This window comes from Aphis gossypii, unplaced genomic scaffold (assembly GCF_020184175.1).
Source record: "Aphis gossypii isolate Hap1 unplaced genomic scaffold, ASM2018417v2 Contig00106, whole genome shotgun sequence".
Taxonomy (NCBI): Eukaryota; Metazoa; Arthropoda; class Insecta; order Hemiptera; family Aphididae; genus Aphis; species Aphis gossypii.
In genome coordinates, this window is record NW_026083017.1 from 1 (window position 1) to 66,596 (window position 66,596).

Here is a 66,596-nt window from a genome sequence, read left to right on the forward strand (position 1 = left end):
TTCACACACGTAGCCACATATCATAACGATTAGCGATAGATATATCTTAGAATTTAGATCATATACGATCTAAGAGATATTTAATATAATATAAAATATAGGTAATTAACTATAGTAGATTTCCGTTTTATTTTTTTTTTGTTATACGAAATAATAAGAATAAGAAAATAGAAAAAAAAATATTAGTTATAAAGAATATTTTGTATTTTCAGAGTTTTTGTTAGAAACTAAATAATGTGCTAAGAATTTTTGTCCGACTATAAAAACTGAATCCGGACTTTTTGTCAAACTTTTTTTAAAACGGACTTTTCTTCAGCGATTAATTTTAGTTAATTGCTGTATTCATAAAATGTACAATGTAAATACACACTACACAACTTGATAAACGAAAAAAAGTATTCTCATACATGAGGAAATTTTTGACATAGGTACTAATATAATATGTATATAATATATATATACGAATCCGATGATTGCAAAAACGTCATGAGTCAATTATTTAAAACTTTTGGATAATTGATAAAAACTGTATAATATAAATATTTTTGAAAAATAAATTAATTTAAGAAAAAGTACTTATTAAAATATATCATACACCTACTAATAATACTACACCTATAAAGTCGGTTTTTTCACTCAAAAACACATGATATGACTATTATAGTAGGTATATACGTTTTTACTAATATCTCAATTTCAAAAAAAAAATAAATAAATATGATTCGTGACGTTTCTAAAAACATCGATTCACAATTTTTTTTACTGAGCATAATATTCAGTTTAGCATTTGAAAATTATTGAAGCATAAACTTATAATAATTTGTATAAATCTATAGTTATAAATAATTTATAAAAAAACATAATATGGAGACCAAATTATAATTATAATTTGATTTTTGTGTAGTATTATCAAGCAACGCAAACTGATATTTACAATTAAGCAAGCTCCACTACTATAGGCTACAATATTATTAAAACAGAAGAAGAGGCCCAAACAATATACAAATAATAATATTAAATAAATTTCATTCAAAATCAAAGTATGGATCTAAAACATGATATATCTTTCGGATCACCTCCCGTAAACATATCACTGCTCCTATGTAGTATGTACCAACCTACTAGGTAGATATTAAGATTATAAACTTAAGTAGTTAGTAGTTACTCACCAGAAAAACAATGTATTTATTAGATATATAAATGTGTATGAAAACAAGTCCCTTTCACATCGATTGCTAAAAACACACTAAATCAGAATTTACAGAATTTAAAATAAAATATATAATCGAATAGTTGTTGCCAATAACTATAGGTAGAAAGGAAGGTATAGAAAAATGTATTTTGATATTTTGTTGCGCGTGTCAGCAATTACTAAGATAACGATTACAATTTCAAAAATCCAAAGAAATGTATTTTGATATTTCGTCGCGCGTGTCACCAATTAGTAATACGACGGCTGGAATATCAAAAGGCCAAAACATTAGATATAACAATGAATAGTATCTATGACTTAGACCCACACCGAACAGTATCGGTAGAAAACTGGTAAAATTATACAGCGAGTACAGGCAATAAATTACGATAGGTAATGATAACTAATTAAAAAAAAAAAATAAATTGTCAAGGATAGGTACCTGAGACATATATCAATAGGGATAAACTTCCGATTTTGGCACACACGTTAAATTACGAAAATAATTGGACCATTCGAGTTTGACTCAACGTTCAAGCACCTACCAAGCACCTACCAAGTACCTAACCTACTATATTCAAATAGCAAATGTAAGTACAATATTGACGTAATTTTATATTTTATTTTTTTACTGGATAAGTAATATTAGTACACAAACAATTACAATTTTTTTAAATGCATAATATAGTTTGCGATGTTCAAAAAATGTTTCATAAGATTTGCAGTCGTAAGTAATTCTTGAACAAATTTACATCGGAGTGACGTTTTATGAACCAGTTCAGGATTAAAATTATATTTTTAATTTTTAGTATTTATTATATTGAAGTTATAAAAGAAAAAAAAATAATAGAATAGGATTTATTAAAAATAATATTTATAAATCATTATAATTTAAATTCCTAAATAAAATTGGAAAATACAAATGCTTTTAATAATTTCTGTAACTAAATGTGTTTGAAACCCATCATATACATATACCATAGTATACTTAAATCAGAGGTTCCCACCAACCTATGGTCCGCAAACCATACCTACCTACAAAATTTAAACAAATTTTAATTTTATATTAATTATATTAATTTAATATCTTATTAGTAAAGGAAATACAAGCCCAAAAATCACATTAACGTATTTTTATAATTTTAATTTACTTTTGATAAAAATAATAATACATATACATTTTTTTAATAATAGTAATTTGTTTAAATTGTTGATAAATGTAAAACTTTTACTTAAACTTGAACAATAACAAACATTATTATTATTATATAGGTATTATATTATATTATATTTATTATTATTTATTATTATAATATGTAAGCTATAAGGAATTTCACTATATTTTATTTATTCATAACCTAAATTCTAAAATGTGTAAAAAATTGATTCTTGGCTATGAGAATAAATAAAGTCTAAAATGTATAGTGGTCTGTGACGTATCGAAAGTCCTCAAAGTAGTTCACAGTGTCAAAAAAATTAAACCACTGATTTAAATATCTTTCAAAATAGTATAGACATAGTAATTTGTATTTTATACTCAGTTCATTCATTTTACTAATTTTAATCTCAAAATATTATCCAATAAGATATATTTGTGTCACATTGTCACTGATGTCATGAATACCTGTACGGGATCCCTTGCCCAACATTAAATTAACTCACGATAAGTACACACTGTTAAGCATTACACGTACTTTTTTTTGTATAATATGTAAATAAAAAACAACGGTCATCTTTTAAAATTATATAGATTACTTTTTCCTGTATTGTCTACATACTTCTTTTGGTATTATAAATATTAATCACATATCATACAATCATGTGTTTATTTTAAAAATACACATCAATGTTTCTTTTTATACAACCATTTATTTATGTACTGAAATACTATTGTACAGTAATGAAATAATGAAACTACAAAATATAAAATATCAATGCCCCAATGCACATTTAATTTATTATTATTTTTATTATGAATAATTTAAAAAATATTGATGTAATTTTCATGAAATTAAATTAATTTTATAATAAAAATAAATTAAATAAGCATTATTTAGGGAGTTTTATTTAAATGTATGTATTATCTCATCAAGATGATTAGATTAAAAATATTTATTATCTTATGTAGATACCTAATTATTTTATTTTTATGATCTTAACTCTATTCATATGCTAAACAAAATACCATCATTCAAAATTTGTGGACCTTAAATGATTTATAATTTATTAACAATATCAACTTTGAAATTATATATTTAATATAGTTATTTATGTATTATATAGATGTCTACAATTGTTCATAATTATTACTATGGGGGTGCTTCCCCCATAAACGAAGAAAAAAAATAGTAAGCATGAAAAAGTAAATTATTTAACTTCAAACTGATTAATTTCTATTTTTTTTTTTTTTTTAGATGACAATCAACAAAATGTTGAAAAAAAAAATAATAAAAAACCAAGTATGTATATTGTATACCTATTGAGTATGCTATGTGATTAATTTCACATACCTAATTTATTTAATTTTTTTTTTTTTTAAGAATGTAAGACGTGTAAAAAATTACATTTCGGCAAATGCCGATTACAACAGGCCAACACTTATAAAAATAAAAGTTAGTATACCTATATTGGATATTAAATTTTAATTGATTAAGCAATAATAAACATGTATTTTGTTGATTAAATCAGAATACAAAATATGTAGTAACAGCCACAAAGGCTTGTGCTGGTGGAGACCAGAGAGCCAGGTAATTATTGAATTCAATAAAACAGTTTCCTGACTAGGTGCAATTTAAATATGATTATTTTAATAATACCATTTTTTAAATTTTAGAAAACAAAAACCAAGGATATGAGACTCGTCCTAGACTCGAAAAAGAAAAAAATGAGTAAGTTTTTTTTTTTTAATACCTACTTAAATATCACTATGCACATATCGAATATTTAAATACAATAATATTTATACTAAGTTCCTGTTAATTATAATCAAACCATGTCTTCATTTAATTTATTTATCAGTGGAATATCCAAGAGAAAAGTTCAAACTTCAGGAAATATTAAATTACTCTATAGTTAATTAAATAATAGGTATATGATAGTGCAATTATTGATATTGCAATTCAATTGAAATCATGGGCGCCCATTGAGGGGGGGGGCAAGATAGGGCACTTGCCCCCCTGGACAAAAAATATTATGGACTTGTAGCTCAATAAATATTACCATAATATTATTATTATCTTTATTAACTTACATTTGAGAATTTTTTTATTTTGACACCCTCCCCCCCCCCTAAAATGTTACCTATGAACGCCCATGATTGAAATAACTAAAATGGCTCACTTTTGGTTTTCATAATCACACAATATCAAAATACATTCCACTACATTCAGACTCTCAAATATTTGCAACCAAACATTAAATGTGTATTTATTAAGGATTTTTTTTGTAATGTAACTAAACAACCACCCTCTCTCCCAAAAAAAATTCTGAATATCACTGATGTTCATAAAAAAAAAAAAAAATAGGATAACTATCAACTTCAAACACCACAATAGTGTACCACTAAAGAATATGTGTATACACTGAAGAATAAGTTTATTAAAAATATTATGTCATAGTCAAACTAAGCATTTTACTAAATGACAATTAGTCAAATAAGTTCATTTTTTATTCAATTTCACTACCATTCTAGACATTTAGTTAAATGATTTTAAGAAATGAAAAAATATAACGATATTTTCTATAATTATTAGGTACTAATTAATTTATATATTATATAAAAAAAAAACCGTTAGTGATGATAGTGAAATTATACAAAAATGTAATTTAATAAAATGTCTGATTTGACTATATGCCTATCACATATACACTATTCATAAAACTATAGTTAATACAAAATATTATTTAATTCTGTTGTAGAACAAAGAGAGTCAAATGGAGGTGGAGGAGGACCAGGACCGGTTAATTTTTTTTACATCCTACCTATCTACCTACATTCATCATGGATCATTAAAAAAAAAAAATTCTACCTATAAAAATTACAAAATGTTATAGTACCTGTTCTTATTATACGTTGACTAGTTGGTTGTGAATGAGTTGCTGGTTGAAGCAGGCAGATATGCTAGCCAGCATAACGTATGCAGACATGCACTAATAAATAAATACACTTTTTTAAATTTGCTTCCTCAGGGTTATAGGACCTGAAAATTTAGGTGAATTATGTTAATTAGTAAGTCAAAGACCAATGTGTCAAAAATTGTAACTCTCAGTGTATACCAATAAAGTTCTCACCGAAAAGAGTATAACATTGTTAATAATACTTACCTATACATTGTGCTATTTCAATTATTGCATTGAAATGTCTAGTCCATAGTAAAGTTGCCCATAATCACATCGGTTGGAGTAGGAAATTTATAATTTATTGGCCAAAATATATTTTATTTCGACAAAACAATTTCAATGAAAAAAAAAATAATAATAATAAAATAATAAAATCACACGTGCAGGCTACAATTAATATTCGATTCACAACCAGATTACCAGAAACCACTATTAAATAAATTAAAATTTAAAAAGTAAACATACCTTGACGAAATGAGAGGTATTATAGGTTATTATATTAAATATAATATAATATTATAAGTCTATGAATATACCATTACAATTAACTAAATATTTTGATTTTTGATAATCACAATGTAGGTACACTATAAAAATAATTTGAGCATAGCGACTGTCAGTGAAATATTCAAATATCACGTACCTATAATGTATAAACTTACTATAAATGTATAATAATATAACATTATTTTCGAAAATTTTAAATTACATATTGGTACCACTGTATAGATTATAATGTTCAAACCACGAATTAAAATATACTGGATACCCAACGAGAGGTGATAAGGAGCTCCCAAAGTGACTTTTCATGTACAAAGGACTACTAGCGCTTCAATAGAATTCAAAATATACTAATGTCGTTGTAATCAGGAATTGAATAATATAATATATATATTTCCTAGAAGTTTTATTAATTAATTTAATTCGTGGAATTTAAACGTTGACGGTAAATTATCTTGAAAAAAGTCGCCACTAATATGATTACAAGACGTGCTAGGTGTAGTTTGCAACAGCTGTTTTAGCGAGTCAATTTGGGTCCCAGAAAAATGGTTGTTTGTATAGGTCGTTGGGTATCCACTATATTTTAATTCGTGGTTCAAACCACGGACTGAGCTGATATTATCCATGAACTCAACGTTTATAAATTATTCAAAATTTGAACTTCAAATGCTAATAAACAAAAAATTGTGCCTATGTATTCTTATAATTGTTTAATCACTATAAGAATAACATATGAGGAACTTTGTATAAAATTTACAAGTATTTTGATAGGGCCAAAAAAATTTTATCGACACTTCAAAAAAAATTTTTCAGAAAAATTGAAAATTTCAGTTGTCTATGAATAGCTCAAAAAAACTCAAAATATTTTGAAAATTAAACCATATAAAGAAAATGCCAATCTAAATAACTGGTAAAATTTTCAAGTATATACGACTTATACTTTTTGAATAATAACAAATATCAAGAATCGTTTGAGGCTAAATCGTTATTTAACGCGGTTTTGTAAAAATTTAAATTTCAAACACTCATAAAAATTTTTTGTCTGAATCCGGTAGAGTTTTTTTTACAGATATCTGAAGAAAAATTTATGGAGAACCTTGTACCAAATTTTCAAAACTTAGTTATAAAAGAAAAAAATTTTATGATTTTTCAACTTCAAAATTACTTGCAAATTTTCGCGTTTTCGACAGATTTCGTAAAAATTTGAACTATAAACGCTTATAAAAATAAATTGTGACTAACGATTTTTAATTTTTTTTAGCTCCAATAAAAACAACTCATAAGGAACCTTGTATTAAATTTTCAAAACTTTTTGGTTCCAACAATTTTTTATCGACACTTAAAAAAATTTCTTAAAAAAATCGGAAATTTAAGTGGTCTATAAATAACTCAAAAAAAGTCAAAATTTTTTGAAAATTTCAAGTATTTTCAGCGATTAGTTTTTGAATTACAACCATAAAAAAAATCGATTTTTTTGAGAACTGTTGGAAAATGTTAACTTTTTACCTGTATAATGCACCAAGGATATTCACTTTTACATCGGAAACCACCCCCATAGTTTGAAATTGGAGCATTATTTCGACTAGTTATGCTGTACACAGACACAAAAACAAAAACAAAAAAAAAAAACACACATCATTGTAAAATCAATACATTCATCACTTCGTTCAGAATCTAATATAATTAATTATAAATATATGTTTTAATAATTTACAAAATTTCAGTGAAATAAAAAATCAGATGAATAATGAAATATTTAATATCAAATAAATTCATATTACGCAAAAACAAAAAAAATAAATCAATAAAATATTAAGTACATTCAATAATCTATATTTTATATAAAATAAAAAATTATGAAATCAGTATTTTATTTTTATTAAAATATATTTTAGTAACATAGATAAAAATAATACTATGATACTATTAATTGATCAACTCACGTAAAATCTGAAATTATTCGTCTACGAGGTCGACCTTTAATAATATCACCTGATGGAAGAATAAGATTAATGAATAATTATTCATATGTAAAAACTAGAGATTTGTTACTAAAAATTTTTGAAAAGAAACCAGATCAGCTTCAAGTTATATTAAACGAATTACATTTAGCTATGAAATCAAAAATGTCGAACCTAACTACAAGCTTTTTAAAAAACTATCTTGATTTTAATAATCAAAATGCAATTATTTTACTATGGAATGGTAATTCAGATAAAAATATTTTACAAAGATTAGGTTTTAATACAAATATAATGTTGAATATGACTGCATACGATACTGGAGTATTTTATTTAAAATTAATTATTTTTAAAAGTAATGAAATTATATTAAATCATAAATTAAGTTATATAATTAAAAATGGTAGATTTTTATCGTTGAAGGAAACTCATGATTCAATTTGTAATCAAAACCATGATATACCTAACTTATATACACGACGCAGTTAGTGATGTAAAATTAACGAAATGTATTTTCAACTATTTATGTATAAAAAACAATAGGTAACAGTTTATATTAAGTAAAATAATAGAATAATATAAGTTCTTACAAAATACTAATAGTTCGCAATTAGTAACACGGTAATATTGAAAAATTAACCTCATTCGTTAAAAATAATTACAATCGATTTTGATTTTAACAAATATTAACATGTCGATTTAATACTTAATTTCTACAGCTATATCGCAGACTTACTATATAATATATATATATAAACCAGAGATTTGATACTAAAAAAATTTTGAAAAGAAATCAGATCAGTTTTAAGTTATAGGTACTAAGTTAATTATTTATGTATAAAAAAGCAATATTATCAGTTCATATTAAGTAAAATAATAAAATTATATTGACTTATCTTTAATAACAATAGATCGTAATTAGCATGACAAAATAGATAGGTATGATAGCAACTTTGTGATACGCAACACATAGCTTCCCCCTCCACATAAATGACGTCAGCCGTTCTCCGATGACCCGTGGGCCGTGACCGCCGCACGCCGACGGCCGACCGGTATATTTTAAATTTTAAAATTTTAAATATAATATATTAATATGTTATTTAATATTTACTAGTTTACTACCTATTTACTGAAAAAATAAATCAATAAATTTCAGTTTAAAATTTAAATAATTATTCGCATGACATATTTGTCATGGTTATTAGCAACAGACAAAACAGGAAGTACACAACAGATATAACATAAATTATTATGGAAAATAAAAAAGTACTCGTTTTAATCGTGATAATTTAATTTGTAAATTTGGACTTTTTAATACGGTTAGTATGTAACTGTTTTTCCAATACAATTTTATTTAGATTATTCATCCTTATAAATGTCCTGGTTCGTACAAGGCATTTAACCACTTCAACAGGTATATTAAGGTAATTGATTTTTGGTAATACTATATTAGTTAATGTTTTCATAACCCATGGTGTTTTAACCAAATTATCACCATGGAATTATATGAAAGCTATTTCTATAATTTTCATAGCATTCATTATTTTTTCTGAAGGTATCTTCAGGTTCCCTTTAGATAACTATTTTATCCAACCAGCTTTGTGTTCACCTGTTTCATCAACTAAATCTGGATATTTATGGCTGAATCTGCTTGCAACATATCCGGCGACATACTGAGTGAGCACATTCTTCTTCTAGCTGTCCAAATAGATTTGAATTAATTTCTTCATTTTCAATCTTCAAGACACATCAAAATAGAAGAAAAAAATTTGTGAGTAGGTACTTAGTCTTAAACATGTAAATAATTTTTAATAACATATACTTCAAATTGCTTTAAAAGGTTCAAACTTTGTTGTGGAACTGTTATTGTGGACGCCATGCCAAATTGTGATTCAAGATTAGCTAATTCGACATCATGATACTCAGAGTAATCATGAGGTGCTAATAACTTTGATTCTTGAATCATTGTACTTGTTAAGCAAACTGTATCGTCAACAATATTTGTTTCAAGGCCATCTTCTGTGTTTGTATTCTCGGTAAAAATAAAATTAGAATTTTTACCTAAAATACTCCATCTGAGATTGAAATTAAGTAAGTTTTACTAAATGAATAGAATATTCAATAGTGTCATGGCTTAATATTTAATTGTATACCAATTGTATCCTCATAATCAACTATTCCAACATGTATTCATAAATGTATTTAGTATTAATAATGATATCATAATTTTAAGTATTTACCAATATTTGAAATCTAGCACAGTAATATTATTGCTTTCTGACCCTGCCATTCCCTTTAATGCACTGAAAAGGTTTTCCAAAACGTCTTGGATGAGAGTTTTCTTGTTAAAATAAATGAACATCCTTCACGTTTGAGGTCATCAAGTAAACATTTGATTGATTTATTGCTTATCAATATACCTAAAATAATAAAATAATGACATAGAAATATAAATTATGAAGAGGCCTCCTAAATGAGAAGTCTCCAATACACATATTATTTTAATTTTACCCTTTTTTAAACAGGTAATGGTACTGAAATATCATCAACTTACCTCTTTGAAATGGGAGTAAAGATTTCTTCTCATGAACCCTCATATTAATTATAAATTCATTCATTTTATCAATAAGTTTGTTTTGATTTTTTTCGTCTTGACCATAACTTGGTATACCATTGTCAAATTTATGTTGTGTATTAAAAAGGTCAAACCAATTGTTAAATAACAAAATAATATCAGAAGCCTGTTTTTAAAAATAAATATTTCATTTTTGTATAGATATATTATAATGATTTAGATCAACATTACTTACATCCTTTAAGTTGCTTATTTTTATATAATTATTTTCTTCTCAATGAATAAGTGCTTTAGCAACGGTATTAGAAAAAAGTTGTACTGCCAGTCGAACATTCATTCTACCTGTCCCCTCGACTGAAATATGGCATTGTGTTAATTTGTGTGCCATTCTAAAGTCTACACTATTTAAATTCACCAATTCCTGAAATATGTTTTTACCTACATATTTTCCATTGGGAAGAATATAACCACTAGAAGTAAATTACATAGAAATTATGAATTTATTTATCATTTATTAGATACAAATCTACTTACTGATCAAGTATATGATTTCTCGCTAATTTAATTAAGTGTGGAACATCTGCAAATACATATATATTTTGGTTTGTTATCGGATGTGTAAATGCAGTATTAGTAATTGATATGTTTAGAGTTCGCCATAAACCCATATTTGCAGAACCCATGTCATTTACTATTGCCATTACATAGAAACCAATTATATATAGCTCTTCAATTATTGAGATCAATATATCTTTTGTCATATGTGTGTCAAAGTTATAGTAGATCACCTGTTTCCAATTACTTAACAAACCTATTCATAAAATAAATTATTCATATTGTAATTTGTTAAGATATTTTATAACTGCTTCACCTCTAGCCATGACTGTTTGTACACATTTATTGGGGCCTATAATCTGCTCATATGCTTTATCATAACATATTCTCTTTGACACATATGTTTCATCAAAAGAAAGTACTGTGAATTTGTCAGTCTTCGACATTAAGGATCCTTAATATGCATTTATTATATAATATTAATATTAATTTTTGTATTGAGATATTTTAATTGTTTTTGTTTAATGTACCTTTTGCTTTCATTAAAGTAATTACACTTGATAGGGTTCCAGGTTGGATAGAAAATGTTGAGGCCCATTTTCTTAACGTTGATAGACCTAAAATTAATTTAATGATTTAACTATGATAAATATCTATTAGATATACTATTTTACCAGGTAATGGAAACTGTTTTTCATTTCTCAAATAACGATAGGCTTTAGGAGAAATACTTCTCAAAGTGATTGCAGATGATATATCCTCTGGTTCCCATGAATAAACTTTTTTTTTTGGATGAAGAAGCAATTGGATTTGTGTAGGACTTAACAATTTATTTAATGTATTATTAAATCTATTTTCAAATCTATAATTTTCTAAATTAATAAAATCATTATATGATTTAATTTTATTACTCTGTGATGAAATAATAGTTTTAAGTTTATTATTTTGCAAAACCAACTGTTCATTATCATTTTTCAATCTAAAATAACAAAATAATAAAATATTAGGAATTAATTGAATATTAAAATAACCAGAAAGAAAAAAAATTTAGTTGATTATTTGTATAATTACTTTTGGAGTAAATCATTATTATCTATTGCATAATCCAATGGTTTTATTCCTATTAGGTCAGTCTCTTCACTCAAAAATAATTTTACTCTACAGTCATTTTTCAATAATTTGTCATCACTAAGAATTAATAAATTGAAATAAGAATGTTGCATTAGGCGTTAAATATGTAATAAGAATGTTCATACTTTCCAGTATCAGTTTTGATATGACTATTTCCCAAATTATTAATTTTTTCAACTGAAAATACTCCACTAGGTGTTGTAATAAAAGACAAATCAGTACAATCATCAAAATCAGTGCTATAAAGTTAAATATATAAGTACATTTAAGTTAAGGTTATTACTATTTTTGGGTACATATTATATACTACTATGGTTTCTACAATACATACCAAATGGAATTATCTGAGTGTATGATTGTCTTAACCTCAGTTGGAGTTTTAATATCCTGAATTTCTTTTCTTAAATATGGCACATCATCATACTCTAAACCCAATGTGCTAAACAATATTTATAAAATATTTAAATGTTATGTATTTCATTTATTATATATTTTTTTTTTTAGATTCTGAACGGAGTGATGAATGTATTTTATGTATAAACTTAATTTGTAAAATTAATTTTCTTTGGTGTATTATATTATAAAACAATTTAATTATACCTATGTTATTATACTTTTGTATAATTTTAGACTTTAATTTTTTGTATAAATCCAGTTATTATAGTTTTTATATAATATTTTTTACTATACTTCTTTCAATACAATTGTACAATTATACCATTTTTAAGGTAAACAATTATAAAATGTATTACTTACATTATAATTACTTTAATGATTTTAATACTTTTGTTTTGTAATATAAAATAAATATATATAATATTATTTGTCATCTACCTACTTTTGTATTTAATTAAAATAGTTTACCTTAAAGGTATAGCATTCTGCTTAAGCTTTCTACCTGCACGTGGTGAATAGTTAAGCATTTTTTGAATCATTGGCTTATCAAAATGATGGGGTGCAAAATGAAGTGAGCATACTACAGCTGAAAATATTTTTATTATACATTTGTAAGTCTAAATATTTTATAATTCATACCACTATTCAAATTGGTGTTTTTTAAATCAATACTAGAACCAATTTGTAACAACCATTTATTCCTAATATCCTCATTTTTGGAAAATCGGTGTAAATGTATATAAGGGTTACTCTGTATTCCCTTTTTTCGAGAGCCGCTGTCACAATTCGGGAATACACATACAGGCATTTTCTGTGGTTTGATTTAATAATTATTTGCAATAAAAATCAAATTAACAATACCAAATAATTAGGAAACTAGGAAACTAGGAACGTAATTGAATAAATACACTAAATTAGTTTCATAAATACAAAGTTTTTATTACAAAACATTGACAATTTGACATAATATAAATACAAATTTTAATATTTTATAAGATAACCAATTAATAATATAAATACAATTATTATTCTATAGCAATACATTATATATACATTACATAATACATTATAATATAAATTTAAAAATTATTATTAGAATATTGATAAAATTAAATACAAGTATACCTAATAATATAATATTATAATATTATATATTCATAAAAATAACATTACACAAATGAGCGGCAAAATATAGACCAATCAAATCAGGAGAACGGCTGACGTCACAGTTCTGGACGAGGTGCGGGAGGGGTGCGCGTTCTCCGACAAAATTAGTTACAATTTTATCATGTGCTTATCTAACAATACGTTTTTTGTTATTTTATTAATTATGAAGATATTTAAAAAAAAATGATTTTTATTCTAAACATATTATGTCACGTATTTTACATGCAATAAACCAATAAGTCATAGAACATTTTTTAAGATCCTATACGCTTATATATACATTAAAAAAAAAATTTAGTCGGCAAATTGATAAATCTAGCCCCCCCCATGATTTTTCTTTCTGGACGCCCCTGGGCGTCCGTTTCGGTTACCTCCGTGCTACGTATACATTCCGATGGTGCACGTAAAAATTTCGTAGTAGGGGTCGTTGTGTGTGGTGATGATGACCTATACTACCTACAGAAATTTTTTGTGCGTGGGCGGCTGATATATTCGATGATGCCGAGCGTGTCGATGTGTCTAAAGGCTATATCCCCGTCAGTGTGGCCGAACATTGTTTGTGTGGGTGTGTGTGTGTGTGAGGCGGTGGTAGTATTAAATTTATTTATTTTTAACAGTTTGCAAACTTCCGTAAATGTTTTGCTAAGGAAATCCGTTCCCTGATCTGTCAATATCGTTCCCGATATTCCATGTACACACACGAAAGCTTCCGCGACCGTGTTTGCCTGATGATTAGGTATTGGTACTCCTAGCGTGTATTTAGATAAGTCATCTTGCATTGTTAAAATATAATTATTACTAGACAAGGTCGTTGGTAATGGACCTACAATATCTAAAAATATTTTTTCAAATGGTTTTGAACTTGTTGATGTAATAGCCATTGGTTGCTTTACATGCCGATTTGAAATTTTATTTACTTGACACGATGTACAATTTTTTACGTACTTTTTAATATCATCTTTCATACCCTTCCATCTAAATTGCTTCTGTATGCGTTTAATAGTTTTATTAACACCTAAATGACCTCCTAGTTTAGAATCGTGAAACTGCTTTAATATAGTTACTTTCTCTTCTTCCGTATATTCTACGTTCGCACATACCATAATTTCGATCTTAGTGTTACGAAATATGTATCTTAACATTGACCTTACTTTTTCCCACTGTAGATCATCATTCATACCTAGTTTATTCATTGCTATTTTGTCTAAATTATTTTCCTCACAAAACTGTTTCAAGTTCACTAACGCTATATACATATTCTTGTACGTTGACCTTTGACGATCTTTATTTTTCGTTACTAGAAATATTATATACCGGTCATTCTGTACTACATACGGCGTATCGCCTATCACTTTACTAACTGGTAAAAATGAAGTAATTCCAAACTTACGTTTTATTTCGTAATTTATTCCTGATGTTAAATTATATTGTTTCGCTATTTCTGTCACTATATGATACTCTACTGGCGACTCCAAAAGTGTACCTATAGCTTCTTTTACATTGCTATTAGTAATTAACTGTGTTTCCATTTTCCCAAGAAATTCCTCGTACGACTCGTTTTTAATTTCTTGTATCGAATACATACGACTTAACGCATCTACGTTAGAATTTTGCACCCCAGGTTTATATCGTATCTCATAATCATATTCTTCAAGTTGTATTCGCCAACGTGCTAACTTCGATAATGAATTTTTTAAGTTGAAAAGCCACGTCAAAGGGCGATGATCACTAAGTATTATAAATTTCCTTCCATATAAATATGGTCTAAACTGTTTTACCCCAAAAATTATAGCTAGACATTCTAACTCGGTTGTGGAATAATTATTTTCACTTTTATTCAACGTCCGTGACGCATACGAGATTGGTAAGTCTTGACCTATTTCTCCCTGAGATAATATTGCCCCTAGTGCTTTATTACTCGCGTCCGTAGTTAATATGAAAGTCTTAGTGAAGTCTGGATATTTAAGTATTGATTCAGAACATAAAGCTGATTTCAATTTATCGAATGATTTTTGACATTCATCACTCCATAAAAATTTAATGTCTTTCTTTAAAAGATTAGTTAAAGGTTTCGCAATTGCACTTTATGAATTTATAAATTTCCTATAATACCCACTTAAACCTAAAAATGATTTTATATCTTTTACATTAGTTGGTTTTGGAAATTCTAACACAGATTTCACTTTCTTTTCATCAGGTTTAATTCCATTTTCTGATATTACGTGTCCCAAATATACACATTCACGTTTTAAAAATTCACATTTATCTGGTTGTAACTTCAAATTGTTAATTTGTAATCGCTCAAATACTTCTACTAACTTCTCATTATGATCATACAAATTTTTCCCGTAAACAATTATGTCGTCTAAATAAACTAAACATTTTATTCCTATTAAACCAGCTAAAGCTGAGTTCATAACTCTTTGAAAAGTTCCAGGACTAGTTTTCATGCCTTGTATCATGCGTTTAAAATGCCAATGACCTTGATTGGTTGAAAATGCTGTTAATTCTTGTGATTCTTTTTCTAATTTAATTTGATAAAACCCACTAGAAAGATCGAGAACAGAAAATAATTGACATTGTCCTAACTGGTCCAATATTTCTGTAATATTAGGCAGAGGATGGAATTCATTTATGGCGACTTCATTTAATGCTCTAAAGTCTACCACTATTCTAAACTTTTGTTTACCTGAATTGTCAATTTTCTTTCGCACTAGTAAAAGAGGAGAGTTCCAAGGACTCCTTGAACTTTCAATAATATCGTTATCCTCAAGTTTCTTAATTTGCGTATTTATCTCATCTTGTTGTGATGAGGAAGTCTATAAGGTCTTCGGTATATAGGCGGTTGGTCGTTTTTAATCTTATTATATGAGTTCCCGCGTTGGTGAAGGTTAGCATGTCCCCTTTCATATGAAATATGTTATTATACTTCTCGCATATTTTAGAAATAGATTTTTTCTCATTCTCATCCATATGATCGGTTCTTATTATTTGTCTCAAACGCGTTATACGTTCATTATAATTATTTTTTGTTTCTACCGTATATATCTCATATTCACTAACATAATCTATCTTATTTATATCGGTTACATCTATGTCTTTTATCTCCTCAGATATATTCAAAATACTAACTATTGCTTTCCCTTTATTCACAGTAGACACCGTACTACTGCAATATACGACCTTTGTAATTTGTTGTTTGTGTATGTATATACTTTTACTTTCCACGACTGGATCAGCTATTGCTATTTCTACGACGGTTTCCGTACGTGGTTGCGCGTGCGTTATAATTTGTTGGTGGTTGAGTAAAACTATTCCGATTAGATGGACGATTATTATTACTTGCAGGTTTATTTCTACATTGAGCTGCATAGTGATTACCATTACAGTTATAGCATTTAATAGGTGGTCTATTAAAATTATTTTGCTGAGTGTAATTATTTGTCCGTCCTTGATAACTCGGTTTACTAAAGTTATTTGGTTGGGAATTCCTATTACGACTATTCGTATTATTATTTCTTGTATTATTCACACGTTGGAAATTATTATTATTTTGTCGTGAAGCATTATAATTGCCTTATTAAAATCGTTCCTGTATCCGTTATTTTCTCTTTCTGAATTATATTCTACTTCTTCTGCCTTTGCCAATTGCTTAGCTACCTCTAATGTTTTAGGATTTCGTGCCTTTACAATTGTTCTTATAGGACTTATTAATCCTTTTATAAAAATATTCAGTGTTTGTTCTTTTAAAGTTTCGTGAATTACTTTTGCTTCTGATTCCTCTTTATTAAGTGTACACGCATTACATAATTTATAATACAATTTCTCTACTCTATGACAATAATCATTGACGTCTTCACCATGACGCATCTTAATGGAATTTAATTGTATCTGCAAACTTGAAGCAGTTGTCGTATCTTCAAAAGCATCCGATAAATAACTCTTAATGTATACCCATTTAGTAACATTTTTATATTTTATCATTTCTAATGCTCTACCGGATAACCTAGTTGTTATATATTTAACTAAAGTCGGTGCGCATTTTTCTTCAACCAAATTTACTGCCATATCACATGCATTTATGAACGGATAGAATATATCGTCTTCTCCCGTACACATAGGTATAAGCTTAAATGATTCCTCTAATTTTATGGTAACCATTTTCTTTACACGCGGTTTTCTCCCGAACGTTAACTCAGTATGTTCAAAATCGTCCGTAACCTTGCTACGTGTAACCTTTTTATTGTCTAAACTTAAACTTCTCTCCAAGCTGTGTTTTATTTTCGCGCTCTGGCGTTCACTTGGGTTCATAAATAAACTAGGGCGTTCTTTCGGGCTTTCAATAGGGCTAGGGCTTTTACTAGGGCTAGGGCTTCTACAAGGGCTTCCCAAATTAATCAACTGTTGGTTTTATTTAATACTTCTAAACTCAAATCTGGAGTTTCTAAAGACGTCTTATTCGATGGATTAGCTACTTCCAAAGGAGATGTACCTGTGTTCTCCATAAATTGCTTTCACACTCATTTGATACGTTTTACAATCAACTATAATAATATAACTCAATAATAAATCTCAATAATAATCTCAATAATTCAACAATATGCCCTCAAAAATAATTCTCAATAATAATCTCAATAATTCACAATATGCCCTCAAAATAATATAATAATTCAATAATGTTGAGTTTAAATTTCGTAGATAATCGTAAAATGTAACGTAAGTTAATATATTATGAAATAATAAACAAATTATAAACTCAAATTTAAATGCAAATAAATTAAATAATCAATTATACCTATTTACTATTAATATAAACATTCTTATCAGAGATAAGTAACAAATAATGATATTTAAATTTCGAGTGATAACAATTTAATATTATTGATAACGATCAGCCGACCAATAAGAAATTCGCATTTTATGACCGCTCTGCAGCGTCTAGGGTTTCTTATATCGCGTACCATACAATCACTTCTGTGGAACATAACTCAAAGCTGACATGTACAATTATACATTGTTGTGGTACGTGTTAACCTTGAATTTTTTACGAATATACTTTGTTACATTAAATTAAATTATATTATTTAATGTATATTATTATATAATAAATATAGCAAAGTTTTAGAATAGTTTTAGTCTAGATTCAAAGATTCTAATTGTTTGTGCAGCGAATTTAAAGAACTGCGTATACTTAATTCAGATTTAAATAATGCATATTGTGATTTTTCATATTTAAGTTTAAGTTGTTTTTTTTCATCTTTTAATTTTTTAATTATTTGGTTTATTATTCTTATTTATTCTTTGTGTATCTTTTCTTCTTCGTCTGCATCGGAAAAATTTGTTTCACGTCGTTCATACATTTCTTCAATTTGTAGTTTGATGAACATAGATGATTCCATTTTATTATTTTTATTTTTGAAACTGTAAATGGTAATATTTTATTCAATAATTAATATACAGTAGAAGCCTATTATTAAAAACACGGATTATTGATACTATCACGTTATTGAAACAAAATATACCGGGACGGATCACCCGTATATTAGAACATTTAAAATAAATCGGATTATTGAAACAGTACATCGGTTATTTGAATCAATTAGACGAAGGTTAGTTGACATATACACCGGTTAGTTATCGGTTATCAGCACCGTGCAGATGAATAGGTTTTGAGCAGCATTATTCATATGAAAATATGGTTATGGAGTAACCACATTTTACATGAATACAATCATACATAAATACATTCATTTTTTTCATAGTATAAATCTAACAAATCGCTTATTAGAAACAATCGGTTAATTGTCACAATTCACTTTGGTCCCAAAGTGTTTCTTTCTAATATTTATTTTTATTTATTTCTAATAAGCGGCTTCTACTGTATTTATGTAATTCAACGATAAATCACAGTCATCGAACGTGATCGGATTTGGTTTATACGAACGCTTTGTCGAACGATAATAATGGTAAACGATACGAGATGAGTTACGCTGGCATCCGCAGGTTAGAAAATATACTCAAAACCGGTACCAAAATTTGGTATATAATTTGTACAAATTTGTAATCATGATTCCAAAATTTGTACACCCCCCTAAAGGGTGGAAAAACGCTTTTTCATTTCGGATGCCAGCGTAACGTTTTCCAGCATCCGCATTTACGGTTTTTATCTTAGACACTCAAAACCTGTACCAAAATCTGTTATATAATTTGTACAAATTTGTAATCATGATTCCAAAATTTGTACACCCTCCTAAAGGATGGAAAAACGCTTTTTCATTTCGGATGCCAGCGTAACATTTTCCAGCATCCGCATTCATAATTTTTATCTTAGAGACTCAAACCAATTACAATACAATATTCAATGATCTAGACTCTAGATCTATCTAGATTCTAGAGAAACGCTGATGGTAATAGTACCTTATAATTCTTCTTTTTCACCTTCACTTACCTCCCAACTATTTGGGGTCGGCCATCTTTGTCCTAAACCTCCACTTTTCCCAATTTTCCTTATCCCCTATGTACTCACCAACAGCCCTCATATCATTCTTAATTGCATCCAACCATCTCTTTTTTGAGATGGTTCCCAGTTTTTCTTTTTGAATAATTTTATGTCGCCCTAAAGTCTAAACCATGAAAAATATTTTTTTTTTTTAAAAAATTTAGCTTTATAAAATAATACAATTATTGCAAGTTGATAATCATAAAATTATATGTTAAATAATTATAAGTCACGAAAGTCAATGTTACAGTTTTTAATTATTTTTTTATTGTGAGCTGTTGTTTTACAAATAAAATAAAATAAAATATAAACTTTTTTGTGATTATAGACTATACTATATAATATAATTAGAAATATCTAATATAACTTAAAATAAAACATTAATAAAAGATAGATAAGTAATAAATGTTTTGTTAAAGGCTGTAAAATAAAAGTTCAATATCTTTTTTCCTGGTTGTTGAAGAACTAGTTATATTGAGTTTTGTGTCATCATACGACTCCCACTTTTCATTGCTCCTTAAGGCACACGTTGTATAGTGTCCAGTAACTGCTCGTAAACCACACCTTTCACCACCGTGAAAGATTATTGCTCCTCTTAAGTTATAAATATTAGAATTCCAAACTATATTTGTAGTGAGGTCTACTAATGACCAACAAATGGCTTTAGCGTAGTTTTGTCTAACTAAATCAAGTGGAATTGTGTCTAAATTGCCACTTGTTGATGTTTCTAGATCTGTGAAGAGGATTAATTATCATGATTAAAAATATTATTAATTTTTCTTGGTTGTAACATGAATACATAATTGAATAATTTTAATTTCATACATTGAAATGTTTTATAGTCAAAAACTTATTAAAACAAAAAATATTCTACTAGGCATTCATATATCAGGTTTATGGAGGACTATAAAATATAAAGTTGAATTGAGTTTTTGGACTCTAAAAAAAAAAAAAAACTAAAAATTTAAATGGACTAAAAATGTCGTGTTCAGACATAAAGTTTAAAGAACTTTTTATTAAAATAAATTATGGTTTGAGGAAATTGTTTAGTTAATAATTATTTACAAGAAAATTAAAATCAGTTTATTCATTATTAAAAAAAAATGGATTTGTACACCTTAAACTTTTAGAGAAATTTATTAAGGGTCTACCTCTATATTATAATATTTATTAAATTAGCATAATTTAGAAACTTACCTTTAGGAAGGTAACTGATTTTGATAAATAAATGAGTTGTAATTTCTGTTGATACATTCCTTTCATTTCCACAGTAGGAACAGGTTTCCTTGTAGGTTTTCAAATGATCTTCAATTTTATGTTGTATTTGAAACTCATTTTCGTATACATTTAGAGACAATTTTGATGATGTCGTTTCCATTAGAGGAATCATGCATTGACTGTTTTCACATCTACTCTTTCGAATCAATGAAGGCAATTCATTCATTATTTTGTCTACAATGCATGAAGCAGTACCAATAACGTCTATAGTTTTAAGACCATCTACAATAGACTTAACTCTATTTTCAAAATGTAAAATTAGTTTAAGTCTATTAAGATAAATTTCTTTCTTTTTTTTTTTCTTTGATCATTTGTAAAGCTATATTAGAAGTAATATTCATCGTCGATGTTCCAACCAAATACTCTCTAAATGTTGGGCTATCAGCTGCTGAAGTAGCTAATAATGATAAAATTGAATCTACTGAGCAAGTATTAGTAATAACAAATTTCCCCAAGCCAGGAAATAAAATTGGTCTAGTATGTAGACCATTGCCGTTTTTTAATAGAACTACAGGGATTATATTGCCTTTTTTATTCAGATCTAATAGCTCAAACCCGGGTTGTTGAACTAAGTAAGATTTAGAAGATCGAATTGTTTGAGAATTTTTACGTTTTCCTTTTTTACACCACATTTCTGTTGCATTGGATTCTGCCAAAATCAATTTTTTTTTATTGCACTCAAGACAAAGTTTATATTCTCCAAAACCTTCTTTTGTATCAGGTATTCCAACTGAGCAACCAAAAAGATGAACTGGTTTTCCACATTCTAAACACTTGTGCACACCAGTGGGTAAATCACCATTTCGACACATTAAGCATGGTGTATTTAAAGTGATATTTGACTTGTGAGAAGAAACATGTGGTTCATTATGTAAAATATTAGTTCCACTTGAAATCTTTGTGATTTCATTTGGAGATGATTTTCTTGTTATATATTGTTTGGTATTATCAAGCATTTCATAATTTCTATTGAGTGACGTTTCATTCGTAACATCCGTATCATTAAGCAATAGTCCGCGATGGTCAACAAATAGAATATCGTCTTCATTATTGTCATCATTCATGTTATTTTCGTTGAAGCTATAAATGTCATCGCTCATATGACTATCATTGTTTATGTCAATATAATCTTCCAGGTTCAATTCAGAATTCTTGTCATAGTCTTTTATGGAATCATCATTATTATCATCACCAACACTTCTCCCATTTTCCATACATAAATCGCTATTTAACTCTCCTTGAATTAAAATGTGGTCACCATTGTAGTATGACATAAGTTGTTCTAAAAATGTATCAACTCTTACTGGAAGATGATCATTTTTAAAGGCGCGGTGCTTAATGTGGTTAAAATTACATTCTATTCTGCTACTTGAGGCGATTTTTTCTCCACAACCAAAAGTCTGCCTCATTATACCTGACCAACAGGGAAATAATTTGAATGTTCTTACAACTATAGGTTCAAGTTCAGGAATATACTGTGCATTGTCACACATTCCTATTATAGACTCGACTTTAGCTCTCAATCTGTTCGCAATTTGTTGTGCCCATTCTTGGAACGTATTAGTATAATCTGAAGTACAGTCCTCATCTATATTTATGTAATCTGTTGTACTATTTAATTCTTGGGAGTTTTCGTCAATGTCACCTATCTCTAAAACACTAGTTGAAATCATAGATTGCAAATAACGTTTAGCTGTATAGCAAGGGTAAAAGTATCTACATTTTCAATATTTCCGTCGAATTTACTTAAAATTATAATGAATAGTGATTCAAGTATAGGTTCGGCTTCTTCAATTGATGTGCATACTACAAGCAATCCCATGGCACGGGTAATAATTTGTTTTGTACTTGGGTATTTTGAGTTTTTTACTGGACCCCATTGTGTGACAAGTTTTATAAAATGATTTACGTCATTTCTCAAAAAACATGTGGGTATTTCAACTTCTTTTTTTTGAACAATTAATTTGTAACACACGTTTAAATACAACTCAAGTGAAGTAAATTGAGTGAAATCTTGTGTTAAACCGAACATCAACGCCAATGATTGATCACTTATAACCACTTTTTGAGGTTTAACATTACATCTTAACCACCGTTTCAACCACACGCTTATGGATATATTATCATGCTGTTCAGATAGCATTGAAAGAGCAGTGAATGTCCTGTTATTTAAATCCATTACACCTTCATATAAAAAAAATATTGCCACTGACGCTATTGTTGTATCTCTTTAGTCTCTTACAACATCCACCTGTTGCGTCAAATGATATTGTCGGCACATTACTTTCATTGTAATACTTTTTATAAATCTGTAATTGCAAATTGCTCCAGAAGTGTATGAAAAATTTATCGATTCCTACATCGTGTATAGATGTAGTGTTATTCTTCATTATTTGTAAGGCCATTCCCACACAACATCCTAACCTTGAATGAGCTTTAAATTAGTATTGTAATTTGAATGTTCATGCTTAAATAAATGTTAGGTTTTGGTTGAATCGTGATCGTTTTAATATGAAATAAACCTTGCCTGAATATCATTTGAACCAAAAAAAAAAGATCGAATCAACACTTAGTCCTCAATGTCGGTTAAGCGTTAAAAAAATAAGGGTTTATTAAACCTAGAATCTTGGCTTAAATTTATATTTATACAAGACTTGTTAAACCTTAATATTATTAATTCTTAATCAATATTTGATACTCATTGAACCACCTTAAATATATTTTTATCAATTTTATGTAAATTATTATACATATCAAAATATAGCTTAATCCAACTATAAATTAAATTCCATCCATTTAATCTGTTTGTTTTACCTTTAATTGAATATATAATTCAATAAATATTATTATCTATAATGATAAACAAAAGGTTTGGTAAACAAAAGACAACATGACCAACAAAAACAAATAATAATACATGGATACATGGTAATAATAAATAATATTATAAATTATAATATATTTTCAAATTATATTATTACTTTAAAGTATTAGTTATACATTTTAGAAATAAAATATTATAATTATTTTTTATACAAATAACCAAAAAATCAATGTAAATGATAAAATTAAATCTAGCATCTAGCTAACAAAAAATGTTTGATTATACATATTACATAATATATAATTTATGTATTATATAAAATATTAAAATGAAAAATATACAAAATAATAAACTTGTATCATTAACAAAAAAGAAAAAAAGAAAATTATATTAAACAAATGATAATAGTACCAATATAATTATACATATTTTGTATCATTTACAAAAAAAAAAAATATATATTTAAACAAATGTTAATAGTCCCTATATTATGGATGTATTATATAGTAAATTAAAATTTTCTGTTACTTTATAAAATATAAAATAAAATCTTAAAATGTAAAATTAATACATTTGTATACATTTGTATTAATTACATAAAAGAAAAAGAAATTTATATTTGAAAAATTAATGATAAGTACCTTTTATCAGTATTATATATTATAGTAGTAAATTGTAAATTTAATTTTCATTACTTAATAATACATAATATAAAATCTTAAAATGTAAAATAAATATAATTATACATTTGTATTAATTACATAAAAAAAAAAGAAAATTTTATTAGAACAATTTTAATGATAAGTACCTAATATCAGTATTTTATATTGTAATTTTCTGTACTTTAATATGAAAAAATTATTGAACTGTCTTATCTCTAATTTTAAATGGCGTTTGAATTAGCACATATTTTATAACCTGTTCAATTTCGTTGGTTGAATTATCGGATGCAGCAAATTTTTTAATAGTTTTCACAGATTCTAAAAAATAAATAATAAATAATAAATTTAATAATTTAGTTTAAATTATAGTATAGTTTATATTATATTATACATTACCAAAAATAATTTTATTCACAAGTAATTTTTCAAACGAGCATTTTTTATTTCCGCGTCCGTTGTATGAAAATTTGCATAGCAATTCAGGTGTAAACATAAGAGTCATTATTCGTTTTACCATAATTTTAATGGATTTTCCACTAACAGATGATAAACGTTTGACCTAAATCAATAATAGTTTAACTTTTGTATATATAAGTACATACAAATAATCTGCTTAAACAAATTACATACCAACTGATGCCGATAATTTTTATCAATAGATAACTCATTTTCAAATTCTTGTAGATTTTCCTGGCTTTTAATAGGCAATTTATCATCTATAAGACAAGTATCGTATAAGAGTTGAGATTCTCTAGTTTTTGTCAAAGTATTTTCTTCGTCTCTCTGAATAATTATATCTAATTTCTCATGTATTGATTTAATTTCATATTTAATTGTTAGCATATAATGCAATAACCTCGCATATTGATCATCTGTAAAAATACGTTAAAATAATAAATATTCTTCATAGATATACAGTGTTCAGTGGGCAAATCGGGAATTATTAAGATATCCAATAAAAACAAAAATTATGGAATATGTAAATCAAAATTATCAGTTAAATAATATTATGTAATCGACAATAGTATGATTGGAATAATGTTATAGTTGAGGGTACATATTATATACTTATTATTTCTAATAATTACCTTTATGAAGAGTTTTTTTGTTATATTTTGATGTAGGTCCTTCTGTGGATTTAATGGATATACTATTGTTGACTAAAATTAAAATAATTGCATACAGGAAATTAAATTCAATAAAAATTAAAAGGAATAAAATGCTTTTAAAATGAAAGGATATATTAGTATTATTTTAAACTTTGTTCATCATTTTTTTATTTAATGCATGTTAGGAGTGCATAATTTAAAAATGTTAGGACATATTTTCGAACTTATTATTAGTGCATATTATAATGCATATTTTGCCAATTTTTAGTGCATGAATGCATGCTTATTTATGCATTTTTTAGTGCATGAACTTATGAGCCCTAATTATTACTATTACTAGGTTATGATCACTTTTATTATTACTATTATTTCTCACTTGTGTTAGAGGTTAAATTTTTATTTTTCTGTTATACTGTGAACTTGAAACATCATCTTTCTATTATTTATGTTATGTTATGTTGCAAGTTATTGAAAGTAATTATATTAAAAGCTGAAAGTGATTATACTGAGAGACAGAGTTATTTCTTACAAACAAATAAAACTATATTTGTGAATACTAAAAATTAAAATTACCATTAATAATAGAATTGTTTGGCGTACAGGCAGTTAAACTCAAATCACTCCTATTTGGACTTTTATTAATATCATCGAATAGGCTCCTTTTTACACCTTAAATTGTAGATATTTGATTATAAAACATGAAATATAGTCTAATGCAAATTAAACTTTTATTTTACATTACCGTGTGACTGAGATGAAGATGTATATTTGGATGTTTTTAATGGAGACATAATAACACTGCCGTTATCAGATTTGTTTCCTAAAAACTGTATCTAGACTAAACATACCAGTTTGTAAACAAACTCTATTTTGTCTTCTAATTTTTTTCTTTTTTAATTTATCTTCTTCTGTCGAAGAAAGGTCAGATTTACCCTTTGCCATTTCACATTTTTTTTGGGCCTTTGAACAACTGTCTAAAACATATAAAACAACAATGTTTGTTAAAATAATTTGTAATTCTAAGCAATAAAATTATTAAATATTAATTTATGTAAACAAAGACATTGCATTCATCGTTTAGACCCTAATAAAATATTAAATATAAAAATACCTACAAAATATTCATTGAGTTATTATAAACATTATATTTAGAACAAACAGTGTAATTTAAAAACGGCCTTAATTATGAAAGGGTTTTATCAAATAAATTATATTAATGAATCAATGTATTAAATAAAGAAATTATAAATTGATATACGTTAAACTAACCAAAAAATTGAAAATAAACTACCCACTTCATTCGCTCAAAATTATTTTTTCAATTTCAATGATTTATCATTAATTTAAATTGAATACATTATAGTTATATCTAATCCTAACTTACTGCACAACAGAGTAACTAACTTACCTACATTTCGTAAATAAAATTGTTAAATTTTAATAAAAATTGGTGATTATAGAAAAAAATTGATGTAATAAATTCAGCGTGACAAAACACAATGTACTTAGAAAATAAACTTTTAGATTATGTTTAATCTGTCTAACTGAAAGAACGAAATTAAATTTTCAAAATTGCATTTATTTTAATGAGTTAAACAAATATGACATTTAAACAATGAAACAAGACAAGACTATAAAAATGTTAGACACATTATAGCTACTGTAAGTAGAGTAATGTTTTCTATAATTCTATAATATATGGAACAGTAATGTATAAGTATAGATACCTACATAAAATGTTATATTATTACAGCCTGTTTTATTAAAAACAACTTCCTAAGTGTAATAATCAAAAATAAAATTTTTCTAAAATAGGAAACGAATATATTTGATTAGTGACGAGGGGAAACATTTTATCATATACAGATACTATTATTATATTTAATTAAAATACAAAATATACTTATAGTTTTCCATAATGCTTACCGATATTACTGCTCAAACAACGTGCTTCAAAAAACGAAAAATCAAGCTTATTTGGTCGTACTTGATTGAATATTGCTTTTTTTATGTCTTTAGTTTTGGACGATCTTGGCCAAGCACAATTCCCTTTTGCATACCAGAATCCAGGAACTACTTCCACACTGTTGTCCAAAACAAAATGTACAACACACCACACCATTTTATGCATTTGTATTTTCGTAAAGAATAAAACCGTTCAAGAAACGCGTGTGAAGGACGGACGCCGTCGCCGAACACGATTATAATATAATATAGACGTGATAGCGAAGGCGCGAGGTGAGTCGTGACCGTTGATCGTTGACGAATGACAAGCTTAATATCGTATTATTATATCGTCGCACTCACACATCGTCGCCGTAGTATAAAAATATTGATAAACTTATGGAATTCCCAATGATAACTATATTATTTCCATCATTAAATTATTTATTTTAGTCATAGAATTAGAACGACTTTATTTACATCTGATAAAATACGCTGTAATCGTAATGAACTATTTTTTTTTATATGACATGTTGGTTTTTCGGGGATATAACTAAATAATAATAAATATATTAAACAAGCCAGCTTTATCAAGTAAAATCAAAATAATGCTGACAATATGGTTTTCGACATACCTAGTGTTGATCACCAGACTTAACATTTTGAATATAGCTCACTTGTTTTAAAAGGTTGGCCACCCCTTCCGATGAGAATAATACATAGAGTAATTTTACTCTATGGAATAATATAATCATATTAGAACAATCGACCATATAATATGTGCTAATAGACCATTTAAACACACTCTAATATAGTACATAGTCGTAAAAAAATAGTTTCGAGTAGTTTTGACATGGTTACATTTATTTAATAAATCCCTACGCGGCTTTTATAATATAAACTCAAATGAGTCAAATTTGTATACGACTAGTCAAAGACATGCGTATAATATTACTCTGCAGAATAAAATAATATTACACATAATATATATACCTATATATTATATATATTATCATTGTTGTTACCCACAAATGTTGTTAACATTATAATTTATATACATAAATACTTTTTTTTAAATTTGCAAGTTGTATAGAAATATTTTTTTTTTACTCGTGACTGGTATTCGGTAAGTTTTATATTATAAAGTACAGTAGTTTTAATTACATTTTAAAATCCTATTATTGTTATTTGTAATTATGATTTATAGGTAGCTTACAATTTTTATTTCTCAAGGTATAATTCATTATGAGTCATTACAATAGTCATTACAGTAAGTCAACAAAAAGGAGACGGGTCATTCAAGAAATTGATTGTAATATGTCATTACATTTTGACACAGACGATGAAGAAGGATTGGAATTTGAAGAAGAAACTGTAGAAGTATCCCAGGAAAAGTCAGATTTTCATGAGCAGAATCAAATGGATGGTACCTACCTTTTTATTTATTTTGATGTTAAGTCAAAACTATAATTGAAATCTTTTTAGTTACATACTTACATACGTAATTCTTCACTACTAGCTATAGTACTGTAATATAGTATATACTATTACTATATAATATACTACTAGTATATACTGTCTATTCAAAACTCATTTATATAAAATGTAAATAATAATTAAATAAATATACCATCAACGAAAAATTTGAACTAACTAATTACTAATTATATTATATTATATAGTTTATTAAATAATAACAAATTATTTTTTTTCATCAATAATGAATATTCGCTACGAAGGTAGGTAATTATAATATTTGTTAAGTCACAATAAAAAAAAAAAATGTACGTAGGTAATCGTTTACTATAATAATATTATACACAATAAAACCAAACAGGAATTGAGACTCCATCCAGTCTTGCAGTGCCCGCTGCCCATGTTGCTATATTAAAATATAGATAATAGACACATAATATTATGTAGGGCGCGCGCGCCGGGCGTAGGCATATAGCTGCAGAAATGCGTACCTAGTTCTTCGGAGCATTTTGCTATTTTGATAATATAATAATTTTACAATTGTTGTTGACATAATGAAATCATTTCCGATTAATGGTTTTCTATAGAATATTAGTATAATATGTATACTATATTGCAAGCAATGGTGGTAATAATTTTTACTCTTATCATATTTTTTTGTCTATACCTATAATATAATAATATAATAATAGATAAAATTTCACTTCACTCCTATAATTTCTTATGAATGGTCAAATTGATGGAATTTATAATATCATTTATTCATAATAATGCCTCAAATATATTACGTAATAACAAGATTGAGAAAGTTCATAAAATTAAACACAACATATTAATTTTAGTCTTTAAAATATAAATACAAAATAGTATTAAATTAGTATTTCTGACTACCCTAGTATTTCTTACTTAGAAATTATTGTACTATATAAACTTTTTAAAATACTTTTTTATTTACGTACGCCTATTTATTTTCTATTTGTATTTTGTAATGTATGGATGTATATGAACATTATCCTGTATGATTATAGGTTCATTTGTTACGTGTAATAACATTGATACTTCGAGTTGTTTGACCGCGATGAACACTAGTAAATCAGTTCATGATGACGTTTTAGACGTTAACGTTGATAGCATGGCTGAACCAGATAGTTCTGATGAAGATAATATTGATAATGAATTATCTACAAGTTCTCCTAGAACTCAACTAGCACAGTGGGCTATTAAGCATAACATTTCTAATGTTGCAGTATCTGACTTACTAAAAATTGTTAATTCGTGTTATGATACTTCAGTACCGATTGACGCCAGGACTTTACTTAAAACTGATATTTCCGGTACTAATATTCCTTTAAGAGATGTTTTACCTGGTAAATATTACCATTTTGGAATCGCAAACGGAATTAGAAATCATTTAATTATTGAAAACCGAAATGATCAATTGATCAAATTAGTAATAGGTATTGATGGATTACCTCTAACTAAGAGTTCAAGAAGCACGTTTTGGCCAATTTTGTGTTATATTAGACCGCATTCAAATATTGTGTTTCCTATTGGAATTTATTGGGGTTATGACAAACCAAGCGATTCAAATGATTTTTTACACGATTTTTATGAAGAGGTAGTACATTTAATACATAACGGTATAGACATTAAAAATATGTCGGGAGTACTCAAAAATAACCAAATTTGTATTGATACATTCTGTTGCGACGTACCGGCAAAGGCCTATGTTTTAAAGACTAAGGGTCATAGTGGTTTTTCTTCGTGTTTTCGGTGTTGCACAGAAGGAGAGTATTTAAATAGAAGAGTTTGTTTCCCAGATATTAATTGTAATAAACGGACTCACGAAACTTTTATAAACCAACAGCAAGAAGACCACCATGTTGGCTCTAGTTTGTCAATTTTAATCAACATTCCAAAAATAAATATTATTAATGTATTCTCACTAGATTATATGCATTTAATATGTTTAGGTGTAACAAAGAAATTGATTAATTTATGGTTGAAGGGTCCCTTGAAAACCCGTTTGAATGGTACTAAAAGTAAATGTCTAAATAATAGTTTAATAGAGCTCAAACATTTTGCCTCCATTGACTTTCAGCGGAAACCTCGTGGTATTGATGAAATATCTAGGTGGAAAGCTGTAGAATTTCGAAGTTTTTTATTATACCTTGGACCTGTGGTACTTAAAAATGTTATTCATAAAAAATGCTATTTAAACTTTTTATGTTTACACGTAAGTATTTTTAAACTACTTAAATCAAACATTGACAATAATTTCTTAGATTTTTGTAAACGATTATTAGATTATTTTATACATAATTTTATTTCCATTTATGGTCGTGAATGGGTATCTTATAATGTGCACGCACTACAACACTTAACTGATGATTATAAAAACTTTGGTTCATTAGAAAACGGTAGCGCGTTTCCATTTGAAAATCACATGAAAACCCTTAAAAAATATGTGCGAAAAAGCAATCAACCATTACAGCAGGCAGTTAAACGTTATACCGAGACTATACACTACAATAATATGTCATTAAAAGCTTTACCTCATACAACTGATTTTATTTTTAAAAATAAACATACAAAAGGCCCATTACTTACAGAATTAAACGATGAATACATTGATTTTCAATTTAAAACTCTAATTTTCAGCAACACCGAGATTAGAATTCACCAAGTATCTGATAATTGTCTATTGATGACTGATGGCAGTATTGTTAAGGTTAAAAATATTGTTTGCCTAAATGAAACATCCAATCAAGGTTTTATCTTAGGACACAGTTTTGATATGAAAGAACCATTTTATCTAAAACCTATTGACAGTTCTAAGTTAGATATTTTCACAATTGATAATTTAAATAATAATTTAAAATGTTGGCCACTTGGTAGTATTAAGTGCAAATGTATGATTTTAAAATTTAATTTTACTAATAAAAGCGTAGCTTTTCCACTCATTCATACATATAAAATTTAAAATGACTAAAACAATATATCTATCCATTAAAAATATATTATGTATTATAATAGGTACCTAAATTTATAACACGTATAATAATAATATATATCATATTATAATAAATTAATGTACCTACCTATCATAACTTTTAAAATCAACAAATGACTGATGTTGAAAATGTATCTATATCATTTCTATAGTATTATATTATAATTAATTATTTAAATAAGTATCTAATCATCACTGGATTAGACTAAATGAGTTTATCTGTGATTTACAAAAGTTAAAAACTATCCAATATGTATAAATTTCTTTTTCAATTTTTATTTGTTAATTAATATATAGTATATCATCACTTTTTGAAATATTTTGTTTTAGTTTTAATTAATTATTCTGTGTTGTAGCTACACTTATTATTATATTTTACAATTTCACTTAAGTATTCTTTAATGTTTATATTCTAATATAATGTTTTAAATTGTTAATAATATCTAATAATAGTTTTTAATTTGATTAACAAGTTTTTTGATGTTACCTACAATAAAATATGCATGGTTTTTATTTATATTAAACTATTCTTTTATACTTATACCTACTAATTATTTCTATAAATTATATTATAGTATTGATAAATGATAATACTGTATTATATATTTTATTTTATCCATAATATACATATATATATTATATATATGATACACCTACCTACCAGTATAATTAAATCAAGAATTGGATTTATTATGGTACCTACACTTTTAATACCTACATTTATTAATTATTATGGTATATTTTTAATACAAGTGAATAATTTCTTATCTCATGACTCATAGCAATGTTTTATGAGTTTATGACCAATGACAGTATAATATAGACTAACCTATAAAATAAGCTATACTTACAATATTACAATAATATCAAAGAATAGACTAAATTGACTATATTATTATGAAATATCTTGTTGTCTGTAGAATGAAGATTATTGTAAATTACCTATGTCACTTGATGGACACATAAATTGCCTAGCTATAATATTATGTTATTATATGTGTATAAACTGAGGTACACATTATTTTTATTAAAACTCAATTAATGTTTGCTGTTTAACAGGGCAATAATATTACTCCCAGAGTGATAACGACATAACGTGATTACTTTAGTTTTCGTCATAAAACGTATTACAATTTTTAAAAAGCTGAGATTCGAATAGATTGTACCTAATCAGAAAGTTTATTATTTACAAGTCACAAATTACTTAATGAGCATTATTATAATACAATTAAAATTATAAAATATAATAATAAATCATGATAAATATTAAATTATTATTCGTGTTCGGAGTAATTACCACAATGACGTAGGTATATACCGTATACGTATCCATACACTTGCATAAATATCAGGGCCTCCTATACGGATTACGGATATAATCAATGGCGTATTCAGAATTTTTTTAGGGTGGGGCACACACGCGACTGTCTGAAATTTAGAAAAATAGCCAAAAATAAAAATAATATATATAAAACACTGCAATAAAAAGCAAATACCTACGGCCAATGAGGAGGGGGTATGTCTCCTGTGCCCCCCCCTGGATACGCCACTGGATATAATATATGAAAGGGATATATTATATTCTTGCGATGAAGCATTTTTAAAAACAATTTTTTATTGTTATTTTAATTGTTGTATTACACAAGTGCGTATATTGTTTTATAATATAGAGATCTGTGCAATGTGCATCATTCATAATCATTTATTTTTTGGCAACGCGTCGTCGCCCGTCGGCCACGACGTTCTTATCTTATCTCCGTGGTAGCTGACTTTTATAAGATCATATCATAGACATATAAATTAAATTATATGTCTATGGATCATATACTAGTAATTACTATAATATAATCTAAACTCTAAAGGTCTATCCTCACCTGGAAGTTCGTACAATAAAGAGTTGTAAATTAGCGACGATTATACAATGTTGTGTTGTTTCAATAAAGTTAATTTTCATAATGTATAATATTCCGACTAGTTAATGCGGAAATTAAATAGCTTATATTGCTTTATGAGAGCATGTTAAAATGTAGTCTAGTGGTACCGAAAACCATACGGAGCGCGACATGTAAAGAGTTCACATCAGGGACAACCAACAATTTTTTTTGCGCTTTTTTAATTGTTTTTTATGATAACTGATACAACAGTTAGTAACTTAGTAATTACCTGTGACCTACTTGAGGTGGTGTTGCATAGCAAGTTGAGGGATATATCCGATTAGCGGAGCGGAGCGACGGCGCCGAGGAGTGCATATCGACGAATGCCGCTTGCACAGCATCACTGACCACTGACGCATATCATGCGCATAAATCAGCCGGGTATCTAATATATACACGGATGGTTCCATGAACGCTTTATCTACACGGGCACCCGGGTATCTTGACACAGCGTATAATATATTATATTATTATAAAGGGCTCTGAAGTCTGAGTGATAATTGATTTATCAATGTATCATGCACGAATAAAAATATACCTACTATAGATACGCATTACTCAATGAATAAATTATATTATTTAATTATTTATAGTAAAAAGCGACGCCCCCATGGCCCCATATGATATATATATATAAAATATATATAATTTAACGCTATTTATTTATACCGCAATAATAATGTGGACGAAATTTTATTAAACATTCAATAAATACTTGAACGGATACATTAACAATGTAATTCTAATTTAATGTGTGAATAGTGTTAACCTTCTAACCTATTATTGATGTTTATAGATATAGGCTTAATAAGCATTATTTATGATACTCTATTTAAATGTTAGTCATAGTAGGTTTATTCAGAATTTGATATAAATTAACTTATAAATATTTAAAATCTAACCTAAATCAAATGTTTATATAGCACTAAGAACTTACTTTAATGTAAAGGTTTAAAAATAAACACTTTTTCTAGTATTGTTGAATCTTATTTTTTAAAACTTTAAAATTCAACTCAACTTCAACATTTATAGAAGTTTTAACATTGGAAAATGTTATGTGGGTTATAGGATCTGCATGAAGCCTATTAGCAGCGACTGCTCTATGCTTAAAGATCTTAGTGCGTTAATAGTGGTTATTTGAGCCGGAATAGAATCACCTTAAACAAACCGTAACCAAAATTTAGAAAATACGTATTTAATTTGAAGAATTATCTTCCCAAAAGTAATTTTGTAACAAAAAAAAAAAAAAAAAAAAAATCATAAAAATATAAATCTAAAAAAATGTACAATACGAATAGTTAATGCTATGAGTTTAAAAAATTTGAGGTTCTTCTATAGAAAATAATATTAAATCACCTGGTTATAGCTTTAAATCTTTTGAATATCTTAACAAAAAATGACGAACGTTTCACCAGCACCCCCCCGCCAGAACCGAAGGGGTCAGGGTGATTTTTTCGGTCCCATCATTTAGTACGTAATTTGTATACATTTGTATGCCTGTTTCCGAAATTCGTACGACCTCCCGTCTAAGTACAAACAGCGTTCCAATGATTTGGACATTTCCCCAGCCCCCCCCCCCCCCCCAAGAGAATTATGGATGCTATATGTTTTTGAAACAAAAAATGAAAAATCCACATGGGTTCGACACTTACTGTTTAAGATAAAATAAATAAATATTATTATAATACATTTCTATCTATTTAGATATATTATTATCATTTATTATAATAATAACTATAATAATAGGTTGAGTAGTCACGTGGGTTCAAAGTGTGTAATGAGTATATTATATTGGTTTAAACTTTTAAAAGAATATGTTATTAGTATACAGACAAACGATTGACTACCATGTCAGTAACAAAATATACAATATTCAATAAATTAAATATTTTTGAACAAGGCAGCAATTCTAATTTTGATTTATATCTGTTTAAATATTTATTTAGGCCCCAATTTGAAAAATGGCCATACAAATTCATACTAATTGTGTTCGATCTTTTCATAGTTTCGAATTTGCCGCTAAATATTGTTAAAAAAAAAAATAATGAAAATCGTATGTGGGGGTGCTGGGGTAATATACGTCAAATAATGTGATAGGTACCTATGTATCAGATTATTCCGATTCAATTTTTATTAATCCAATAAATAATGTTGAAATTGAAAATCTATTAAAATTCTTAATTTATGATTAACTAGCTGACCCGACACGGCGTTGCCCGTGTGTTACTTTCTTTTTTTGCATTTTCGTATGCCGTGTGTTAATTTTTAATTTAATCTTATTGATAGTGCTAATATTACGTCGAATTCACGACGAAAGATTTGTAATGTGGCAGTTTTTGTGCCTACGTATTTTAAAAAATTCTCCTGAACAGAACCGTCACCCTGGTGATAGGGCGTTGTGAATAAAAAATAATTAAATAAAACATATATAATGATTTAAAAGTAAGTAGTTATAGTTTTAACTGTTATAGTTTTATTTAATTATTTTTTATTCACAACGCCCTATCACCAGGGTGACGGTTCTGTCATGATTTAAAAGTAAGTAATCGCTTTATTGTTAATCATGTGAATCATAATTATTATTATTATCATTGTAGTACTTTGTGGTATACGATGTTTCTTGTTTGATTACCTGGCGCATAGATAAACAAATCTGATGGTTTTCCAACACGGGAACAGGCAACATACAATTGACCATGTGAGAAACATGGGTTTTCTAGATTAATACCACAAACACTTAATGATTGCCCCTGTGACTTGTTTATAGTCATAGCAAAAGCAAGACGCACTGGAAACTGTAGTCGTTTAAACTCAAATGGCACATCAGTCGGAATCATTGGGATGCGCGGTATGAGAACATCTTCTCCTTTATACTTTCCTTTGAGTATAGTTGCTTCTATCACATTGTTTAGTAATTTTTTTATCGCTAACCGTGTACCGTTGCAAAGACGCGGTTGGTTGATATTTCGCAACATTATAACCACCGATCCAACCTTTAATTGAAGATTGTGAGGTGGCAATCCTGGCAAATCCAGCGAGTTTAAAAATTCCGGTGGATAGTTGACTACATCATCTTGATTAGTAGCCGAATCAACTGATTTATATATCATCAATTCGCCTGTAATTTGTTCTTGAATTTTGAAATTTAATTCATTTACATCTATGTTTTTTGCAGCCAGTATAGCTCGTTCGCTCAACCAATCATGGTTTCTGTAATTTTGAGAAACATCTGGAAACACCTTCTGAATAAGTTCATCTTTTGATCGAGTTAACTGACAAAAACTTAGAGGAAAGTTAATGCAGCCAGTCAACATGTCTATAGGAAATTTGCCATTACCAATGTCAATGAGTTGTTTAGAGAATATGTTTCCAGATTGGTCATTTTGCAACTCGACACGCATATTCTTGCTTAAATGAAGTACTTTGACATGTTTCCACAAACTGGAGGACTTTAGACATGCATTGAGTTCATCAGCTGGCGTTGATCGTGGAATCACCGGCAATGTTTGACGAAAATCTCCTGCTAATAAAATCATTGCACCACCAAATCGGTTATTATTGCTCCGTAGATCTTTTAAGGTTCTGTCCAAAGCCTCCAAAGATTTTTTATGTGCCATCGTGCATTCATCCCAAACAATCAATTTACATTGCTGCAAAACCTTTGCCATTGCAGAGTTCTTCGAAACGTTGCAGGTTGGAGTTTCATTGCTATGCATATTTAATGGCAATTTTAGTGCTGAATGGGCTGTTCGACCACCTTCAAGCAAAGTTGCTGCGATTCCCGACGAAGCGAGTGCAAGTGCAATTTTATTTTGTGAGCGAATTGTTGCTAATATTAATGAAATCAAAAAAGTTTTTCCTGTACCACCAGGTGCATCTAAGAAGTAAATCCCTCCAGTTTCATCATTTGTTACTTTCATAAGAGTTTCAAATACATACTTCTGTTGTTCATTTAACAGTGGAAGATTTGTTTGAATTAATTCTTTCAAATCGTTGAGATCATACAGTCTTTCTCGATGCAACTCTTGGTTAAAAGCGTCATGCATTGGACGATTGGGCGCGGTCAGGCCTAATTGAATTAATAGTTTGTTTGACATTATCAAGCACATGTCCTCAATTGAAATCAATGCTTCATTGTAAATTTCTTCACTGATTTGTATATTTGGATTTCCCATTCTATTCTGTATTTGATACAAAATATCATCACACATATAATCTTTGTACTTGATCCACAAATCAATTGGGTTTGATGGGAAGCATGTAGATATGATTATAGAAAACAATGTTCGTATTTGATGAGCGTGTGATGATATTACAGCATCATTGAGAGTTTGATCCCAATGAGCGTCATTTTCAAGCAATTGCAAACGTTGACAGGCTTCTCTGTAGGATACACACAATTCACCATCAACAGTTCGTAACTGTTGGAATGATGTTGGGCCACGTACATTGACTAATAGCAGTCGTAAGTAAAAACATTCATCATTGCTTGGATGTACTGAATAAATCCGGCCAATCGCATCGGTGGAATATACATCTGTATATCCTGGAACTGGTTTTCCTTGTTTCCGTCGTATAAATCTCCTTGAGGATTGATTCCAGGTATAATATTTTGGCATTTCAGAATATAGCAATGTTTGTGCGAAATCATCGTTTTGGCATGTCTCAAAAAAACTGGTTAATGTAGTAGATGGTGGCTGAGCAGCTCTTTGTACTGCGTTCTGTGCTGTAAAATACACTCTTTGTCCATTTTCTAAATGCACAGCTAAGTGAACAACAGAAGGGTGTCTCTCATGAATAGGAAAAGAAAATATTCGCCAAACTGCTTCATTACTACTGACATAGCGGCCCATTTGGTATTGGGTAACTTCATCATTGGAATTCTCTGCACCAATTCCAATCACAGCCATATCACTCCCTTTGGCTACATATTTGCAAATGTATTTAATAGATTTCACTGAATGGCAAGATTCAACGTTGATGTGTGCTTTGAATGTCTTTGATAAAATGGGTGAATATGGAACAATCCAACGATTATCTATTTCAATATCTTGTTGATTTAATTTGACAATTGTTGATTTTCCATTGTCTGCTGTCGATCTGCGACGATACAATGGATAACCGTCATTACCAGTAATTGTTTCCGATATTAATGTCCGTGGATATCGTTTTGAACATTTACCATCCATCATACACGGTGAATTTTGATTAAGAGTTCCACAGGGACCATGTATCATGTTTTTGATAACTACCTCATGCAATCCAGGATCTACTTGTACATTAGGGATTTCAGCTGATATCACTGCATCAACTTCATTTGGCCTTATATTTTCAACCAACCAAATCAAAATGTGTGCATGTGGCAATCCTCGTTTCTGCCACTCCACAGAATACATCCAGCAGCGTGTCTCACCAAACACATTATGTTTTACGATGAAATCCATTAAAGATTTCAACTTTTGTCTAAAGACTCTGGCTGTAATATCATGACGATCAATGGGTGATTGCCCAGAGAATAACTCCTGATTGATTTCTATCCATTGCGGATTGCATGTAAATGTGATGAACAAATCTGCTGTACCATAATGACGAACATACGACATGGCATCTTGAGCATATTCGTGCATATGCCGAGGGCTTCCGATGTATGTTGCTGGAAGAATAGTCATCCGACCGACATTCTGTGCATTTCCATCAGTATTAATCGCATCTCGAAGGTGAATATACTCTTCAGATCGGAGTTTGGTTTGATTCAACCTGATGAATGTTAATCTTTCCGTTTCAATTTTAACATACATGTCAACAACATATTTGTGATATAATCGCCGACATTTCAATATGTGATTATCTTCATTTTCCCGAATCATTAGGCGGTATGAATAATAGTTCATTGAACTGACTTTTTTGTTGGTTTCAGAACCTGTAAATAGATTTTGTTTTAATAACATTCAAATATAAAATTAAAATACATAATATAATGACTGAGATATTATCGCCATAGCTAAACTAATATTTTAGTTACCTGCAATGGGATTTATCATTTTTATTGAGAAATCGTAGCCATCTTCACCTTGCCAAAATATAATGGGATATTGCAGTGCATCATATGAGCGGTGTGTTTCCTTTATACGTTGTAATTGATCATTCCGACGACGTAAAACAATATCACGGGATTCCAAGTTTTCTCCAACTACAACGATAGCAACTTCATCAATAGTTGGTGCATTAAAACGTCTTGTATGTTGACCTGCAGGTGTTTTATCAGCTCTGATTACAATTTTGTGATTATCGGATGGCATCAGATCCAGGGCAGTTTTAAACAATATAATCAATTGATTGTGCTGATGAAATAAAGTTTGTAATTGTTCTACAATAGACCTCTTTACTAAATTGTTATGTGCACAACGCAGATCAATTTCTTGTGGTGAATTGCCCATAAAATAAATTTGCAGGAATTTGTTGTCGCTATCTGACACTGGTAACAGTGAACCTGCTCTGTGATATATTTGCCCTTGTATCTGTAAATAAAAAAAATATATTATGGTGTGGTATAAATTAATGGATTGTCGGTGATCAAACTTAAATAATATTTGATCTTAAAAAGTATATATTTAGTTTTAACTAATATCTATCAAATATAAAATATAATAAAAGTGTCACTGAAACTGAAACACCATATAATATGATGACTAAGTGATATATTTCGTAATGATTAAGAAATTGAAGATTAGTGACACATCTTAACTTTGGTGACAGAAAATTTTGTTCGCTAAAATAATTATGAGTAACTGCTATAATACATACCTTGAAAGTTGGCATAAAATTTTCCCGAACTACATTTGTTGCCCCAAATGAAGTCATTTGAAAGCAATTGTTATATTGTTGGATATTTGTCAAAAAGTGTATAGAATCTGTTCCTATTCCTGAAACCAATGAGTACAATGGTTCTGGTGGTGGATCCAATGGTATCAATTTCACTTTACCATTTGCGCAACACAATCCATTGGCTTCGTTTTTGTATTTTAATGCCTTACAGTGTGAGCAAACCGAGTTCATAGAACCAATAACAACACATTGGTAGTTACTGTAGTCAATTGACACATCGTAACTAAAAGCAGCTCGATTCAAACTTGCTCGCGCTTCACGCGTTTGTGAATTAGATCGGTAATTAGCTTGGTTTGTAGCATTTCTGGTTCTTCTACCTAAATTGCTTCGTCTTATAGGAGGCATATAAATATAAATTATTTTTTCACTAATCACGAACTAAACAAACACTAACTAACTAAACACTCTGCACAAAACACGATTGTTGGTTGCCATGGATACGATCAGTATTATATTATAAATATTATAGGAAGGGCTATTTTAAAAAGAAAAGGGCTATTTTTAGGGTTTTTCCAGCAATAATTCTAATTTTTCTAGCCGTAAAAACCATCCTTGGACTTCAACGAACATTTGCGAACATTTGCGTTGTTTGTATGTCTATTTGCATGCATTTTTAAAAACATTTTAAATAAATGATTTATTTTATTTAAATGGTTGCCATTGACTACCAAAAATAATTTAGTTGACTATTTGCTGGATAGATGGCGCCTCTGTAATTTCATCACCACCTCGTCATATTTCTCTAATCCGATAACTTTCTCAAATTTTTCGTCCGTAAGAACCTTCTCCTGACAATTACGACCCAAACAAAAAAAGAATGAGCGAAATCGGTCCAGGCGTTGTTGAGTTATGCGCTTACCAAATTTTGCGATTCATTTTTATATATAAATATAAAATTATGTAATTTTTTAATTATATTTCAGAAATGTTTATTATTGTCAATAATTGAATCCAAATAAAACCTCAGCACAAGCTATGCTTACCTGTATGTCAGTTACAAATCTTGTATTTAAATCTTATATTTACACCATGTTCTGCACATGTTTCTTTTGATTTGCGAAATATACTATTATTATTATTATAATACAAATTTGGAAATTTGTATTTATTTATGCTACGCTAATCATTAATCATGTAATATAATATTATTATTAAATACTAATTACTCGTATTAGTCTTATTAAACCTATTACACACTTATTTCTTATAATATGATTAAAAACTAATTTACAATACTTAATAAATAACAAGCTATTTCAATGAAGTACAACAAATATCATTATTTTGGACATTATGCTTTTGTTCTCGAGAACCCTATAATACCTTTTACTTTTTAACTGTTCTAACCCCTAGTTGAGAAACGCCGCTGTATAGTATTTATTAAAAAATATTCAATTACCTTCTTTCATCAACATATTTGCTTTATTTCGAGTATAAATCGATGGATCCATTCTTTGAGTCAGCATTGCGTTTAAAAGCATGTTCTTTTTCCGAACCCATAAGTCTCCGCTTTTTAAAATGTTTTCCATGAAAACAGCCGATGTAGATGCATTTCATAACAACTCTAAATAAATAATAAAAACTGTCAAATACATGGAGCAATGACTTATATTTTAGTAAAACAAGTAGTTATATACAAACCGAGTATTTACCGCTGGTACCGAATCTATGGTTCCCTGAAACGATGAACTGCATTCTATACATTGCCCTTGAACAGTGAGAAAAACGATACCAGAAAAGCTGATGACTGGCCTTTTCTTAAATGTAAGGCAACAAGGCAATCTTGGGTGCAAAAAAAAGTGTTATTGTATAACATTACTCCACTCGTATGGAGTAAGTACATTATAAGTCCTGTAACCTCTCTTTTCGTGATGAACTGTTTCGCGAGGCTGGACTAATTTCCATTCATCAACAGAAAATGTTATGTCAAAAACTAATTTTTCATTGTTAGTTTGCACATTATTTTCATCGTCAGAAGATGTATCATTATATGATGTTGTATCTAAATGATGTTTTAGAAATTGTAATTAGAATGGAGTTTAAAATTCTAAGCTCTAATTGAAAATTATACAAAATGTAGGTATCCATACATTTTACTGACTGATATAAATGTATATCAGTTTTCTTGGCAGGCAAAATACCTAGAATATTCAGGATATTTCCACCATAGTAACTCTAATACGTATGGATCCTGGTGTAACAATATCCTGAATCCCTTCACTTAATTTGGAAGCAATTCTCCTCCAGACTTCGGCATTAACACCAACTATACCTAATAAATTAAAGCACAATTTTATTCTAAACAATTTTGTACTGTCCAAAAAATGTATTTATTATTGTTGGAATTTTTATTTTTTTTACGCTAAATGTTTATAAAATTAAAATAATTTACAATATTTGTATCAGATAACTTAAATTAATTAGCGAAGAACTTAAAAAAATTGCCAGGCCACCATCGACAGTATAAGTGCATAGTCCAGTTGGATTGATATGTTATTATTAATTTTAGAAAATAATTTTTAAATATTTATACTTTTCAGAAAATGTTAGGGGAGGTGGGTAACTTAACGGATATAAATGATGATTTTTGTAAAGAGGCACATGTCAATTTTGCTATTTTTCAGAAAGAACACTACAGAACATTCTAAAAGTGTATGTATTTAAAGGTTTATATAATATTATATTATATTGATATTAATTATTAGTTTCCAACGCATAAAAAAATTAATGTTGAGTTGTAAGGTACTATGATTGATAAAAAATATTACTTTAAAAAAAAAAAATGTTTGATCGATGAACTGTTGCACAGTAAGTTATGAAAAATACAGTATCAAAAATTGTTAAAACTATTTAATTGTAAAATAGTGTTATTATTACACACATTATTTGGAGGTCGAAAAAATGTTGTGCATACTAATTTAACGCAAGTTATATAATAAATAACTTCACATACGTATTACTTACTTTTACCATCAAAAATTTCATTTTTGTTTTTCAAAATTTCTCTATCAACAATAGATGGATCGACTTTGGGTTTTCTACCAGCCTATAAATATATAAAACATAAATTAATATCATCAACGATATGTCTTAAAAAAAAAATTCAAGGTAGTCTAAGTAGATGTACTTACTTTTATCAAAAAAATCAAATATTTCAAATGCCTAAAAATAGCTTTAAAAAACTATAAGTTTTTTGAAAATCGTTTTATGAGAAACTATTATTTACAAGTGAATTTCTGATTCATAAAAATTAAAATTTAAGACGCTTAAATATTTAACATTTAACGCTAAACTTTTTTAGATTCTGAACGGAGTGATGAATGTATTGATTTTACAATGTGTTTTTTTAGATTCTGAACGAATTGATGAATGTATTAATTTTACAATGATGTGTGTTTTTTTTTTTATTGTTTTTTTTTTGTATCTATGTAAGTACAGCATAACTAATCGAAATAATGCTTCAATTTCAAACTTCGGGGGTGGTTTCCGATGGTAAAATGAATATCCTTGGTTCATTATAGAAGTCAAAAGTAAATATTCTCCAACAGTTTTCAAAAAAATCGAGAAAAACAAAAAAAAAAAAAAGCGGACAAGTGAGTACCGCTCTGCTGTACATTAGGTGCCGTATGGATCATTATTATATATTATAGGAGTGTTAAATTTGAATCCAATGATAGTTATCATTGTATACGAAAAACGATTCTGAACGAAGATGATTTGTCAGCCTAGGATATAATTTCTAGTGGTTGGTGAAAAAGGTGGTTTATGTTTTAATGGCCTGAATACAACAAAATTTAAGTTCTTTTATAATAATTGTAAGCTAAACTTATGGAAAACCTTGTATTAAATTTTCAACTCTTAGCTACTTATAAAAAATTTTTTATGAAATATACCTACAAAATAATTTGCAAGTATTCATGGTTTTGACGAATTTTTGTCAATATTTGAACTTCAAATGCTAATAAAAAAATATTGTGCCTATGTATTCTTATAATTTTTTTATCACTATAATAATAACTTATGAGGAACTTTGCATTAAATTTTCTAGTATTTTGATAGGGCCAAAAAGATTTTATCGACACATAAAAAAACAATTTTCAGAAAAATTGAAAATTTCAGTTGTCTATAAATAGCTCAAAAAAAGTCAAAATATTTTGAAAATTAAATCACGTAAAGAAAACGCGAATCTTAATAACTGGTAAAATTTTCAAGTATCTACAACTTATACTTTTTGAATAATAACAAATATTTAAAATCGTTTGAGGATAAATCGTTATCGTTACGCTATTTCGTTAAAATTTAAAATTCAAACGCACTTAAAATTTTTCCTATAATGATGCTTAGAGTTTTTTCTTAGATACTCGAAGGAAAACTTATGAAAACTTAGTGTTGTATTTTTAATCCTTAGTTATAAAACAAAAAATTTTATGATTTTTCAACTTCAAAATAATTTGCAAATATTCATGCTTTTGACGAATTTTTGTCAATATTTAAACTTCAAATGCTAATAAAAAAAATTGTGACTAACGATTTTTAATTTTTTTTAGCTCCAATAAAAACAACTCACAAGGAACCTTGTATTAAATTTTCAAAACTTTTTAGTCATCCAACAATTTTTTTAAAATTTCTCAAAAAAATCGAAATTTTCAGTGGTCTATAAATAACTAAAAAAAAATCAAAATTTTTTGAAAATTTAACTATATACAGATACCACTGACATTAACATTTGGTGAAATTTTCAAGTATTTTCAGTGATTAATTTTTGAATTACAACCATAAAAAAAAATCGATTTGGTCGAAAACTGGATTTTCGTAAAAATTACCGTTTTTCCGTAATTTTTTTTTTTGTTTTTCTCGATTTTTTTGAAAACTGTTGGAAAATGTTAACTTTTTTCCTCTATAATGCACCAAGGATATTCACTTTTACATCGGAAACCACTCCCATAGTTTGAAATTGGAGCATTATTTCGACTAGTTATGCTGTACACAGATACAAAAAAAAAAAAAAAAAAACACATCATTGTAAAATCAATACATTCATCACTTCGTTCAGAATCTAAAATAATTGCAGTACAAGCGGTATATACCGTGCGACCGGTATTTACCGTGCAAGCAGTATTTATTGATACATACTGACATACCGGTACACCATTAAAAACCGGTATGTAAACACATACCGAATACCGGTGGGCGAGTTTCACACACCGCCAACTCTGAAATTTACTTATTTAATATACATCATGGAGTTTGTTTTACTTATATACATTTAATTTATAATTATAATATTAGTTGCGCTAATGACAATTTTAATAAAGTAAACAATAGCGCAAATTACAATTTTAGTAGGTACACGATGGCATAGATTACATAATTCCTTTTTATTTAATATTATTTGGCTCAAATTACAAACTTAAAAAGTGGCGCAAATTACCAAAATACATTTTTCGATGTGGTGAAAATGACATATATATATATATATTGCTTTTTGGTTGTTTTTGGCGCAAATTACATATGCCCATATATTATATTAAATAAAATATAATTTTATGAAATAAATAAGACAGTGACTAGAAAAAAAATCTGTTTTTATGGAAAATTATTATTGGATGGTGGGCCGGTCATACGGTAATTTTCCGGGCCGAAATGTTTAGTCAATCCGCAGCTGCTGCTTTTAATACTTAATACTTATATGTAAATCATAGGTACTTACCATTATAATGACGGGGAGTTGAATTTGAATTCAAGGACGTAAGACGTAACACAGAAAAAACCACTTAAAAATTAATAATAATTAGACATAAACTAAAAAATCAGAAACATCAGATCACAGTGAAATTCCAACGAGAACACCAGAGCAGACTATAGTAATGAGTAATGACTAATGTGTATGTATTATTTGTAATAAAATGTACAGTACAGCCTAAAATAGTTGTCTTAAACAATAGATGATGATAATAGACGGTCTAGACGACGACGCTCCGTCAAAATTAGGAAAAACCAATAAAATATCCACAGCACGTATGCTAATATCATCAGCAACGTACACTAATACTAACATAATGCCAACTGAAGTATAAAAATATGGTTAAAATAAAAAAATAGAATGTTAAATTATTATAGTATTGCTTACATTAGATCATTGATAAAAGATTTGACGATAATACATACAAACAATATGGATAATATTTTTTTCTTAGTTACCTACTATGTCGCTTTTTTTGTCAATTTACACACTTCACAATTTTGATCATATTAATTTATATATTATATATTATATTAACATACATAACTAAGTGTATAAAAAAAGAAGCATTGTACGTATTAATTTACATCAATGCTAAAAACCAAATGCAATTAGTGTCTAGGTATATAAGTTATATAATGTTCTAGGATGTTGAAGAATACCCTGAATACCCAACAATAAAACATGAATAACAATTATTGGACGCAATTACTTAATCATAAATTAACAAATAAAATTTGTTTATTTTATGCAAATGAGTTATATTAAGCTGAATAAAAAAATCGATTTTCTCCGGTTTGAATGAGTGTACAAATGTTGGTACTTACAGGTTTTGAGTGTCAAAGATAAAAATTATGAATGCGGATGCTGGAAAACGTTACGCTGGCATCCGAAATTAAAAAGCGTTTTTTCACCCTTTAGGGGGGTGTACAAATTTTGGAATCATAATTACAAATTTGAACAAATTATATAACAGATTTTGGTACAGGTTTTGAGTGTCTAAGATAAAAACTGTAAATGCGGATGCTGGAAAACGTTACGCTGGCATCCGAAATGAAAAAGCGTTTTTCCACCCTTTAGGGAGGTGTACAAATTTTGGAATCATGATTACAAATTTGTACAAATTATATAACAAATTTTGGTACCGGTTTTGAGTATATATTCTAACCTGCGGATGCCAGCGTAACTCACCTAACGATACGACATTATTTTCTTCCTTTATATGTTATATTCAACTCATATTATGTGATAAATTTTTACAACGCAGTTAAAATATTAATAAAGAATGTTGACCGCAAACATAGATACAAGTACCTACATAGTATTTTTTCAAACTTATGTGATTAAATGTATAATCACGTTCAACATTAATTGTATCTTTCACATTATAGATTTCAATGTTAATAATATAATCATATGAATTCATGGCTTTCATAAACATAATAAGTTTTAATAGTTGTCATTTCACTTTTTTTTTACGAAATATAATACGTTATTTGAAATTTATACAACATTTTGTAGGTAGTAATTAAAATATAATATCTTATAAGAATTATATTAACAATGTTCGTATATACATATAAAGCGTATAATAATAATAATAATAACCTTAAAAGCGTTTAAATATAATAGGGTTAGATAAATATGGTTTCGATTAAGAAAAAAAAATAATAATAATAAATGTTATTTTAAACTGTGTATAATTGTTTATCGTTAAACGAATAGTAGCGATTTTAATATTTACTATTATTATTCGACAGCGTTTTTACAATAAACTAAATAACAATATAATTAATGTTTTAAAATGTATACATCTTAGAAAAATTTGTTTTATCGTTACTTAAAATTTTAATGATGAGATATATTTCTCATCATATCTAAAACAAAAAATGCTGAATATATTACGGGTACATGTACGACGTCAATACTAGCAGGGAATGGGTTACTTTCTAAATAAACTCCTTTTGTTAAAAACCGATTACATAATATACATTGTGTATAATAACAATAACCTTTAAACGCTTCTATATCTTTAAATCTAACAAACTGGTATATTGTATATAGAATTGTAAGTTTGAAAACCGCCAGATCTTTCATCATGATAACATTACCACTAATCATGATAACCACTTTTGGGTTCCTACATTTTGTATACACAGTTCAACTAATGTATAATTTCGAAGTGGATCGGTTAAAATATTTAATACATGATCCTTTACCATAAATGGGTAATAATCTCCTACATATCTAAAGGTGATTTCTGGGTTAGTACGATAATATTCTAAAGATTCTAGAACATAGTTGATTTTTCTATCCCGTGTATTGTTTGAAACAATTGAAGACATACTGTAATTTATATTTTAAAAACAATTTTTAATTGAATATTGTACACGTATACAATAATAATGTGCATGTATTCGTTTGAATCATTCTATATGTAACGTACACCTATCTGCCTGTTTTTTTCTTTTTATAAAAATAATATCTATACTAATAATATATACTTACATTGATATTTTGTGTTGAAATATTTGAAAAAAAAAAATGAACTTTTTCCGTGTGTGTTTGTGTTGAGCGTCGTGATGTGGTATGATATATTATAAGTTTGTGAGACCGTTGTTCAATGTTTACGATAAAACTGTTGATGTTTTTATATAAGTGTAGTAAACCGACGTTTTTAGTATAAAAACGTAGTTCTAAAGTCCAGTGACCTAGAACTATATCACGCCACCGAGTCGGACCACTGATGCCGTTTCCTGATTGGATTAAACACATCACGCCATTTCATAGACGTAGATCATCCTATTTTCCATCACGGCATGTTCCATATAAATATGAGTCCTCATCATAGATTTAATTAGAGTTAGTTAAGAGTCAGTTAGACTTAGTCAGTGTTGTCACTTGCTCTCCGGTAGTAAAGTACTTGTGCTTACGCTAACGAAAGCTTTTTCATTTATTGTTTTAACAAGTTAATAAACGTATCAATTATCTTATTAATCTATTGTTTAAACTTATATACCTAATCTCTACAACCTACGACGGAACGTGCATTCGTCGTAAAAGAAGCGTGCAGCAACCATCACTGGTTACAACATAAAATTTGGTGTCAGGTGTGGGGTCATACTTCATCAAACGATAATTTTTTGAGTCAAATCAAAAATAAGTACTTTGAGACCCACCGATGAAACCACGTTCACGACAGGAAGGAGAACAGAGAGCATTCAAGCAAGCGGTCTAGTCCAGTGAGGGCAAAAATCAAATTCCAGAAGGACGGAAGTAAACTTTTCAAACGATCCACAGTTAAAGATGCAAGCTCTGTAAGTCATTTGAATAATATATTGTTATAGTATATTGTATGTCTGACAGAGATAACACAAATAAGCAAGTAGTATCATATAACCCGGAAACATTTAAAATAAAAATGGTTAACAACCTTTTACAGTTAAATTCGATATTGTATACGATGATTTTCCAATACCTGAAGCAGGTATAATAGGCATAACATTTTTGAAATTAAACAAAGTCGTCCTAGATTGGGATAAGAAAATATTAATAATACCAGAAAAAAAAGAAATAGATAATAACGCATTAATTATTCCACCGCGAAGTAACTGCGTTTTACAAATTAGAGCGGACGAACAAATTAAACACGAATTTATTACGATAAAAAAATACGAGATTAACGAAGACGTAATTATGGCTAATAGTATCAGTCCGGTAAAAGGCGATAAAATTATAAGTAATATAGTAAATATATCGGAGCAACCATTTATTATCGACTAATTAACCACGAGTAATTTAAAGTGGGAACCTTATAATGATTGTGTTTTTGTTGCTAGCGAAGAAAAATACGTGGATAGTAAAATTAGAAAAATCAAGGAAACTATTAAAAAGGAACATCTTAACAACGAGGAACGTGATAGTATAATAGACCTTTGTAGCCGTTTTTCTGATTTATTTTTCTTTGAAGGTCATTAATTAGGTGCTACTGATATAGTTACACATAAAATTAACACTCCTAGGTGCGTTAAACCGATAAATATACGTCCATATAGGCTACCACATGCATATCAAGATGAAATAGAGAAACAAATAAAAGAAATGAAGGAAGCTAATATTATACGTGATTTGGTATCACCGTTTAATTTTCCTTTGGTAGTAGTTAAAAAGAAAAAAGATGCAGAAGGGAAACAAAAAATGCGAGTATGCGTAGATTTTCGGAAACTTAACGAGGTCACTGAAAACGAAGCGTATGGATTACTAAATATTCTAGAAATATTGGAGTCATTAGGTTCATCAAAATACTTTTCGACTTTAGACCTTGCGAGCGGTTATCATCAAATAATGGTAGAAAAGGGGGACACGCATAAAACAGCTTTTTCTACAAAATCAGGTCATTACGAATTTTTGAAATTACCATTTGGACTTAGTTCAGCGCCTGCAACGTTTACGCGGGCCATGAAAGCAATTTTAATGGGTTTAGAGGAGTTATGTACGGCGTATCTGGATGACATCGTCGTTCATGGGTCAAGTTTACGCGACTGTAACGTGCCACGTACAAGCAATAGAATGATATCGTATCGGATAGGTTGTTGTAAAATAAATGAAGACTCTTGAAATAATTCTAAGTGTTTTTTATTGAAAATTATTCTAAGTCCAATAAATTAAATAATTAAACTTGTGAAAAATATTCCAAGTCCAAATGACAAAACTATTGATCTGGGTGACGTGAAGGTGCTCGCTCTAACTCTGGTGGATCACGTCTGAAATGTGCCTAATCTGGACCCCCTTATATATCGTCCAGAGATCCCCGCGATACCGGCAGGTCCCTGCTGGTCAGCGTCACCTGCATCCGCTTTTTCCCACGCTTTGCGTTATCTGAGCGACGCCGTGTGTTAATCATATGTCGATGATTTCCTGTCAAATCATAAGCGTACGTGCAATGATGCTGTATGTGACCATGAGCGATACCGCTGTATAATATTATCGATGCGGCCAGCGTTTCTAAGAAAAGTTACTCCGCTGTTTTTAAGTTTTTTGATTAGTTTTCGCCTTTCACTTCTACTAGAAATATTCCCCATTTTGGAATTGATCATTTATTATCTACGTTTCGATGCCTATGTATATTATATTTAATATATGAGACATCAGAGCACGTTGCACGACCACCAAAATAAATTAGAACAGGTATTCACACGTCTGAGAATGCATAAACTTAAGTTACAGCCAGCGAAATGTGCATTCTTACGTAAAGAGGTGGTATATTTGGGGCATTTGATTAGCGAAACCGGGGTAACACCAGATCCGAATAAATTAAGTTGTATTAAAGATTATCCGAGACCTTTAACTAAAAAGGATGTTAAATCCTTCCTAGGTTTACTTAATTATTACCGCCGATTCGTTGACAATTTCGCCAAAATTGCTAAACCTCTAACTAACTTATTGAAAAAGAACACACCATTTGTATGGGCTGACATGTGCGAAGACGCTTTCCAAGAATTAAAAAAAGCATTAATGAACCCACCTCTGTTAGTATATACTAACTGGGAGAATGGAAATTTTAACTTAAGAGGACGCTACACGTAAAACGAAACGTATACAACGGCCGAGAGAACGCGCTATTAAGTCTTTTCGCGATCCGCAAGCACGCGACATTTAGGCCACGCCCACTATTCGTAGTCGACGGCTGGCAGATGTTTGTGCTCATTCGGGACTTCGGCCTTCGGGAGCGACGTTTATTATTTTCGGAACCTTCGTCTATAACGGGCCGCGTAAATATACACGTAAATGCAGTCGTAATATTTTTAATATCTGCGGGTATCTACCCGGTACCCGATTTGTATTCATTGCATTATTAGATAGGTACTTACTTCATAAAAAATATATATTTTACCTCATTTTTAACAATTATCTAAACTAATATTACCTAAATATCTAAATATAAGATAACTAGCTTAGGTACCTAATATATTGCATTATTGCGTATATTTTATGTTATAATTTTGCATGTATACCTGCTACCACGTAACCTACCTAACTTAACCTAGTTTTTTATAATAATTTTTAAGTATTTTATAAATATGATACAATTGCACATATCAAAGCCATCTTTTATTTATATAAGTTCTTACCTTTCTTATATTTAATACGTATTTACTTACGAATTACGATGTGTAATAATAAAATAGGTACAAAAAATAAAATAAACACATTTGGGTATACGTTTTAGCTTAGAATTAGGAGCAAAATTTAATTATTTTATTTAATAACTTTAAATTTTCTTTTTTTTTGTTCGTTTGACTTAATACTATTTTTAATTCGAATCGGCTCTCGAATATTCGACTTCAACATTCTTTTTGGAAACTGAGGGTCTATTAATTCCGGTTATAAACATTCCCAGTAAAATCTAAAAAAAAATAATATGGTTGTATTATTTAAAAACGTACTTGCATTTATTTTTATATTTTTATCTTAATCAAAATAATATTATGATAGAATATTACGTTTGTAGTGCTTTCACCATTTTATTTTCCCAAAAAACATTATCATATTGGATTTTTTCAACATGAATCCAGTTGGAAGTGTATACTATAAAATAACATATTTCTCTCTGTGAAATATGTAACTGTCCCATGATTTGAAAGTAATATGCATGATCGTGTTTTAGTACAACTTTGCTATTAATTAAACTGCAATATTGTAACTAAAATATTTAAAAACAATAAACGTGTCAAATTATTTTTATAATCAAATACAATTTTTTAAATTTTTTATCTCACTAGTTTTTTTTCTACTGCGTCAACTGCACTAACAGTATTTTGTGCTACAAACGGGCATTTTATTTCTATAACTGCATTACTTCCAACTAAACCATCTAAATATATGTTGAAACATTAAATATATTTTATTCATATTATATAAACTAAAATTTAAGAATATTATACCTGGACTAGCAGCTAGAAATGAAATTATCGGGTCTACTATCAGACCGCTAGCCCGAATTGGTTCACCAATAATTTTTTCAGCTTCTTTTCGAGCTATATCCTCCATGTCACGGCCGTGTTTTAATGATTTTGATTGCAGGGATTCAGATGCATAAAGTTTATTGTAAACCGTGTTTTTACAACTTGTAGTACTACGAATTTTACAAATCTGACCAAACCGAGAAGCAGTAAGACGTAGGTAATTTGCGTTCTCTGTAGTATGTACCATACTTCACTACCCAAGTAACACCGGATATTCATATCATTCTATATTGTACTTCGACTTGGCCTATTACATGAATATTCGTTTTTACGTGAACCAATTATTCCTTGAATAACCATTTTAAATTTTGTCTGCTGGTAATAATATATTAACAATAAAATATTGTTTTTAAAGAATATTAATTGAAGTATATTCAATTATTACTCTAATTCAGTTGAGTAAATGAATAATCTATTGGTAATGATCTATTCATATTAGTTTTCTTATTAATTGTTTTTGAACAACCAATGAATGATCCAAAAACAATATCGAGAGTAAATATCCATTATAGAATGTTCAATGAATAATTTTACACAACCGATATGATGAATATCCCCTGTGTATAATATATTAATAATATTTTTTTCAGCTTATTTGACTTAAAAATAATTAACGGTCTGCGGGATTCCCTGTGTTAAAAGTGAGCTGCCACTCCGGCATGTATTATGCATACGTCATATTATGTGTGTCTATTATTTTGTTTAATAAACTTTATTCAAGATAACAATAATCATTTAATATCGACTCTGTGTCTCAGACAAGTAGATGACGATTATAATACGCACCAAACACGTTTTTCTGCCTTTTGACTTCTTGCTGCGTTTTTTACTTTTTAAGTCTCAACGTGTATATATAAATCCGTAAACTTTGAATGTTAAATTTATTTATATATTATGTGATCACTGATTTTACATTTATACCTAAATATCTAATGATATCGACGACGATCTACGAACTGCTACGAATTACGAGTGCCATATCATAATTTATTGCATTTGGTTGCAACAAGTAAATTGGCATTTATTTATAAAGGTAAGTAATTTAAAATGTAATATAGTATAATATTATTAGAGTACCCACTTGAAATTCTAATTTGTTTGTACATTTTGAAATTCTTATAAGTAAAATTTCACTTAAAAAAAAAAAAAAACTATGAAATTAACTGTAATATCTATTATAGCTAATAGCTATACCTAGTATTCTTACCTACATAAATTTAGTAATTTGTGAATTCACTCAAATATCAGACATAACAGAGTTAATTGGATTATACAACACCTTCATATAGACTTAAACGGAGACTTAAATTATACCAAAAAGTCACTATTTATAAAATGTTTCCCATAAAAGCATTACATAGAGCATTACTTATTTTAATAAAATCACTATGAATTTTATTTTTTCTTATTCATAAAAATACCTATGTTTTAAATTTTTTGAGATATTTGTTTCCTAACTAAATATATGAAAATGTAAAATTAAGAAATAAATATGTTAAATCTGAACTCTGGACCTATTAGGTATCTGATTTGAAAAAAGTTTAATGTAGGTATATTTTATAATTATAAATATTAAAGTATGTAATTGTATTTTTTAATGAATTCTATTTAACAGTTTGATTAATTCTACTAATACCTACTTAATAAGCATAAACAATTGTACCAAAATGTATTCAAATTAGGTATACTTTTTTTTTTTTATTATTCAAAGGAAACTTTATTTACAATTAGTTTCGACAATTATAAATTATAACGATTACAAAGATTGTACGTAAAAGTATGTAAAATTAATGATAGAAAATATGTTAGGTACAAATAATTAAATTTTTTAACTAGCCTGGTTTAATTATACTTTATGCTTGACTTTTTTCTTAGGTGGGCTGGTATCTAATAGAGTAAGTCTACCAAATTTACCATGGATTCAACTAAATATAATTCTAATAAAAAAATGAGACTGTTGTCAAAATCCCAATTTAATAAAAATATAAGGCAGCAACTTGAAAGCTTAGATAATGTTATGAAAAATAATGCAGCATCATCTATTACACTACCTAGTATACAAAGTCAGTATATAGTGGAGTCACAGGGTTCTTGTATTATAGAAAATAATGATTTCAACAGTGCTAATGTTTTATCTCAACTTGAAAACCCTGAAAATAATTAAGTCTTTGTTTCATCAGTTCCAAAATTCAATACACCAGAAATTCTTTTGGATTCTGATTCTTTGATTGAAAACCCAAAAATACCAATTTCTGACCAATTACAAGAATGGGCTATAAGGAATAAAATTACACATGTGGCTTTAGCTAGTTATTATTAATTTTAAAACAAATGCCCGACTTGAAAAATCTTCCTAAAGATCAGAGAACATTTTTACAAACACCAGAAAAACATTTTTGCGTGATATTAAACCAGGAAAATATTACCATTTTGGTCTAGAAAATAGTCTTATTTATATGTTAGAAAAAATTTGAACTATGCAATATTCCTAATATTATTAATGTTGCTATAAATATTGACGGATTGCCACTTAGCGATTCATCGTTAAGCCAAGTGTATCCAATTCTATGTTTAATTACTAATATTGATATCTTGTTGCCTTCTAATATTTTTTGTGTTAGTATCTATCATGGATATGACAAGCCTTTTGATTTTAATGATTTACTGGAGGAGTTTGTAAATGAAGCTGTTAAATTGACATTAAATGGCATAAATATAAGAAATAAATACTTTAGTTTTAAAATTTCAATGTTACTATTTGATGCTGTTGCCAAAGCAAGTATACTCAAAATTAAGGGACGTAGTGGTTATTCTTCATGTACAAAATGTACCCAAGAAGGGGAGTATTTCGATCATGTTGTTTTTCCTGATATACATTTTACAAAGAGAACTGATAATGATTTCCTTAATCAATCTGATCCAGATAATTACACTGGCCATACAATTTTGCAAAGAATTCCAAATATAGGTCTAGTGACTGATGTTCCATTGGATTATATGCACTTGATCTGTCTGGGTGTTGTCAAAAAACTATTGGTCAACACCTGGTGCTATGGACGACCCCCTCATAAATTACAATCCAGAATTGTTGATAAAATATCTGATTCATTATTAAATTTTACTAAATATATTCCTTGTGAGTTTGCAAGAAGACCAAAGCCTATAAAAGAGGCTAAGAGAATACAAAGCTACAGAATTCAGACAATTTCTGTTATACACTGGAGTGATTGTTTTAGAAAATAGTTTGGAAAAAATAAGTATGAACATTTTTTAACGCTTCATGTTGCTGTTCGTATTTTATTGTCTGACACATTAATGCAAACAATGACTGATTACGCCGAAAAATTATTAATTCATTTTGTTCTCTCGTCCAAATGTATTAATGGGCCCTAAATATTATCTCATAATTTTCATAATCTGTTACATATTACTGACGATGCCAGAAAATATGGCAACTTAAATTTATTCAGCAACTTTTCTTCTGAAAATTATTTTCAAAAGATAAAAAAGTTATTAAGAACACATAATAATGTTTTATCCCAATTGTGCGCCGTCTATCTGAAGAAAAACACATATATACATTACCAACTCAGAAAATAACTGCTGGAAATTTTAATTTAGAAAAAGAACATAATAGTGGCATTTTGGTCGAGAATACTTCAGATCTTCAATTTAAGGAAGTTATTTTTTCTAACTTTAAACTTAGACTAAATTTACAAGATTGTTGTTGCAAATTAAAATGTAACTCTATTATTGAGATTTCAAATTTTGCTTATTGTGATAGGTAGTGATAGGTAAAAAATATGATAGTGTGCACAACTTGTACACAAAACCTTTGTGTTCTTCAAAAATTAGTATTCATGTTGTTGATAATTTTTTTTTTTTTTTTTTTAACGTTATTTTAAAAACATACAATCTGTAATTTAAATTTACAATAAGCATGTATGCGGATATACATTGATTTGTTTGACATGCGACGCTTGAAAAAAGAAGCCACCCAATAGCAGCACTTTATAACAGAAGTTAATTTAATTTATAGTTATTAATTAATTTTGGTTTAGATCACGGCACCATCTTCTCTTTAATCTACGCGGAGGATTGCCAGGAATGGTGTCAGAGTTTAGTGCTGATATTAAGGGATTAGGGTGGTTGGTTAGTCGTAAACGAAATCGTTTATATAGTAGCTTTGCAGTTTCATCTATTGTGTTAACTCTTAGGTCGGTATGTAGAGTGTGGTTTGAAACATAGAATGGAGCATTTGTAATCATGCGTAGAGTTATGGACTGGAAGGTTTGAATTTTGTTTATATTGGATTTTTTGGCAGCTCCCCATAACTGGATGCCATATGTCCAAGTAGGCATCAATAGAGTTTTATATAAAAGTATTTTAGTTTTTATGTTAAGTTTTGAGTGTTTGCCGATTAAGTAGGAGAGGGATTTACGTCTAGCGTTTAAGAGAACTCGTTTGCTTTTAATGTGGTCTGCCCAGGTTAGACGTTGGTCCAGAACTAAGCCTAAATATCGAGAACTATTAACTTTTGGGATGACAAGACCATTTATAGGTGGTACAACTCCTTGTTTTAAGGTAAAGGTTAAATGAGACGATTTAGTGTGATTAATTTTTATTTTCCATTTCGTGTACCAGGACGACATGTGATCTAAATGAGTTTGTAGGTTATAACCAACAGTTAAAGGGTTTTCATGTGAGGTGTAAATAATTTTGTCGTCCGTGAAATCCGCAACAGAGGTATGATGTGTCGTGGGTTGGTCTGCCGAGTATAGGTTAAACAGAATGGGAGATGAAATGGCACCTTAGGGTACTCCTGCTGCTAATGGGGCTAAAGTTGAAATTTCACAGCCTACCTTTGTTGTGAAGTAACGGTCTTCGATGTAAGATTTAAAGAATAAGTATTAAGGAGGGGGCAAGATTTTTTTCAATTTGTACAGAAGGCCGGGATGCCAAACCTTATCGAATGCTTGTGCCACGTCGAGGAGAACGGCTAAGCAATATTCTTTTTTTTCCAGGGAGTTAGCTATTGAGTCTGTCAGCCGATGTATTTGGTGGATGGTTGAGTGGCCTTTGCGAAAGCCAAATTGGGTTTGTGGGATGGTTGAAATTGGGTTTGTGGGATGGTTGATACGTTATTTATGAAGGGAGAGATACGTTTCAATACTAATTTTTCACAGAGTTTAGCGAAAAGAGGCAGAATACTTATTGGACGATATGAAGAAGGGGTTTCAGGTGGTTTACCTGGTTTTAAAATTAAAATTTTAATAGAAGTTTTCCATTGTAGAGGAAAGTAGGACAGTCTTAAGATAGAGTTAAATATATGAGTGAGGTGTGTAATTGCTTTTTTTGGTAGCTGGCGTGCTACTTCAGCTGTAATAAGGTCTAAATCAGGAGATTTTTTGAGAGGAAACAGTTTTATATAATATTTTAGTTCGCCAGGTGTAAATGATTTTGGAGGTAGGTAGAGAGGAAGGGGGGATGTTGATAATTTAAGTGAATATTTTTCATATTGGCCAATATCTAATATTTATCAAAAATTAATTCGACTACCATATAAAAAAGGATTTGTAGTGATGTCATTACTACATACTGATTAATAATATCATGTATCATAAAGATAAAATAATCTTAATCATAATATTTATGTATTGTATATAATTTACCCTCAAATTTACCTATGTATATAAATTAAAAATAACAGTGATATAGCAATAGCACAGTTACATAAATGTAGTACCTATTTATACACATTAATAGATGTATTGTTAAGTTATGCTTTATAAATATTATAATATTATATTTATGGTATGTTTCTTTATAGCATAATGGCGAAGTCTGGATGGTATGTAGTTAAGTTCAGAAATGAAAAAAATGTTATTGAAGTTATCCCAAGTAATTGGATTGTAAATTTTGAAAAATGTGAATGGCCAACAAAATTTGGATCCATTAAATTGCAAGCAGCAATCAAAAATAGATTAACACCATCAGCTATTGGGTGGAAATCATTTCCTATTAAACTAATATGTAAACATATGTTTCTTACTTATGATGAAGCATCAAATTTTGCCAACACAACTCTAGCACTAAGTTCATCAGAAAGTGATGCTTTTGTCGTTAAAAACGCACCAACAAAACGTAAAAAAAAAAAATCAGCTAATTAACTTCAATAATAGCTCAAGTAGTGATGAAGAACAGTCTGATGTTGAATTACCAAATTTTCCAGTGTTCCCAGGTAATCTATTTTATTCTAGGTATGTAAAATATATCAATTTATTTCTAAAATCTATTCATGGTTTACAGGAGAAATTTTGGAACAAACAAGAGGAAATTCAGCAGAAGAATCAAATAATGAAATAAGACAGATTGATTTAAATAATGTATCTATTGAACTTCAATGTGTTGATGATGAAAGTAATAACTTGATCATTATAATTTATAAGTATCTACATACTTCCATTTTTAAGAATTAGATTCTGTGGTTTATTTCGATTAAATATAGAAAAGTCATTGGTTACATAACATAACAAATATTATATTACTTAATGATTAAATTTTTTTAATGAAGTATAAAGCAGAATTCATGTATTTTAAACTTCATACTATATTATAAACCATTAATATACTGCAGTTCTGATTTAATATTTTTTTTAAGTTTTATATAGTATTTTTTTGATTTGAAACAAACATTTCTTGTAAGTCCTTAAAATATTGATTCTGAAATAAATTTTGTTATTGTTTACAGTTAACAATCATGTAAATGACCAAGCAGGAATAATGGCTAATGCCTATAATGGTAATGATATTGAAAATATGATTTCTACAGCTGCTCATAACTTCAATCATTCAGGTATGAATGATAAGAACACTATAAAAAAGTTAACAGTTAACAGGATTTAAAATTGGACGATGAATATTTGGATCCCTTGATGTTGACATTTTTTGGCTCACATTTAACACAAGTAGCTATTACATTTTTTGAATCAGAAGAAACTAATTTAAAAAAAGTACCATCAAGTATAGTAGCCATTGAAATTGATTCGGAAGACCGTGGTTTATCTCGGGAAATAGTATTAAATCCCATTAGTACAATTAAATTATTTACTAACAAAGACGAAAATGTTGATTTTGGTATACATAAAATATGTTGGTATATATTTAATTTTATAACAAATATAAGTATATTACAGTATAATACAGTAAATAACATGTGACGCTTAAACTCATGAATGAGATAGGCAAGGCAGACAGTCTTAAACTTTTAAACATTAATATCTATTTTTTTGAATTATAAATACTTTCAATTTCAATTTAATTTAACACCAATCGGTGCACAATGTTTTTGGTTAACCTGTCTTTAGCTAACACAAATAGATTCGACGGTTTCCCAACACGTGAACACGCAACATATAGTTGCCCATGAGAAAAACATGGATTTTCCAAATCTAAACCACAAATGGACATTGTTTGACCTTGAGATTTATTTATAGACATGGCGAAAGCTAAACGAATTGGAAACTGTAGCCTTTTGAAGGGTATGGTAGAATCTGATGGTATCATCGGAATACGTGGCAGCAGGACCACTTTTCCTTTAAACTTCCCAGACAAAATGGTTGCTTCAAGAATGTTTCCGGTGATCTTTTTGATGACCAAACGCGTACCGTTACATAATTGAGGTGGATTCAAGTTACGGAGGAGAATAATAGGGGAACCAATCTTTAATCGAAGATTATGTGGTGGCATTCCAGGGATATCTAATGAATTTAAAAATTCAATCAGAAAATTTACACTTTCATTTTCATCAACAACAGTATCGATTGATTTAAAAGACACCAGATCGCCTGGTAACAACTGTTGTACCTGGAAGTTAATTTCGCCAACATCAACGTTTTTGGCTGCCAAAATCGCCTGTTGACTAAGCCATTCATGATTCAAATAATTATTCTGTATATCCGGGAAAATACTCTGAATCAATTCATTTTTATACTGAACAACAGTGCAAAAATTGTCTGGTAGTTTAATGCATTGCGTATTTGGTTGCAGTTCTATTTTACCGTTCCCAATATCCAATAGTTGTTCGGAAAATATTTGTGCTGATGGATTTTGCAATTGTACTCGCATATTTATGGTCAATCGAAGTGTTTCAACACTTCGCCATAAGAATGATTGTTTCAAACATGCATTAATCTCATCCGCGAAAGTAGAGCGATGTATAACCGATAAGGTCTGCCGGAAGTCACCAGACAAAAGTAAGATAGCACCACCTAAAAGTTTATTATTGCTGTTTAAATCTTGCATAGTTCTGTTTAATGCTTCAAGTGAATATTTGTGTGCCATTGTGCACTCATCCCAAATTATTATAGAACTCTTCCGCAACACTGCAGCTATTCCACTATTCTTTTTGATGTTACACATTGCATCTGGTTTATTATGAACGTCCAATGGCAGCTTGAATGTTGAATGTGCTGTTCGCCCACCATCCAGTAAAGTAGCCGCAATGCCTGACGATGCTACTACTAATGCGATTTTTTGTTGCGACCGTATTTTGGCAAGAATCAACGATATTAAAAATGTATTACCGGTTCCACCGGATCATCCAAGAAAAAAAAACCGCCTTGTTCAGCAGCAACAGCCAGCATAATCCGATCATAAATAATTTTTTGTTCTGCTGTCAGTAATGGTTCACTGTTTATGATAATTGTTGCTAAACTTCCATGGTCATATTGATTTTCTCGTTGTAAATCGGTATTGACTAAGTCGGTGGCTGGACGATTAGGTGATGGCATACCATAATGATTAAGTGGTAAATTTGAAATAAGAACACATAAATCCTCGATCAAGACCAATGCTTCATTGTACATCTCTGGTGTATAATCTATGTTTTGGTATTGATTTATTTGTCTAATTCGGTGCAAGATGTCTTCTGTCATACAATTTTTATATTTTTCCCACAAAGTTTGTGCTTGCGAGGGATAACATGTCGTCAAAATAATTGCAAACAACTGACGAATGTTATTCGGTGTTGATGTCAACACAGCATCAGCAAGCGTTAAGTCCCAATGGTTATCGTCTTCTAGAAATTGCAGTTCACGACATGCATCCTGGTATGTATTGAATACTCGACCATTAACTGTTCGTAAAAATTCAAAAGACGTTGGTCCGGGAACATTCACCAATAACAAACGTAAATAGAAGCACTCACGTTGCTTTGGATGTACCGTGTAAAGTCTCCCCAATGTCTTAGCTTTAAATATGACTGTAATGGAAGGATGTGGTTTTCCTTGTTTCCGTGGCTCCCATTTTTTACTGGATTTGTTAAATGTGAAATAACGTGGAACATCACCATACACCAATGTCTTCGCGAATTGGCCAAAAACATCAGGTTTTTGACACAATGTAAAAAATTCAGTTGGAGTCGTTTTCGGAGCTTCGAACGCTCTAAGGAGAACATTTTCTTCAGTGAAGTATACACGTTGACCGTTTTCAAGATGTATTGCCAGGTGTTGGACAGCAGGATCTCTTTCGTGGATGGGAAAGCTGAGAATATGCCAAATAGCTTCATTGCTGCTAATGTATCTGCCCATTTGGTATCGTGCTATTTCGTCATTTTTATTTATGTTTTGTACTTCAAATATGGCCAAATCACTGCCTTTGTTTACATATTTACAAATATACTTAATTGATTTAACAGAACTGCAAAGCTCAACATTGATATGAGCTTTGTAAATTTTTGAAAGTAGTGGTGAGCATGGTACCACCCACTGATTATCAAACTCAACTTGATTTGGAAAGTTCGGCAGTCGCATTGTAAATGTGTTGCCACCATTCCCAGTACTTCTGCGGCGATACATTGGATAACCATCAATATCCGTGATCGTGTCATTCGTATGCGGCTTTGGGAAGTTTTTTTTACATTTTCCATTTTCCATGCACGGTGACGTCATGTTGAAAGCACCGCATGGCCCATGGATCATGTGTTTGGTGACAATATCAAATAATTCATGATCAATTAATGGGTCTGGAATTTCGGCTGAAATTATTTGATCGATTTCTTCAGGACGGATTCTATCTTTAAGCCAAACCAAAATGTGGGCATGAGGCAAACCTCGCTTTTGCCACTCTATCGTATACAGCCAACAACGTGTGATACCAAAAATTTCATATTTAACAATAAAATCAATTAAGGATTTCAATTTTTGTTTAAACACACGTGCAGTTAAATCATGACGATGAATGGCTTGTTGTCCTGGCAATAGTAAAGTTTGTATCTCTTCCCAATTCGGATTACATGTGAATGTAATAAATAAATCCGGTCGGCCGTAATGACGTACGTAAGTCATCGCATCTTGTATGTATTCCTGCATGTTCCATGGACTGCCGATGTAACTTGAAGGTAAAATGAAAGCATTACCGATGTCATTGGGATTTAAATTTCCATCGATGTTTCCAGCAACAGCATCTCGTAAGTGAATATATTCTTCCGATCGTAGTTTTGCCTGGTTAAATCGAAGGAATCGCAAGCGTTCGCTTTCAACCTTAGCATACATATCAACAATGTATTGATGGAACAGCTGACGATATCGAATGATATAATTGTCTTGATGTTGTCTAACCATTATTCGGTGTACATAGTAGTTCATTGAGCTAACTTTATTATTTCTGTAATCACCTAAAAAAATAAAAAAAAGCGGACAAGTGAGTACCGCTCTGCTGTACATTAGGTGCCGTATGGATCATTATTATATATTATAGGAGTGTTAAATTTGAATCCAATGATAGTTATCATTGTATACGAAAAACGATTCTGAACGAAGATGATTTGTCAGCCTAGGATATAATTTCTAGTGGTTGGTGAAAAAGGTGGTTTATGTTTTAATGGCCTGAATACAACAAAATTTAAGTTCTTTTATAATTATTGTAAGCTAAACTTATGGAAAATCTTGTATTAAATTTTCAACTCTTAGCTTCTTATAAAAAATTTTTTATGAAATATACCTACAAAATAATTTGCAAGTATTCATGGTTTTGACGAATTTTTGTCAATATTTGAACTTCAAATGCTAATAAAAAAAAATTGTGCCTATGTATTCTTATAATTTTTTAATCACTATAAGAATAACATATGAGGAACTTTGTATTAAATTTTCAAGTATTTTGATAGGGCCAAAAAAATTTTATCGATCCTTCAAAAATATTTTTTCAGAAAAATTGAAAATTTCAGTTGTCTATAAATAGCTCAAAAAAAGTCAAAATATTTTGAAATTTAAATCACGTAAAGAAAACGCGAATCTTAATAACTGGTAAAATTTTCAACTATCTACGACTTATACTTTTTGAATAATAACAAATATCAAAAACCGTTTGAGGCTAAACTGTTATTTAACGCGGTTTTTGTAAAAATTTAAATTTCAAACACTCATAAAATTTTGTCTGAATCCGGTAGAGTTTTTTTTACAGATATTTGAAGAAAAATGTATGGAGAACCTTGTACCAAATTTTCAAAACTTAGTTATAAAAGAAAAAAATTTTATGATTTTTCAACTTCAAAATTACTTGCAAATTTTCGCGTTTTCGACAGATTTCGTAAAAATTTGAACTATAAACTCTTATAAAAAAAAATTGTGACTAACAATTTTTAATTTTTTTTAGCTACATTAAAAACAACTCATAAGGAACCTTGTATTAATAATTTTTTCAAAACTTTTTGGTTATCCAAAAATTTTTTATCGACACTTTAAAAAAAATTTCTCAAAAAAATCGAAAATTTCAGTGGTCTATAAATAACTCAAAAAAAGTCAACATTTTTTGAAAATTTAACTATATACAGATACTACTGACATTAACATTTGGTGAAAATTTTAAGTATTTTCAGTGATTAGTTTTTGAATTACAACCATAAAAAAAAATCAATTTGGTCGAAAACTGGTTTTGCGTATAAATTGCCGTTTTTCCGTCATTTTTTTTTTGTTTTTCTCGATTTTTTTGAAAACTGTTGGAAAATGTTAACTTTTTACCTCTATAATGCACCAAGGATATTCACTTTTACATCGGAAACCACCCCATAGTTTGAAATTGGAGCATTATTTCGACTAGTTATGATGTACACAGACACAAAAACAAAAAAACACACACCATTGTAAAATCAATACATTCATCACTTCGTTCAGAATCTAAAAATAAAATGCAATACGAAATTAAAATCTATACATACAGTGAGAAAGTAAATAGATAATTGTCAAATTTACCGGTATTTGGATCATACTGTTCGATATTAAGGTGATATTCATCTTGTCCTTGCCAAAATATCAATGGATATTGTAGTGCGTCATATGAACGGTGTAGATCCGAAATCGTACTGACAGTGTTGTCTCGCCGTGTAATTTTTATAGATCTTTTGTCAACTGGATCACCAACCATGATAACAGCAACCTCATCAACAGTTGGAGCGTTGAATCTACCAGCATGTTCACCTAATGGTACTTTGTCGGCTTTTATGACGATTTGATAATTGTCATTTTGCAGTCGTGGCGAACTGTTTTGATCAATTGAATTAGTTGATTGTGATCTTCTAAAAAATTTTCCAATAATATCACAATTGCTC

General features: G+C 28.8%; 4 protein-coding genes and 2 long non-coding RNA genes across 8 annotated transcripts; 1 reads left to right on the forward strand and 5 right to left on the reverse strand.

Moving 5' to 3' along the window:
- The first annotated feature begins 8,694 nt into the window (after positions 1-8,694).
- On the forward strand, positions 8,695-12,579 carry LOC126553239 (uncharacterized). 2 transcript variants are annotated; one of them, XR_007606458.1, is made up of 5 exons: positions 8,695-8,825; positions 8,930-9,197; positions 9,329-9,548; positions 9,614-9,864; positions 12,539-12,579. It is a non-coding gene; the product is annotated as an uncharacterized LOC126553239 (long non-coding RNA). The 2 variants fall into 2 exon arrangements; XR_007606457.1 differs by lacking the exon at positions 8,695-8,825 and having other exon boundaries at positions 9,056-9,197; positions 9,329-9,544.
- Positions 9,047-9,740, reverse strand: LOC126553240 (uncharacterized). The gene is made up of 2 exons (XR_007606459.1): positions 9,596-9,740; positions 9,047-9,510 (listed from the first exon to the last, which is right to left on the reverse strand). It is a non-coding gene; the product is annotated as an uncharacterized LOC126553240 (long non-coding RNA).
- A 12,477-nt stretch (positions 12,580-25,056) lies between the features above and the next one.
- On the reverse strand, positions 25,057-28,091 carry LOC126553241 (uncharacterized). The gene is made up of 6 exons (XM_050208393.1): positions 27,896-28,091; positions 26,818-26,943; positions 25,949-26,020; positions 25,491-25,732; positions 25,257-25,419; positions 25,057-25,178 (listed from the first exon to the last, which is right to left on the reverse strand). The coding sequence occupies exons 1-6, from the start codon at positions 28,089-28,091 to the stop codon at positions 25,057-25,059; spliced, it is 921 nt and encodes a 306-aa protein (XP_050064350.1).
- Positions 28,092-36,887: 8,796 nt separating this feature from the next.
- LOC126553238 (uncharacterized) lies at positions 36,888-41,552 on the reverse strand. 2 transcript variants are annotated; one of them, XM_050208392.1, is made up of 4 exons: positions 41,320-41,552; positions 41,141-41,253; positions 40,359-40,854; positions 36,888-40,256 (listed from the first exon to the last, which is right to left on the reverse strand). In XM_050208392.1, exons 1-4 carry the CDS (start codon positions 41,390-41,392, stop codon positions 36,925-36,927), a joined length of 4,014 nt encoding a protein of 1,337 aa, XP_050064349.1. In that variant the 5' UTR covers positions 41,393-41,552; the 3' UTR covers positions 36,888-36,924. The 2 variants fall into 2 exon arrangements, with proteins under 2 accessions (XP_050064349.1, XP_050064348.1); XM_050208391.1 differs by having other exon boundaries at positions 41,141-41,552.
- Positions 41,553-61,306: 19,754 nt separating this feature from the next.
- On the reverse strand, positions 61,307-62,410 carry LOC126553242 (ATP-dependent DNA helicase pif1-like). Its single transcript, XM_050208394.1, has one exon. It carries the CDS (start codon positions 62,408-62,410, stop codon positions 61,307-61,309), a length of 1,104 nt encoding a protein of 367 aa, XP_050064351.1.
- Positions 62,411-62,559: 149 nt separating this feature from the next.
- LOC126553243 (uncharacterized) lies at positions 62,560-64,611 on the reverse strand. The gene is made up of 2 exons (XM_050208395.1): positions 64,206-64,611; positions 62,560-64,115 (listed from the first exon to the last, which is right to left on the reverse strand). The coding sequence occupies exons 1-2, from the start codon at positions 64,609-64,611 to the stop codon at positions 62,560-62,562; spliced, it is 1,962 nt and encodes a 653-aa protein (XP_050064352.1).
- Between the last annotated feature and the right edge of the window lie 1,985 nt (positions 64,612-66,596).

Coding starts and splice junctions, on each gene's coding strand:
- LOC126553242 (XM_050208394.1), bottom strand. CDS start 62,410: ATGTGTAACATCAAAAAGAATAGTGGAATAGCTGCAGTGTTGCGGAAG.
- LOC126553238 (XM_050208391.1), bottom strand. CDS start 41,392: ATGAACTCGGTTTGCTCACACTGTAAGGCATTAAAATACAAAAACGAA. Junction 40,855..41,140: donor ATTTTATGCCAACTTTCAAG/GTATGTATTATA, acceptor TTTTATTTACAG/ATACAAGGGCAAATATATCA. Junction 40,257..40,358: donor AATGATAAATCCCATTGCAG/GTAACTAAAATA, acceptor ATCTATTTACAG/GTTCTGAAACCAACAAAAAA.
- LOC126553243 (XM_050208395.1), bottom strand. CDS start 64,611: ATGGTTAGACAACATCAAGACAATTATATCATTCGATATCGTCAGCTG. Junction 64,116..64,205: donor TCGTCATGATTTAACTGCAC/GTGTGTTTAAAC, acceptor TGTATACGATAG/AGTGGCAAAAGCGAGGTTTG.
- LOC126553241 (XM_050208393.1), bottom strand. CDS start 28,091: ATGGTGTGGTGTGTTGTACATTTTGTTTTGGACAACAGTGTGGAAGTA. Junction 26,021..26,817: donor TAGAGTTTGTTTACAAACTG/GTATGTTTAGTC, acceptor TTTTAATTTTAG/TCAACAATAGTATATCCATT. Junction 25,733..25,948: donor CAAAAAAACTCTTCATAAAG/GTAATTATTAGA, acceptor GTATTTTTACAG/ATGATCAATATGCGAGGTTA.